A 72,089-nucleotide genomic window follows, 5' to 3' on the forward strand; every position below is an offset into this window, starting at 1 on the left:
AATAAGAGTCTCATGGACTTTTCCTGCCTCAGCTGGCTTTGAACCACGACCCTCAGATGTCAGCTTCCTGAGTAGCTAGGATTACAGGCGTTAGCTAGTTGCATGTGGCTCCCTCTTCTTGAATAGAGTTACAACTGTCATAATAGTTTCTTTCTTTGTTTAATTGGAGAAATACATAGAGCATGAGATTTACCATCTTATCCATTTTTAGACATGCTCATCTGTGGCATTAAATATTTGCACTGCTGTGTAACCATTATTACTACCTATCTCTAGAACTCTATTCACCCTGCGAGACTAAAACATGACATTTATTAAGTGATACCTCCTCCCCCTGTTCTCCCTCCCTCCTTCCAGCCACCACTTGACTTCCGGTCTCCATGCAGTAATCAGTTAGGATTACTCCTTTTTACACTTCTTCCCACTTGTACATACACATACTGTACACAATGTGTCCACTGTCCATCCCTTCATTGTGGCTGGACACTTGGGTTGCTTCTGCTATGGTGAAGAATATATCCACAAATGGAACTGCTAGATTATGGATTGGTGTGCTGCTGTGGTTGGTTGTTTTGTTTCAATAGTACTGGTGTTTTAACTCAAGGTACTCGTTGGCAAATGCTCTATTGTTTGAGCCAGACGTCCAGCCCTTTTGATTTTGAAGTAGGGTGTTCCTTTTGACCTGAGCTTTCCTAGACTAGGATCTTCCTATTTACACTTCCTACTGTAGCCGGGATGATACATTTGTGACACTATGCCCAGCTTTGGTTGAGATGAGAGGGTCTCACACATTTTGCCTGGACTGGCCTTGAACTGAAGTCCTCCTGATTTCCACCTTGCAAGTAATTAGGAAACAGGTATGAGTCGTAGGCACCTGCTTATGTTTCCTTTCTGGAGGAATAACAATGCTTCCTGCAGCATGTTTCCTACCATTTTGTATTCCTACCAACAGCACACAACGGCTCCAATTTCTCCACTTTCAGCCAAAGAGTCCTTCTTCCTGCTCCTTCTATTATCTCCTCCTCCTCCTCCTCCTCCTCCTCCTCCTCCTCCTCCTCCTCCTCCTCCTCCTCCTCCTCCTCCTCCTCCTCCTCCTCCTCCTCCTCCTCCTCCTCCTCCTCCTCCTCCTCCTCCTCCTCCTCCTCCTCCTCCTCCTCCTCCTCCTCCTCCTCCTCCTCCTCCTCCTCCTCCTCCTCCTCCTCCTCCTCCTCCTCCTCCTCCTCCTCCTCCTCCTCCTCCTCCTCCTCCTCCTCCTCCTCCTCCTCTTTCCCACCCCCTCCCCACTCCTCTTCCTCCTTCTTGGCAGTACTGAGGTTTTAGCCCTAGGGCTTTGTGCCAGCCCCATTTTGTGTTGATATCTTCAATATCAGGTCTCACTTTTGGGGCTTGGGTCAGCCTGGACTGTGAACCCCTGATTTGTGCTTCCCTTTGTCACTGGGATGGCAGGCGTCCGCCATCTCACCCAGACAATGGTTGAAATCAAGTCTTGTCCACTTTTACACCCAAGCTAGCCCCAAACCACAATCCTCTGATCTCTGCCTCCCAAGTGGCTAGGATTAATAGGCTTGAGTCACTGCTCATCTGTATTTTCTCCATTAACTACTATATTAGTAGTTTTCCAAATGGGTGTTCAGGGGTGTATGCTGTTTGTTTTTGTTTACACCTACGAATGCTTTTATCATCCAGATAATCCAGGATCATCTCCCATCTCAATGTCTTGGCTTCACATGTGCAGAATCCCTTGGGCCATGTAAGGCAACATTCACAAGCATCCAGGTTACATCTGTGACATTAATTTGTCTATCACAGGTGTGCATCAGGTATTCTTTTCGGAGTTGGGAGATCTAAATACGATTGGTCCAGGTTTGTATTTTGCAGTCGACTCCTAATGGGTCACGCTGAGTTTAATCAAATAAAAAGCAATCATCAGCCTGCACTTTATCACATCACCCAATCAAAACAGTATGAGAGTAAATTTTACTTCTTGTCATGATGAGGTCTTCCCTCACAAAGAGACAGTGCTGCTATAATGTGATTTATATAGTGCCTTCCCCGGAGTGATGGACAGAATATTCCTTAGTACCTTCTGGGAATTATTCTCTCATCTCTTTTTATCCCAGCTCAGTCACTTCAATGATAGACTATCCAGCAATATAATATCCATGTGCAAAAAATAAACCAGACTCACTAAACTAAAGGATGTTCACTTAAGGAAATTCCTTCTGGAGTCTTTTCTTTTCTTTCTTTCTTTCCTTCTTCCTTCTCATTTAACAGAGCTCTTCTTTTGATATTATTGAGCCATTGACCCACAGTAGATTAAGTCAATTTGTCTTTAATATAGTAATTACCACTCAGGTGGTTTTTGAATAATATCTTTTTGTTGTTGTTGGTGGTGGTGGTGGTCGTGGCACTTGATCTCTGGGCCTGGGTGCTATCTCTCAGCTCTTCAGCTCAAGGCTGAGCCATAGCACCACTTCTGGCTTTTTCTGCTTATGTGGTGCTGAGAAATCGAACCCAGGGCCTCATGCATGCAAGGCAAGCACTCTACCACTGAGCCACCTTCCCAGCCCCCATCAGGACAATTTGAAATCTGTAGCTATCTGCTTCTGCTTCCCCTTCAACCACAGCCCCAGATTTTAATCACAGTTAATGAGTACTTTTGCAGAGTTGTAGGCATTTCGCATGCACACTTCTTAATGGTTGCTGTGAGGAAACTCACAGGTTGAAATATCTGTTCTAGATACTGGAGATAAAGCCTCATGGATATTCTTGTCCCCAGGTAGTAGTTGAGGAAAGTAAGAGAACTAAGTGTTAAGTCCAAGGTCCTGTGGCTCAGGGGGCCAGGCCAGGTCTGGAGGGTGGATGGAGTGGCAGCTTGATTTGCTCATCCTGCAGCTGCTGCAGGTGAGAGCCTTGCAGCTATCAGATGCCGTGGGGGTGTTTGAAGCCCATTCAGTTGGTTCGGATGGAAGATTACCAAGCAACAAAATCAGAATTCTCATGGAGAAAAAATTTAAAAGCTAATTCAGAATAAGACAGATATAGCAAACTCACAATCACTTAGAATATAGTTATTAGTCATTAAAAAAGTTTAATCTTTTTTTTTCTTGTTGTTGTGTTGTTGATGTTGGTTTTGGGGCTTAAACTCAGGGCCTGGGTGCTGTCCATGAGACTCTTTGTGTTCAAGGTGAGCACTCTATCACTTGAGCCACAGTGCCAATTCGGGTATTTGAGTGGTTCATTGGAGATAAAAGTCTCAAGGGGACTTTTCTGCCCAGGATGGCTTTGAACTGTGACCCTCAGATTTCAATCTCCTGAGTAGCTAGGATTACAGGTGTGAGTCACCACTGTTTGGCTTTTAATCTTCTTTCACAATTCAGGACTCCTAAATACATACAAAATGCAATGCCAAAATATTGATGCTTTGCTAACAGAACTCAAGTAGCATCAGTCCCGATGCTTAGATCAGATGAAGATGAAGGCAGTGTTCAATTGTCAGTCGTACGCTGACTTAGCATTTCTTACACCTCCCATATTCCTGAACAGAACTGATTGCTTACAGCTGGCCACTTGGATGGCCTGGAATAAGGAGATAGTTTTATGATCACTGGGTTGATGACAAACGCTTTAGTGTTAGAATGTTGTGTGGGGAATAAATAAAACACAGCATGACACAATTCTGGAAAACAATTGGACAATTTGTTTCAAAAATGTAAATGTGGCCCAGTGGTAGTAGCTCACACTTGTAATCCTAGCTACTCGGGCCGACATCTGGAGTATCAAGGCTCAAGGCCAGCCCAAGCAGAAATGTTTGCTAAACTCCATCTCCAAAATGAGCTAGCAAAAAGCAGGGCTGGAGGCGTGTCTCAAGTGGCAGAGCAGTCTAGCAAGCATGAAGCTCTCAATTCAAGCCCCAGTAATTCCATTAAAATGCTTATCATTGGTTATGACAAGAAACTGGAAATGTTCTAAATAGGATAGTCATCAAATAATGTTTACATGAAAATACCACATGAAAATGATTATGCACTTAAGTACATTAATGTATTGTTAGTGAAGACTGAAAGCAGGTTATAATCCTACGTTAGTGTGTGTGTGAGTGTGTGTGTATGTACACACCCCGCACTCGTGTGCTTGAGTGTGGTATGTGTGTGTGTGTATGGGTATATGCCAAAATATGTTAAACATAGTTATTATCAAGTCATGGGAAGTAGAGAGATTTTAACTTTTTGGTGTAGTTTTGCATCATCTGAAAATTATTTATTTAATTATTTATTTATTCTTATTTTCCAGTTAAATCACTGAAACCCTCTCACCAGCTTCCCAAACAAATATACACATTTACTTTTTTTTTTTTTTTTTGGTCGGTCGTGGAGTCTGAACTCTGGGTCTGGGCGCCATCCCTGAGCTCTTCAGCTCAAGGTTAGCGCTCTACCACTTGAGACACAGTGCCACTTCCAGCTTTTTCTGCTTATGTGGTGCTAAGGAATCGAACCCAGGGCCTCATGCATGCAAGGCAAGCATTCTTACCACTGAGCCACCTTCCCAGCCCCAAATATACATATTTACAATCACGCTAACAGATCTCATAAAAATGTACTCATTACCTTACTCATGTAACTGTAACTGCTCTGTACAGTATTTTTATAATAAAAACATATAAATAAAAATCTTTTAGTTTGATTACCCTTCTACTATGATGGTTATTTTTAGATTTTTAATTTTTTTCTCCTTGGAGAACTCTCATACACCTACATAATGTATTTTTGTTCCTTGCATAGGTGTTTCAAAATTAATATCACATTCTGTTCATATATATGCATATTCATATATATTACATGGTACTATTTTTATAGGTCTATGGTACTAGGTGTACATCTAGTTTGCTTCAGAGACCTGTTGTGTTTTTTGTTTGCTTTATGGTTTTTTGGGGTTTGTTTTTACTCAAGATTAGTGTTCTACCACTTAAGCCACAGCTCCACTTCTGGCTTTTGAATAGTTTATTGGAAATAAGAATCTCATGAACTTTACTGCCTGGACTGGCTTCCAATTGCAAACCTCAAATCTCAGTCTCCTGAATAGCTAGAATTATGGGCATGGGCTATCAATGACTGGCTTGATGTTGTAATAGCATAAACACTGCGAACTATGTGAGCGTGTGCTGCATTGGTCATCAGGAAATGCAGTAAAGGTGGTTTTATTATGTAGAAAAAAGAAAAAATAACTTGTTTGTATATGAGCATACATAAAGTTGTGAATTACTGTACATAACTTGGTCATTGAAATTACCTAAATATTATACTATCATATATCTGTTACACTGTAGATGCTATTTTACTAAGAATCTATAATTAATAAAGTTTTGATGCATGGGACTATTTTTTAAAAAATATATACTTGTTATGATTTGATTCTGAAGTCTGGAAGGTGTGGTTGCCACAAGACAGGCTTCTGGGCTTTGACCAGATCCATGAACTAATTGACTATCATGTGGTGGCATTATTGGGAGGTGGTAGAAGGTGGGAACGTAGCTGAGTGGGAAGAAGTAGGTCACCAGGTAAGTAGTTTTGAAGTCTGTGACTTGTCCTTCAACCTCTGGTCTGTGATGAGGTGAATCACTATGTATTTTCCAGTTCTTATGTTTCAAGTCTAGATCTTGGGTTTTGAAATAAAAAAAATAAAACAACACAATTAAACTTCTGTAGTTTAATTTGCATTTCTGATCTGCCTGTGGGTCCCGGAAAGACTAACTTTTTCCAGGTCAATGACTTCATTCAGAGACCAAATGTTCTGGAAGTGAAAGTCCTATTTCAACTAAATATTCTTGGTGAGGACATCTTGGTACTTTCTGTCCGTTCTGTGTTCATGGCTCCTCTGTTGCTGGTAGAAAGCAGCCTAAACAGGAAAGAGAAGATGGGAGAATCACAGTTCCAAGCCAGCTCAAGCAGAAAAGTTCATGAGACTCAGATATCCAATTAACCACCAAAAAGCTTGAAAGTGGATTGGTGGCTCAAGTGGTAAAGCAGTAGTCTTGAATCAAAAAGCCTAGGGGCTGTGCCCAATCTCAGCTCAAGCCCCAGGACTGGCACACAAAAAAAATTATAAAAGATAAAAAAATGAAAACTAAGAAAGAGAAGAAATATCTTCATGATTTTTTCTGAACCACAATTCTTCAGCAACATCTACTTTGAAGCAGAAATCTCATCTTGCCATTTCTTCCCTCAATTATACAGCCATATTTTTGAAAGGGTATTTCATCTAGGAATATATTGTTTTGAAGAAAAGTTTGAACATTTTCTGGATGTATTTGATAGCTGGCTTACAAAAATATGAGTGAATAAAGTTAGTCTTGAAGTTCTATTTTTACCCCTAAATTAAAGTTTAAAGAAAGGAAAGGGATTAGCAGTTATTATTAGATTTTTATGTTAAAAATTATGAACTTTCAATATATAAATTTCAAGTTTTTCCCAGTAGGTTTTATTGCTTCCTCTGTCTTTTCATTTTCCTGTGCTGTCCATCAACCAACCATTTCTTATCCTTTTGGGATTTTCCTTAATTTCTGTTTGCATTGTAATGTCATATTTCTTTTATTTTAAATGATATTAATTTCATTTTTAATATATAGTGAGAACACACTGTAATAAGTTCATTTCACTACTTTTTACCTTCGGAATAACTTTTGTCTTTGGAAATTAGTGCCTCCTAAAATAAGTCAAGCATATTACGGCCTACATAGGAAGAAATATTCACTTGTCTCTTTGGATTTTCTGTATTTACTGTGGTTGTTAAAACAGGTTGGTGAAAACAACGTAAGGGAAACAGGATTTATCTCCCTTCTCCCCCCACACCCCTCCCGCCCCCCCACTTGTATCAGCTGCTTCCGGGCCCAGGTGTGGTGAGGCAGGACATCACAACAAGCCTGTACTTGTCTGTCTGTAACCCAGCTGCTCTATTTGGGAGTCAGTTATGAGAAGATCACCAGTTCAGAGCAGAAGGCACAAAGTTAGCAAGATCCTGTCTCAAAATTAAAACAAAAGGACTGTAGAATAACTCAAGTGGTAGTGCACTGGCCTAGCAAGAAGAATTAAAAAATCAAAGAATAACTCTTCCTTAAGAAGGTGTCTATCTTTATTGCATGTGCATCTTTATTGCATTTTGATCTCTGTTATGTGGATCATCCGTGAGCCCTTAAAAACAAGCTGATCCTATTCATCTTTCCTAAATATTTTTCTGGATTACCACAGCCATTTTAGTTATAAATCCCATTTTGTTTGATAGGCAACCCTAGCTTCCACACCAAACCCTACTGAAAACAAAGTCAGGGAGATATTCAGGCCAGACCAGATGGTTTGCATTGTAATGTCATATTTCTTTTATTTTAAATGACATATTAATAATTTTTGAGGAAGTCAGGTACATCCCAGTTGTCTGAGTTCCACCTTAGTCTGACGAACATAGAACCCCTTCTTCCTAGTTTAGGGTATGGGAATCCTTCTATCTTGCTAGTGTCCAAGACTTTTTTCTGTCTGTAAAGTTCTTAATATATTACACAATGTGCAGTCCCAGATTTGTTGGCTTCTTTACTGGGTTTCTCAACAGCTTAGGCCTTTGGCAACTGTTGTTTTTTATTGATCAGTCATGGGGCTTGAACTCAGGGCCTGAGCACTGTCCCTGAGCAAGTTTGCTCAAGGCTAACACTCTACCACTTTGAGCAATCATGCCACTTCCTGTTTTTTGACCAGTTAATTGGAGATAAGTGTTCTGGGCACATTTCTTCCCAGGCTGGGTTCAAACCATGATACGCAGATCTCAGCTTCCTGAGTAGCTAGGATTACAGGCATGAGCCACCGGCACCAGACAGACAGCTGGTTCTTAGGTACCAGGTATTTCCTGGCTTATGCATGCTATAACAGGCAGCATATAGCATATAGTCAATCACATTTATTGAGTGCAAGAACAGTAAGATATTTGGGTGTTCTCCAACAATACTTCATGGCAAGACCCTTCTAATCTATATATGTCATATACTACAGAGCATATACACAATATTAACCATTTGTGACTGTAGTATTAGTTATGGGTAGCATTGTGTTTAGAACTGATTATAGTTCATAGTTAGAAAAGAATTCCTTAGTGTATGTATGGAAGATAAGATCAGAACAAAGCATATTTTATTTTTTTGATCAAGAGTATAAAAATGAGTATTGAAATGTAACTCAATACTAGGAGCTGAAGTTAAAAATGCATGGAATCAAACTGGGTTTCAGTTCTTTTTCTAATGATTATTTGTTAAGAAACTATAGGCAAGTAATCTAGTATTTTCAGGAGCTTAGCTTTCTCTTAACTAAATGTGTTTTATTAGAATATATTTTTATTTCCTTTAGGTAGTTGTACAAGGGAGTTGACAATCAACAGAGCAGTTTATAAATACAGCACTTCCTTATCAATGTTACCCCTTTAACATTCTCACTCACCATAAAGTGCTGAATGGCAACACCTTCAATGTAACTAAATTGATTTTGAGCTATAATACCCAAGTTTCTTTCAGCATACCACTCAATTATTTCTCTTGTTTAAAATGTATCAGATAACTATAGAAAGAATAGAAATAACTTGTAGAAATAAATTCATTGTAAATCATTTAACAATTGTGCTAAAATTATTTTAGCTTAAAAGGAGAGCTATTGAGCTGAAGGTGTAACTCACTGGTAGCGCACTTTCTCCATGAGTAAAGCCCTGATTCTACACCCCAGCATAGACTTGTATGTATTTTTAATTTCTTCCTCTTTTTTTTTGTTGGTAGTGGGGCCTGAACTCTGGGCCTGGGTGCTGTTCCTCAGTTCTTCAGCTCAAGGCTAGCACTCTATCATTTGAGCCACAGTGCCAATTCTGGCTTTTTCTGTTTATGTACTGAGGAATCAAACCCAGGGCTTCATGCAAGCTAGGCAAGCACTTTACCACTAAGCCAGATTCTCAGCCCCTATAATTCCTTTTCTAGCTAATTTTGTTGTTGTTGTTCTTGGTCATGGGGCTTGAACTCCGGACCTGAGCACTGACCCTCAGCTCTTCAGCTCAAGGCTAGCGCTCTACCACTTGAGCTACAGCACCACTTCCGGTTTTCTGGTGGTTTACTGGAGATAAGAGTTTCACAGACTTTCCTGTCTGGGCTGGCTTTGAACCGAGATTCTCAGATCTCAGCCTCCTGAGTAGCTAGTATTACAGGCTGAGCCACCGGCGCCCGCACAAAAAAAAATTTTTTATAGCTACAGCATATATATGCAAGTGCAAGTTCACACACATTTTTCTAAATCTTTCAGAATAGAATACTATGAGGAGTTTTATCCCTTTGTTTTGTTTTGCTGAAGTATGTAGGAGTTTTTAAGGCATAAGTTAGTTTACAGAAAGGTTTCTGAACTGAAACAAGGATTGTTCATTTGAATTATTTGCTTTTATTATGTTAATCAAAACAAAACTCTATAGAGCCTCTAAGTACCTCTCAAGTTACATAAAAAACACCCAGTTGATGAATGAGAATTATAAAGATAATTTACACAGTTGGTGAAGAAAACACCCTATACTGAAAGGCAATTAAACAAGAGCTATATCACATTATATTTTAAACAGGAAAAAATATGTGCAGAAAACCATGTAATCATCATCACTCTTATACTTGTCTTCTGAAATGGATCTCTTAAAATTTCAGTATCATTTCTTTATTTTCTACTGTGTACAAGTGCTTCTCATATTTTAATGTGCACATAATCAGCTGGGAATCTTGTTAAAATGCAGATTCTCAGTCAGAAGGCCTGGGGTGAGGCTGTGACATAGAGCTGCTTCTAAGTGAGGTTTTTATGAACTGACATGCCACTCTCAATTGTATTTACAAAATGCAATGAATGAGGCATCAGGGGTCCCATTCGTCAGCCACTCGCTGACGTTCTTTGGCCATTCTGACCATGGTTGCAGGACGATCCAGTGTTAGGCCAACCTCCTCCTCCTCTCCAACCTGTAGCTCGTCTTGTTCCTCATCCTCTTCTCTCTTGCTGACTTGGTCTCCTCTATGTTAAAAGCAGAGGCTTCTCCATGCTCAAGGGCAGAGCACCTTTGAAATGTGTCAAGCCAGCGCTTGCTGCCACTGAGCGGGGTCGGTCTGGGGGAGAAGCACTGGACGGTCTGCTTCTGCGCCGTCCTCCTCCTCTTCATCCTCGTCACCGGCATGAACGACCGTCTTCCCGTAGAGCTATCCTGAAGTTTCTTGGCTTTCGTCTGGACGGGGTCGGCATCCGGCGAGCCGTTCCTCTGTCTGCAGTCGTCTGTCTTTAGGCCCGATGCGGTCTCCGCCCTCACAGGGACTCGCTGCGGGAAGTGACCACCCTCCTCTTGCTGGAGTCACCGCCGCGGTAGACCCCACGCGCTCCTCATCCTTCTCGTCTTGCTTCATGCAGCGAACAGGAGAAGTGCGCGGCCCGCAATGGCGGCCTGCAGCCGCCCTTGACACGTGGAGAAGCTCCGCCCTCTCTCTGAGGGTAAGCATCTTCCCCGGACCCAGGTTCACTGCCCGGAGCCTCAGCAGGTGCAGAACGTTGGGGTGGTTGAAATATATTCCAAAGTGTACAACGCCGCGGAGAATACTATTCACAGCCATGAGACGCAGGTGTGCAGTGGACTGCAGCGGGCGTGCGGCGGGCGTGCAGCGGACATGCAGCGGACAAGGAGAGGCCTGAACCTATGGGCAGAGCCTGGGAGAGCAAACGGACCAATGCTAGGGTCACTGAGCCAATCAGCGCCCAGGATACGAACACTGCGCTGTGGTTGGTTGCCTTCCATTCCATCAGCCAATCGTGTGCCGTGTACAATCTCACGTTGGCAAACTTGCGCAAGCGGTAGTGGCAGACTGCAGGTCCACTGTGTACAGTACCGTAGTCAGCACTGAGGAGACACATGCTGTATTTTATTTCGATTTAATATTCTCTTAACATGTTGAAGCTAGCATTTTTGTAGTTGTAAATTTTTAGGCGAAAATAATTAAAATCATAAATATATACTTACCGCAAACTCCTGCAATTTGGCAGAAACTCTGTGATGCGGAATTGGATACGTATTTTTTAAACCCCGCCATGCGGTGACGCCACGAGCGGCGGGGACGACGGCATTTTATGATTACGGGCTGGCTTGTTTGATCACGCTCCACCATCCTGTGCCTTGCAAAGTCACGTGATGTATATGAAGGTTCAACCCTACAAGGAGCACACCCAGGGGTTGTCTGACAGTTCAGAATTGTTCAGTATTTCAGTGAGTTCCGGGAACTCTGGGACGTGCTGTGGAAACGCTCCGCCAGCCCCCCCCCCTCCCCTCCACCGTCCCTGAGAAGGAGCACGCGTCCATCCGGGCGAAGGAGGCCAAGGCGGACCAGGGCTGAGACCAGCTCTGGACCTATGCGCTCTGTGGGGCCATCGCAGGGGGGTGAGTCAGGGGACTCCCTTCTCCAATGGGCCAAGAGCCATGGCACTGTCTCAAAGAACTCCTGACGGTTGTCATGAATAAACTGAGAAACCTCCCAAAGATTCTATTTCAGTGAAAGCCAGGCCCCGGTGGCTCACAGCTATAGCCCTAGTGACTCAGGAGGCAGAGATCTGCGGATCACATTCAGAGTCAGCCCAGGCAGGAAAGCCCGTGAGACTTTTATCTCCACTTGAGCTGTGGCTCAAGTGGTGTAAACACTAACCTTGAGCAGAAAACTCAGAGACATTGCCTAAGCCCTGAGTTCAAGCACACACACACACACACACACACACACACACACACACACACTTTTTAAGTCTTTTTAAGTATGTACATTGTTTGTGACGTTATTGCATAAATGATAGGCTGCAGCAAACCCTGAATATAATTTTTATATTCATTAGGAAACAGAAAAGCTGACTTGCTTTATTGAGATATTCACTTAGGTATAGTGATCTATAAATGAAGCTACAATATCTCTACCAAAATATTAAATGTCGCAAAACAAAAAGTGTTCTCATTCTCCACAGTAATGAGTACAGAACTTTGCACTTAGGAGATTACAGTAAGTCAAGTTGAATTGAATTTCTATTTCTTTAGTTTCAAAGTCTATGTACACAAAATAAACACTGTAATTGCATTGATTTTTCATTTTATTTTTGTGTTGGTTGCAGAGTTTGAACTCGGGTCTCAGGTGCTCTTAACTTTTGTTTTTTTCCCCTCAAGGTTGGTGCTCTACCATGTGAGTTCCTCAGCTCTCAGCTTGCTGAGTAGCTAGGCACAGGCCACTGTCTCCCAGCTTCAAATTTTCATTTTAATGGGGTTTAATAACATATAAAGGTTTCAGGATGATTGACTCAGATCTGAAACATACCAATTTTAAAGAGATCTAAAACAAATAAATAACTGGCTGCCATTATTTTTCAACAAAACCTCTTAGTTGATTTTAAGTTTTATCCTGTTTTCATGATAGTGGGTTTGAACTCAGGACTTTATGTTTGCTAAGTAGGTACTTTTACTCCTTGAGCCATACCTCCACCCCTTTTGACCTTGCATTTGAGATAGTGTCTCATTTTTTCATGTGGGCCAGTCTGGACAGCAGTTTTCCTATTTACACTACAAGCTACCATGATTCATGAGAATACATGAACCATCATACCTAGGTATTAACTGATATGGGGTCTTATGAACAAAATGTCTGGCTGGCATAAAACTGTGATCTTCTCAATCTCAGCATCTTGAGTATGTAATATTAGATGTGAGCCACCGAACCTCATGCTTTTGATCTAAATTAATACATATGCTCATAAATATTTACTAACCAAAACAATAAAAAATCTCACCTGAAAGTTTCTTTTCTTTTTTACTTATCTTCTAAGGCTAATGCTTAAAAAATTCTAAAATTTCTTAGATGGGCTTCAACTTCATATGGTATATACATAAAAAATAAATTAGAAATAAGCTTTGCTTAGAATGCCCATCAATAAGTTTGAGATTTAATTTATTGAAAAATAGTATGTCTTTCTGTTAAAGTCAGCATAACAAGGTTTTTATTTTATACCATTAAAAGCTAAATGATAGTAACTATACTAATAGTTTATTATTGCTCAAAACCAAGATAACAAGGTTCGAACAATGACTAGATTTTTAAAAACTAAAGCAGTCAATAACAAAATACATGAACACCATGTAACAAACAATCTAAATAACAGATTTACTAACAGCATTATTTTGCTTTCACAGAATACTTTAAGAACATAAAAAAATGACAATTCAAATTAGGTCCTGTCAAAATCAAATAAAGAATGAAACAATTATTTCTAAGTGTAAATCAATTTTAAGCTCATTAGAAAAAAAGCCACATTTTGAGAAAAAAGAAAGTACTTTTCAAAAAGTTACAATTGAATGAGAAAATCAATCAGCCCCTCAACTGTGCTGAAAAAAAGTCAACGAAACTGATCAAGAGATAAAGCGTTAACAATTATGATTTTTTAAAATGAAAAGCATAGTTTGAGGTTAGGGGTCTCCATATTTTCTTTTAATAAGATTTTGTTGTTGTTACAAAATGCCATCAAATATTCCCAGAAAACTCTTCATTTCTCCAGCTGCTTCGACAGGATGATAATAACTAAGGGGGAAAGATCAAGTGTAAAATTAACCTTTTGTAAAACAATTTATTTTAGAATACAGAACACAGTGTAATATGAATACAACATATTAACTTGAAGATTGTTCTGAGGTTGTTTCTGAACCTTAGCCTGTATAACCTGTCTGTGGGTAAAAAAAATACTGGACTTTGGAAACTGTAGAAGAGCCAAATTTCCTAGTTATTTATTTAAATATACTGCAAAATAATGTTACTTAATAAAAGTACGAACAGGCCTTGAATCTGATTCTTCCATGAGAGAAGCTGCAGTTCTCCTTCCAAAAATGGCCAGTAGTGGAGGAATTGATCAGATTTATCCTAACTTTGTCACTGGCCCTGTCAAGTTGTAAAATAATTAGATGGCTAAAATACAACTTTAAATTTTGAAAAATTAGCTTGTCTCATTTGTGTTTCTCAAATGATTCTACACTTAAATGATCAATATACTACATTGAATCAGTAAAAACTACTTTATCAACTCAATATATATCTTCTGTAATTGTTAGCATCAAACATACAGGTTTTCAAAAATTGAGATATTTGAAGCTGTAAAGTATCTCAAGAACCTCAAGCTCTAAAACTGTAAAATTTCAATGTTTTTAATAAACAAAAGGTTTGGCTTAATAAATAAAAGGCTCTGATTTTTAAAATGAATCAAAGAAAAAATACTGAATTTGCCCATAAAAGGTTTTTATTGGTATACTCTTGAAATGTACTTAAGAGTTCTAACCTGAAATCCGTTCCCTTTTTAGATTCACTATTTTGTATCAAGAAGTCGACTTTCTTAACATTAGTAGAATTTGGTATTTCTTTGGACTGAGTAAAGCACAGCCTCTCGAACACCGGTGACAGGCCTTGTTTTCTGTCATGAGGGGAAACCTGTATTTGGTGTAAAAAATAACAGTCATTGAAAGTTTAAGTATTCACACAACCTCCCCCCCCAACCCCAAAAGAAACAGGGGGGTTCTTCTGCTTACAGTATTTGTATTTCTGGCCTGTTCTGGCAATTGCATCATGGAGGATGGACCCAAGTCAGACATAGCATGGTTTGATAAACAAGTATATGGCTTCTCATATGATGAAACAAAACTAAAATTTTAAATTAATTATTTGTAAAACATTGTAGTAACATTTTAATTTACATTAACAGTGTATATTTGAGGAATGTAAAATTGATCATACTTATAAAAATTGATGATCCATGTTATCCTATTATTAAAAATTGATCTATATTTTACACTCATGGAAAACTTAGTATATTTCCTTTTCAAGATGAATTTACATATTCCAAATTACATAAGAGTACCAGTTTTTAAGGGAGTATAGAAATAATCCTAGAATAATTCTTCTTAAAATTCAGTCTTGCTGGGTGGTGGTGGCTCATATCTGTAATTCTAGCTAATCAGGAGGCTGAGAGCTGAGAATTGTGGTTCAAAGTCAGCCTTGGCAGGAAAGTCTGTGAGATTCTTATCTCTAATTAATCACCAGAAAACCATAAATGGAGCTGAGGCTCAAGTGGCAGAGTGCTAGCCTTGAGCAAAAGAGCTCAGGCCCTGTTTTCAAACCCTACAGCTCTCTCTCTCTCTCTCTCTCTCTCTCTCTCTCTCTCTCACACACACACACACACACACACAAACACACACATTGAGTCTTATACTTAACTACTTAACTACAGGTAGCCTAACCCACCAAATTATGAAGGCACTTGAATTTGTGACCCTTGACTTATAGACTCATCTAATCAGGACATTCAATGTTCCTTCACAATCAGACTATGGCAATCTCATCCTTAATACTATAGTAATTCCTATGGTAACACTGATCCTTGAGCATGAAATGTCTCAAAAGTCTTATTCTTTTACAGCTGTTTCTTTATACATAGAACCCCTGTTCACTCCTGTTTTACTTTTCTTAAAAAATATAAAAATTCTGGGGCTGGGAAGGTGGCTCAATGGTAGATGCTTGCCTTGCATGCATGAGGCCCTGGGTTCAATTCCTTAGTACCACATAAGCAAAAAAGCCAGAAGTGGCACTGTGGCTCAAATGGTAGAGAGCTGGCCTTGATCTGAAGAGCTGAGGGACAGTGCCCAGGCCCAGAGTTCAAGCACCATGACTGACCAAAAAAAAATAAAAAAATAAAATAAAAAATTATAAAAAAATATAAAAATTCCTGAGTTCCAAAAGACCATGATTTAGTAGGAGGGCCCCAGAAATGTACATTTTTAATATGCATCTGCTGATGATTCTGAGGCAGGTGGCTTAACAGAAACATATCTAACATACATCTAAGATTAAGAAGGGTTGTCTAGAACCTTATGGATTCCCTGACACCTAATAATTCAGTCTCATATTCTGATTGTCTTTCAAGAGGATACAAAGCTGAAAGAATTACAAACCAAAGTTCTAAAAACTTGCCTGTTGGACACTGTGTTTTGTAATTTTCTCTTTGACTTTTGGAGGGGTAGCTTACTTCCCCTGGCACTTGAACTCGGGGTGTCTCCAAAGCCTAAAATACGAAGGAACAGCTGAATTAAACTTTTTTTTTTTTTTTTGCCAGTCATGGACTTGAACTCTGGGCCTGGGCACTGTCCCTGAGCATTTCAGCTCAAAGTGAGCACTCTACCATTTGACCCACAGCACCACTTCTGGTTTTCTGGTGGTTCATTGGAGATAAGAGTCTCACAGACTTTCCTGCCCAGGCTGGCTTTGAACCGTAACCCTCAGATCTCAGCCTCCTGAGTAGCTAGGATTACAGGTGTGAGCTACCACCACCTGGAAAACTTTTTTAAAAATAAATTCCACTAGAGATTTCTTCTGTAGATATGATGCAGTTTTTAAAAGAAGAATTGACTCTTCTAATTGTGTATAAAATAAGGCAAAAGCTAGAGAAATAAATATAAAACATGTAAGTTAGCTTATGAGTCACTATGATTGAAGGTTCTCAGATCATCACTATTTGCTTACTTTTTAATTCAGGCAAACAATCAAGTTGAAATGCATTCAACATTCTCAAGGGTCTGCGTGTTATTAAAGTGAATCAGTTCATTGAAATTGACTGTCCAGTGACAGGGCTACTGAATTAAAGACCAGTATTCACTGCCTGCTATCAGTTCACAATGCCATTCAGTCCGGAGGCAGGAGTTATTGTCCAGCGATACAGGAAACTGCCTACTGACACACGTCAGAGAGATTTTCCAGATAATTTTGTGAACAGTGTAATAATTTTCTTGAAGATGATTAGCATTTTAGGTAATTCTTAATACTCTAAGATAACAGTATTAAAACTTCTAACTGGTTCCCTGAGGTAGGATACATTAAGAAGCAACAAAACCATAATGATGGGAATATGAGTCTCCATGAGAAGGCTGAAGACTGATTTCAGTCAGTATTTATGGGGGAAGAGTATCTCCACTTGTTATCTTGTCAAGCATTTAGCAAGATTTTCAATTTTGTGTTTTAGTGAAATGAATTTGTCTGCAACTCAAAGAACTAAGTCTCATGATTTTTTCATTTGTATCTGATTTAAATACAACTTCCAATACCAAAGAAATGGATCTTCTCTTTTTTGCTCGTATCTGAAAAGTCAATGTTTTGACTAGAAGTTATTTTATTTTCTCTGTAAGTAGATGAATACATTTAAAAACATTTTTGCCCTTCACAAATATTAGAGATCATGTGTGATCTTAGAGAGCAGAAGAGTTTGTTTCATGAGGGAAAATTTAATGAACAGTCTGAATTTGAATGGAGTCTTTAATAAGAGGAGCAACAAATAAAAAAAAGCTCAACTGATATGTCAATATCCATAAAATAACCTTGACTTCTACCTACAGGAGGAAAAATCATGATGGGTCACTTTTGCAGTTTTGCTAGAAATTACAACCTTAACAAACCAAATCTAAGTAAGTACAAATAAAAAGGCAAAGATAATTAGTCCCAAGAACCAAATTAGAAAAATAAACAAAAGACAATGTATTTACCTGATGTTGTTGTCCTCTTAGTATCAGTTAAAAAACTACTAATTTCGATTAAGTTTTCATCATCAAAATCTTCCCAAACTTCACTTCCCAATTCAAAGTTCACATTCAAAACTTCTGAAAATGGAGATTTGCTAGTATCTTCATCTGTCAAATTCTGGTTTCCAGATATATTAAGATTTCTTTTGAATACTTTTGTCTGAGGGGCTTCCTCATTCAAAGTTGTAGAATAGTTCCATCCAGAAAATTCTATTATGTGTCCATATAAAAGATTAAAATTTCTTTTAAAATCATAAGTATCATTGTGTGTATACATACACACATACATATATATACATATATACACACATACACAAAACTTATCTGTCAAGTCACTAAGCAGAGCTCTTGAGCAGTAGTTTCAAAACACTGTGTCAAGCATTGTTGTTCGAGAGTTGTATTAAATCTAATTTTTAATAGTTTTAAAGATAACTAATTTTCCTCTTAATTTCTACATGAAAATAACTCTATAAATTTCATTATATAGTTTTCCTACCCTACAGATAAATAAAGACCATAAGGAATAGTAAAAATAGTGCAGTAGATTAGAAAGTAATTTGTAACAAGTTCCTAATTTATCCTAAGTAATTAAGAAAAAGAAAAAGAGCACAGCTAGGAATTAAGAAAATAGAGTTTAGATGCTGATATGTTAACTTTTGATAAACATATCTCAGAAGGTGTTTATATAGATGTATTTGTAATTAGAAGTATAGATTCAAAAACCCTCAGAGTATAGTTAGTAATTGAAGACTTGGGCTTACATGAAATTATCTAGGAAAAGTTGGTTTGAAGTGAAAAGAATAAAGAAGCAAAAAGAAAATAATCCATTTGTAAGATCAACAGGAAAAGCTCAGACAGTCTGAGAATGATTAAAGCAAAAGAAAGTAACAAATCTCAAATACAGAGGTCAAAAAGTGAAATTTGGAAATTATTAAATGACTTCATCAGTCAGGAGGTCATTAAATGGTGGTTTCAAAGTAGTGACAGAAAGGAACCCACAATTGAATGAATGAACAACAGTGCCCAGGTAGTAAGAAAGTGAACAAAGTGAGTGTAAAATTGCTCATCTGGGACTCTCAGTTTTGATGAGAAAGCAGCAAAGAGAGGACATGGAATCCTGGTTTGGGTCCATCTGTCATGCTTTCCCCTCTTTCAGTAGAAGCACCTCCCTTTTGCTTTGAAGTAGCATGCCTCCACTATTCCACAAGATCTTGTTGAGCCTTTGTTTATGGTTCCCTGCCTTTTTTAAGGCCATGGGGACAAAATGACCCAATGCCCAGACTATAGGGATTGATCAAGGATGAACACATGACTCAAATGAAGCCAATTAGAATGAATTCAGGTCTACAATTCAACAAGAAGATTGTATTTTTCTATTGAGGGTGTTAAATAGGAAGACAAACTTTAGGGATTATCTGCTACGTAGAGAGTCTATTTAGCAGGGGCTGGGAAGGTGACTCAGTGGTAAAGCACTTGCCTTGCATGCCTGAGGCCCTGGGTTCGATTCCTCAGCACCACATAAGCAAAAAGCTGGAAGTGGTGCTGTGGCTCAAGTGGTAGAGCGCTAGCCTTGAGCTGAAGAGCTGAGGGACAGTGCCCAGGCCCAGAGTTCAGGCCCCACGACCGGACACCGCCCCCCCCCCCCCAAAAAAAAGAAAGAAAGTCTATTTAACAAATCAAGCCAATCATCATCAGGCATAGTTTAAAAACATGAGGGAAAGGGAGAGGTGTGTATAATTTGAATGCCAAAACTAAAGGCAGTTTACATGAGATAATGTTATCCTTTTGTGTGATTATGTCTCTTTAAGTAGAATTTTTATCACTTGCAGTAAAAAAAATAAAAAAGGTCATGACTAGCTAGATTGACATATGTAGCTGAAGAAGGAAAAGACAGGCAGAGAGAAAAGGATGAAGACAGAGGAAAGAAGAGAGGAATACTGGTTCTCAAATGTCCCTGTGAGGGTAGGATTAGATGCCATTAAGATTATAGTTGGGTCTCAGCTACTTGGGAGGTGGAGGGAGGAAGATCACAAGTTAAAGACCAGCCCAGGCAAAGTTAGCAAGACCATTTCAAATTGAGAGACTTAGAAAAAATTGTTATGTGAAGACCCCCAAAAACTTAGGTCTCATGGTTTCCCTTATTTGCAATAACTAGTATACATCTAGGATAATCTTACCAGACAAGCAGAAAAGGTCAAAAGCTATGTACAAATGACCATATAAGATGATGCTAAGCGAAATGAACCCCAAGATAGGAACACAAGAGGTTTCATCTTTGTTGCTGCTGTTTTTAATGTACTATGTGATTTTTTTTTGTGTTTTTTGTATGTTCTTCCCCCATAGTATAACCCCTATTTCCACTGTATTTGATTCTAGTGCCCTGCATCTTGTATATACATTTTTCTAATTTGGGGAGGGGAAGGGAAATAACAAAATACTGAAAAAATGATACAGTTGACTCATTGTAACAATGAAATGTACAAGACACTAAATTGAAAATGAACTTTACAACTTTGGGGAGGGGAGGGAGGAGTTGGGGTGGTGGGGAAGGAAGGAATGGTAGGGGAAAAACAAAGGAGGGGGTAATAATGCTCAATAGGAAATGTACTCATTACCTTACTCATGTAACTGTAACCCCTTTGTACAGTATCTTTACAATAAAAAATATATATTAAAGAAAACAAAATACAAAACAGAAGGACTGCATGTGTGGCTCAAATGACTGTGTGCCTAGCATTTATGAGGCCCTGGGTTCAATTCTTAGTACTAGAAATAAATAAAATAAATGATATGGAGAAAGAGAGAGAGAGTGAGAGAGCAAGAGAGAGAGAGAGAGAGAATGCTTGAATAGAAGAAAAATGTTCCCAGAGACAGAGAAAGAAATAGTTGAAATAGGATGGGTTGGTACAATGGAAAGTTGGAAGAGTTCATATACTATAATATGAACACTCAGTTTTCCACTGATAACCAAAAGTCAATTTCATTTTGTAGAAATGGCATTGGACTGGGTATCAAGAGACATGGAATCTATTTCTGGCCCTGTATTAATTAGGTATGTGATTTTGGGCAAGTCATTTAATCTATCAGAATCTTGGTTTCTTTCATTGTAAGATGAGAAACTACATAAAGCACACTTCTACAATTTAAGTTTTATGATTCAACATGCTTTCTCATATAACATAATTTTTTCTTCCCTTCTTGAAAATTGGGATACATATGATAAGAATTGCCATGTTTGTGTTAAAACATTCTTAAGAGTAGTATTTGAGTACAGTTATGTTTTGCCAAGAAAGAATGTCTGAAAATATAAGCCTACTTAATTGTTACAATTAATAGTACCCGATTAACAGCTTTAACTACCTGTCTCAATTCTAAAATCTTTAGAATAAAATTAGATGAGGGAACTGAAATAAAGGGTAAAGTATACTATGAGACACTACAGTCAATGGCATAAGTAGAACTCTGACTTAGCAGATTATTTCCAGTTCCTGTGTGTCTAACTACCACACTACAGGCTCTCCTGAATGAAAGAAGGAAAAGAATAAAGGTAAAACAGGAATATAGTTATTACTGGGGGTTCCAATCTAGATGATAAGTTAGTATCATAATATAGATTAGAGTTGGGATTAGTGGGTGGAAAAGAAGCAAAAGTAGGAAAACCATGAAAATATAACTAGAAGTAAGCAGAGTAAAGGATGAACTATATAGAAGGGCAGGGAACAGAGTAGCAGTATAAGAAAAAAATTAGAAGGCTATAAGAGGGTTGAACATTTTAAACCTCCTATCCATTTTGTAATAATATCCAGGCTTTGAACGAGTAGGACAAAATGTTCCTTGTTCAGGATAGGCAGGTAAAAAGGAAATAACAATAACACAAGGGAACCAGGAGAACTGTTACAGTACCACACTTAGGTACATTTTGTCAGCCAGTTCTATGGTAGAGATTACTTCTTGATATAGAAGCCAACAGTCCCCAAGACAACCGCAAAGGAGACTAGAGATGAGCCAGAGGCCTCATCTTCATCTCATTACAATCCTGTTTTCAATTCCTTGGCTCAATGAGGGCATCTTATTAGGTAAACCATTCTCATTCTTGGAGATATACTTTCATTTCTTGGACAATTCCACCATTAGCACAATCACTACTGCAACCATTAAGCCCTACTCCATAAAACTGACAACGACTCGGGGATAGACACACTTGACTGCTTGGCCAAGCTGTCTGCCCTCAGTTTCCCTTAAGAGGTATACTATCGCTCTAGGACCGTTTTCTGCTTTAACAAAACCTAGCTTTCACTTTTTTAATCTGTGCTGTCAAATACTACTCTATTGTCTGCCCCTGAAATCTTTAATCTTTCACTCTTCAACTCAGAATAGGGAATTAAAAAAAATGATGTTACGGTACTTTAAAAAGTGGCAGGTAGGACTGGGAATGTACCTTAGTGGTAGAGTGCTTGCCTAGCACGCATGAAGACCTAGGTTCAATTCAGTACCACATACTCAGAAAAAGCTGGAAGTAGCACTTTGGCTCAACTGGTAGAGTGCTAGCCTTGAGCAAAAAGAAGCTCAGGGACATTGCGCAGGCCCTGAGTTCAAGCCTCAAGACTATCCAAAAAACAAAAAAACAAAAAACAGTGCCAGATACTTCACCTCTTTCCTCCCTACATTTATTGAGTGACTGATTTTTTTTTTTTAATGCTAGGGGTTGAATCTAAGGCTTCACATATACTAGACAAGCCCCTCTATCACTGAGCTGCATCCATAGCCCTCTAAGATCCTAAATTATAACGGAAGGAAACATAAAATGACAGTGTCAAAGAATGGAAACAAAAGGCAATGACAGAGACAGTATTTTTTTTTCAGAAAATCGCCAACTTATTATTTCATACCATTTTATTTATACTTACAATGAACAAACAACTCACTGATTGTGATTATTTCTCATTCATTTTCACAGAGTAGTGATTAATAGGATGATCTAGGGAAATAATGCTAATAATATCAGGAGTCATAATGAACATTAGCAATGATGATGATGAGTTAACATGCTTAACTCACTAGTTAGAGATACAGGTGAAAAGCAAAACTTGTAAGTCTTCTGTTCCCCTCAACTTACTTTATCTTTCTATTGTATTAAAGAAATGATAAGAAACATAGGTTTAAGAACTAAAGAGATGTTTTTTTCAGCTCTTCCTTACATTATTTTTAAATAAAATAGTCAACACTGTGTAGGGAAGTTGCCTTTTTGACATAGAGTAAGACCATCTGAAATAACAAAGCCAAAACCATGAAAGCAGCCCATTAACCCAGGGGAAAAATTGCTAAGTTAATCATCATAATAATTATGAACATTTTTTAAACAACATTACTTGTCAATCCAAAGTAGTGCCAAATCCATTCATTCTCAAGTCAATATAATGACAATTTACCTTTGCCCTGATATTCAAATGGTCCCTGTTGAACTTTTCCACAGATTTCATTCTGATCCTTCTGCTCAACTACATGCCATTCAGGTAAGCTTAAATTTTCAGATCTTTATTAAGAGAAATAAAACCATAAAAATGTTAAAGCCAGGCACTGATGGCTCACACCTGTAATCCTAGTTACTCAAGAGGCTGAGAGCTAAGGATCACTGTTCAAAGCCAGTCCAGCAGGGAATTCTGTGAGATTCTCATCTCCAGTTAACCACCAGAAAGCACGAAGTGGAGCTGAAGTATAGCACTAGCCTTTACAGCAGACCTAGGTCCTGAGTTCAAGCTCCATGACCGACCCCCAACCCCCAAAAAGTGCAAAAGTTAAACAAAGGATGAAAATGAATCTGGCTTTAAAAACTACTTATTTGCATAAAAGAGAAAACTGTTTATGTACCCATCATTTCTGTGATAAACTGTATCTTGCCTTGGCAGCGAAGTGTAAAAGATGTTGTTGAATGGAAGAGACCAGTACTTAGCTTTACATGTCCCAAATGAATATTTGCTATCATCATATAGTCCTTAAAAATGTATTACTATTTCTGTTTTAAGTTAGATAAAAACGGATCTTTAGAAGTAATGTTAGGATCTAGTGTTGATTAGTAATTTCTTGTTCTGTATTAGTTAATAAATTAATTGACTGTCCTTCCTGGATATAGAACACTCTTACCTGGATGATTCTAAATCATAACATGAGAAAAGAACAATGTACTGGCATCAAGGCCTTCTGCTTACTAACTAGAAATATGAAGTTCGTGTCTTTTATCAATAAAATGAGATGAAAATACTTTGTGAGCAAGGTGGTTAAGATAAAAAAGAAATGATGCACAAAAGTAAGACTTTCAAATTATAAAGTATTTTATAAATCTAAGGTATTAACAATATGGAATGAGCACTTGAACAGAAAGTTTGGACTTTGTATACTAACATGATGTCCCTTTCTAAAACCCAATGTATTCCTGCCACCTAGATTAGAAGGCAGCAAATCTGACAAGATGACACATAGAATAGTTTCCTAGGGAAAAGATGGTTCAATGAATGTTCAAATATTCTATAACTGTAGAGTTCTAAACAAATGTATGGAACAAAAGATGACAAAATGTGTGTGTGTATGCGTGTGTATAAATAATATAGTTGCTTCACCATGGAACTAAATGATTAGCATGATTTTCTGTGAGTAGCCAATGACCACCTTCTGCTGAAAAAGTGGCTAGAGAAACAAATAATTTAAAATGAATATTTTAACTTAGATATTAACATTATATTTGTACCTTGATCTATTGGATATAGAAGGTTTTGGAGTAAAACCAAACTCTTTGAGATCCACACTTTGAGATTTATTCATCTGTAGCTATTAATGAAAAAATTACATTTATTTTTATTTCAAATTAAATCAATTAATAATTTCAAATTAACTTTAACACATCAGCCAAACATCAAAATTCCTGCTGGTACAGGTCCAGAACTCAATAAAGTGAGGAGAAATCCAGGCTAATTCCAACTCAAATTTTCTTCTCACATACTGGCAATCTTCATAGTTCTTTAGGAGGTCTTCTTTTCTCACTCTGTATGTTCTCACTGAAAGATCTATTTAGTCCCATGGCTTCAAAGATTGTCTACATATGACTATCAAAATCGTATTTCTAACTCAGCCCTCTCTCTTGATTTTCAAATATTGATATCCAATTGCCTGAAGATTGTCTTTTACATATAAATCTTGGCCTGTAAGTCCTCTCAGGTTTTAGTGTCGTGTATTGAACTTGGGTCCTTATGCATGCTAGGCAAGGGCTCTTCCACTGTGCTATATCCTCAGCCCTAAATCCATTATTTCCTAAAGTGACTCAACACTTTCTTTCTCCAAATGTGTTTTTCTTTTGGTGTTCTTGCCAGAGAGATGCTCAGCTTTCCTTCCTGTTATTCAAGCCAGAAGTCTGGGCATCATACTTTTGACTGTTCTTCTTACCTCACCTCCCATAATAATGAAATAACAAAGTAGTTGGATCATATTACCTCTGAACAATCTCTTAAAATACTCATTTCTCTCTACTGCTACTACCATTGCTCTAGACTAGACCTATGAATTATTGAAAAAAATAAAAACAAGTTAATGATTCCTCAAGTTCCTATTTTTAAACTTCTATCCCCCTCTCTATCTTGCTGCAAAAGATCTTTATAAAATATAATTCTGATCATATCACTCAATACTTCAAGAAAAATTATATATTCCTAAAATAGCAAAAAGGTCTTCATGATCCAGTTCCTATGTGTCACATTTTTTTTCTCTCTCCCTTTCTTTCTCCCTCCTCCCCTAATACATACATTTGCATATTCTTGCCTGGAATATTACATCACTTGCACCATTATTCTGGTATTCTACCCCTCTGTACTTGACTTCTCCTTTGGGTCTCAACCACATCTATTAAGAATCCTTTCCTGGCCCATAAAATGTGTATGGAGTACACATCTTATTTAACTGAAGTATCTTATACTTCTGTCATAGAAGTATAAATAAGGCTTATTACCTAAGTACTTCATTCAACTATGAATTCTTATTTATCATTATATCTTAACCTGAAATATTCTTGATGCTCAATGAATATGGAATGAAAAAAGGAGAAAAGAAGGAAGGAAGGAAAACTTATGCTATTAAAAATTAGCATGATCACACAGTGGTGATCATTATAAACCTCATGTTCCTTCTCATTTCCCAACATTCCCCATTTTAGCCATCTAACAGAATCTTTTTTCTTCTTTTTTTTTTTAGTCAGACGTGGGGCCTGAACTCTGGGCCTGGGCACTGTCCTTCAGCTCTTCAGCTTAAGGCTAGCGCTCTACCACTTGAGCCACAGCGCCACTTCCAGCCTTTTCTGCTATGTGGTGCTGAGGAATCAAACCCAGGGCCTCATGCATGCAAGGCAAGCACTCTACCCCTGAGCCACTTTCCCAGCCCAGAATCTTTATTCTTATGAAAATCCTAACAAAAAGGATTTTCTAGGATATAATTTAGGCTCAAGGTAAATCTGCTACTGACTAGCCTACCAACCAGTAGAAATTCATTCTTTCATTGCTTGGAAGGAAGGCTCTAGCTCAGTACCCATTTAGATGCAGATCAACTTCAGAATTTCCATCCCAGTCCAGGACAGATGACGGAAGGGCAAGAAATGAAGTGGCTTGGTGACATGGCTCAAGTTGTAGAGTACTTGCTTAGCATGTTAAAGACCCAGGGTCTTTATATACTTTATATACTGTAAATACCTACCTAATGGATACACAGAACAAATATTTACTTTCACTTAACAATAAAAAAGAAAAAATGATACTAAAACTAACCTTGAGACATTTAAATGGAGGAAGAGATGAAACAGCATTCCTGTTCCTTAAGTCAGATAAATATGAAGAAATTGCTGACTCTTTAACTTCTAACTTCTGTGCAACCCCAATTTTACCTATAAAAATGTAAGATTCTTTAGATTAAACTTTAATTATTATTCAATATAAAGCTAATTTTATTTCAAATTTAATATTTACTTTTTCCATTTTGCTCCAAAAGAAAGAAAACTATTTCAGACTTGTAAGTTGCATGATAGATAGATAACCAGGATGTTATTTCTAGATAATTGGGAGGCCAAGGACATTCACTTTTAGTTTGAAACAAAGTTGTTCTAGAGAACTCACAGCAGTCATGTCCACATGTATGTTTATTTTTGCAGTGATGATTGCATTCTCGGTTCCCAGGTTTTTTGCAAGGAGTTGTTCCTAAATTAAAATAGGAAATGCAAACCACTTTGTTATTAAATCTATTATTTTGAACTAATATGTCATTTTTCCCAGTCTCTTTTTTCTCATATAGAACAAGAGGATTATGATATTTATTCTTCCTCAAATGTTAACCATATACAATTTTAAAATACGACTCTTCATTTTATCAGTATATATTAATTGTACAAAAGGGTTTTATTGTGTGGTATTTCCATCTATGCTTATGAGATACTTAGATCAAATACCCCCTCTATTATCACCCTATTGATTCTTCTATTTAACAATTTTAAACGGTTTCACTACTCTACTTTCACATGCGTATATACTTTCATTCTCTCCTCTCCCATTCGTTCCCACTGTCAGTCTCCTCATCCTTATCTAAAAGTTATTTCTGATAACAGTTCCTGTCTCACTGTTAGTTCATCCTGTTTTTCCCAAGAAATATCAAGATATTGATGTTTCTTTCAACCTTCCTATTATAAATAGAGCCAAATAAATACAGCCAAAAACTTTGTCTTGAATGAGGGGAAGATGAGGGTGCAGATTTAAAACATTTTTCTGTTTAATAGTTAAGCCCGAGAAGCTGGAGAGAAGCAAATTTCAAGATAGTTTGATGGCACCACTGTCTGGCTGTTAAATAGTATACACATAGACACAATAAATCTTATAAATAAGTGCTTTAGAGATATAAGAATTGGCTATGTGGGCTGGGATGGTGGCTCAGTGGTAGAGCGCTTGCTTTGCATGTCTGAAGCCCTGGGTTCGATTCCTCAGCAAAAAGAAAAAAGTCAGAAGTGGCACTGTGGCTCAAGTGGTAGAGTGCTAGCCTTGAGCTGAAGAGCTGAGGGACAGTGCTCAGGCCCAGAGTTCAGGCCCCACAACCGGACCCAAAAACAAAACAAAACAAAAAAAAAGAATTGGCTATGTGAATTCAAGGAAATTCGAGTTTTGACTGCTCAAATTTAAAATAAATGTATTCAGGTATGCAATTTATCCTTTATTTACTTTTTTTTTTCTGGTCATGGGGCTTGAACCCTGAACCTGGGTGCTGTCCCTCAGCTCTTCAGCTCAAGGGAAGTGTTCCACTTGAGCCACAGCACCACCTCTGGTTTTCTGGTGTCTTTTTTTTTTTTTTTTGGTCCGGTTGTGGGGCCTGAGCTCTGGGCCTGAGCACTGTCCCTTAGCTCTTCAGCTCAAGGCTAGTGCCCTACCACTTGAGCCACAGTGCCACTTCCAGCTTTTTTCTTTTTGCTTATGTGGTGCTGAGGAATCGAACCCAGGGCCTCAGGCATACAAGGCAAGTGCTCTACCACTGAGCCAACTTCCCAGCCCTCTGGTGTCTTTTTTATTGGACATAAAGAGTCTCATGGAGTTTCCTGCCCAGGCTGGCTTTGAACCGTGATCCTCAGATCTCAGCCTCCTGAGTACCTATGATTACAGGTGTGAGCCACCAGTGCCCAGCTTATTTACTGTATTTTAAATGGACCTGTTTTGGTTTATGCTGGTACTGGGCCTTGAACTCAGGTCCTGGGCACTATCCCTGAGGTTTTTGGTTTTGGCTTTTTTCCTCAAAGTTAGCACTCTACCACTTGAGCCACAGCTCCATTTTCAGTTTTTCTGGTGCTTAATTAGAGATAAGAGTCTCATGGACTTTGCTACCCAGGCTGGCTGGTCCTCAGATCTCAGACTCCTGAGTAGCTAGGATTATAGGCATGAACCACCAGCACCTGGTTTAAGTAGACCCTTTCTTGATCTTACTGTCAAAACTAACATTGAGTTGGGGGAGATATTTAATTGGTTCTTAAAGGACAGACTGACATCTAGGTATGAGAAGGAGCACAATGATAAAGGCATAATGCTCAAGGGTAGAAAAATCACAGATTGTAAAAACAGACAGCAGCTTATTTTTGTGGAATGTAACTTTTAAGTGACCTGCGCATATTGAAGATGGCAGAGAGTTTTGAAAACCTTTTACCTTTCTCAGTCCTTTACCCTTCATTTTTAGTGCCAATGTTTAATGTTTTTCAAGCTATGTACCACCAAGACAATGTAGTTGTTTAGGATAAATGCAAGAGGTTGCTCAATATATGAGACAAGAGATAACTCTTTCTGGGCTGAGCAGGTCAGGCTATCAGGTACTATTATAGTTAAGATATGAAGAATTCTCCAAAAGCACATGTATTGAAGGCTTGGTCCCTAGTTGGTGGACCTAATCATTGAGAGGTGAGTGGATCATGAGGGCTCTATACTAGTCCACTGAGGAATTCATAACTGTATGGCACTATTGGGAGGTGGTGGGTTGTGAGGCCTGGTTGGAGGAGGAAGATTACTGAGAGAGTGCACTTGAAGGGAATTATGAAATCCTTGAAGGGAATCCTGTCCTGCTCCCTGGCTGACATGAGGTGAGTGACTTTTCTCCCATGTCGGTCTGCCATGGTATACGGCCTCACCACAGGACAAAAATAGAGCCAGCCAAATGCAGACTGACGTTTCTGAAACTGAGAGTCCAAACAAATCTCTCTTCCTTTTAAACTGTTTCTCTCAAGTATTTGCCACAATGACAAAAATTAACACATGTACTGATGATTTTTAAAGTCCCTGGCATTTGCATGTTGACAGATAAATCACAGTAGTCTCAACTAAACATAAATCATTTTGAGATGATAAACAGTATTCAGATAAGACTACTCTGTGACCCATACTAGAAGACAGAGATAGGACTACCAAGTAATGATTTCTGAAACCAGACAGAATGCTCATGAACCACAAAAATAATGAAACATCCCCCTCTTCTGGCTAACAGAAATGACTACTATTTTTTTCAACCTATCTTCAATATAAAAACTAACAAAATGGCTGATACCTTACTTTCTGATAGTACTTAAGACGTGACCCTTGTTTTCCCTTCATTCTTCAGTCTCCTCCAATTTATTATGAAATCCTATAATAAATTCCTTCTAACTCTGACTTGATCTGCTGTGCAGAGGACACTCCGCTCATTTCCTGTAGCATGTCACACAAACCATATTTTCCCCAAAGGCAAATAAGGGGCCATTGACAGATGGACATTATACTTTGTAAGGAGTTCCATGACTTACCAATTAAAAAAGTAGATCTCAACTTGTAATTATATTACCTTTCATTGAGACATTAACTGGTTTGAATCCAGACTCCCATGTTCCAATGTATTATATACATTGTTGCATAAGTAATCCTCCAAAAATTTGATTAATCTGTCCACTTAGCAACATTAGCTACTACTCTTGCTAAGAAAAGGAATCCTATATTTAAGGTCCTGAACAATCTTACTCCAGACTCCCTTTCTAGCACCCATATTAATTGTACTTCCATCAAAACACTCTCACTTGTCATTCTTCAAATTGTCCCACACCTTCCTTTGTATCTTTGGTTCCATCTGAGAATACCTTCTTCCAGGTTTTTCTGAAGTCTATCAAGTTTCAAAGTAGCTCAAATGTCATCCATACATCAGCCATTCAGGAAGGGCTGAGGAACTGGAAGATACCATTTGATACTGGATCATGGTAAGATGGATATAAGGAGCTGACTCCTTGGCCAGCAGGAGGCTCCCTATCCAGTGGGAGGCTGCAATGAAGCCGTGGCTCACCTGCTTCCCTGATTCCAGAAAGCCATGGGACTTGCCACTTTGCCCTTTCAGATACAGCTGCATGCTGTAAAACTGCTTAGCTCCAGCATAGAGTTCATATCTTAAAGAACAAAGCAACCCATCACTTCTATAACCTAGCCCCTCTAGTTCAGTGTTACCCTGTGGGATTGAAGATATGAGTGGATATGATCTCACTTTGCTGTGGGTGAAAGAATTTGCCTATCTAAAGAATTTAACTGCCTTATCTGTCTTTGTGTCTCTTGTGTACTTCCTGCCAAATCTTTAGATGTGAGGTAAGACCAGGTATCATATGCCATATTGCTGCTTAGGGATTGGTTGGGCATGTGACCATGTGCTTGTAGGACCTGCTAATGACCTTTGTTTTAAGCAGAAAAGAGATATATTAAATTTATAGACTAAAAAAGGTCACTATATGGTTTATAATATGAAGAGATTTGGGAAAGGACAGACTGGATGCAATAAAACTAGTTAAGAAGAGTAAGAAGACTAGGCAAGAAAATGATGGCAACTCAGTCTATAGCAACAGCAGCAGAAGCAGAGTTAGACAAAATGGCTAGAAGACATATGGAAGGCAAAAATATTTTTAATGTAGAATCAAATGGAGTCCTTTTCTTTAACAGTATATTGTGTTCCTTTTAGCTTAGCCATATAAGTGTCTTAGAAGTTATATCTATATCTATCTATCTATATATTTTTTTTGGGGGGGTCTGGTTGTGGGGGCTGAACTCTGGGCCTGGGCGCTGTCCCTCAGCTCTTCAGCTCAAGGCTAGCGCTCTACCACTTGAGCCACAGCGCCACTTCTGGTTTTTTTCTTTTGCTTAAGTGGTGCTGGGGAATTGAACCCAGGGCCTCATGCATGCAAGGCAAGCACTCTACCACAGAGCCACCTTCCCAGCCCCAGAAGTTCAATATTTAAAAAAAAAAAAGATAAATACAAAAAGATACCCTAAGCTGAGTGCTGGTGGCTCATGCCTGTAATCCTAGCTACTCAGGAGGCTGAGATCTGAGGATCACGGTTCAAAGCCAACCCAGGCAGGGAAGTCTTTGAGACTCTTATTGCCAATAAACTACTAGAAAACCAGAAATGGCGCTGTGGCTCAAGCAGTAGAGCACTCCCCTTGAACTGAAGAGCTGAGGGATAGCACCCATGCCTGAGTTCAAGCCCCACGACCAACAAAAATAAATAAAGCACCCAATCCATTTGAGTCTCCCCCGCCCCCACCCCCCCCCCCCAAACTCATGGATGCCTCCTTTCTCTAGCTCTCTCCTCCTCCTAATGCAATAGGAACATATCTTTTTCTTTCTTTCTTTCTTTTTTTTTTTTGCCAGTCCTTGGGCTTGAACTCAGGGCCTGGGCACTGTCCCTGAACTTCTTTTGCTTAAGGCTAGCACTCTACCATTTGAGCCACAGTGCCACTTCCAGCTTTTTCTGCTTATATGGTACTGAGGAATTGAACCTAGCGCTTCAAGCATGATAGGCAAGCACTCTATGTTCCCAATCTGGGGAACATATCTTATAGCTATCCATCCTGAAATTTCCATTATATTGCTCTGTCCTTACTTCTTTCCTCATTAGCTACCTCATTTTACTGGGGTTTATCCTGAAGCAACTAACTGAAAACAGATGTGTGAGAGTGAAACTTTTTAAATCTTTGAATGTATTAGAGTCTTTAACATTTAGTTAAGAGTTTAACTTGGGTATAGTTGGAAGTAATTCTTCCCTGGAATTTTAGCCATTTTTTTTCTAGTATCCAGAGTTGCTAATAAAACAAAACTTACTACAACCTTGATTTTTGTTCTCTGGAAACATTTATGATTTTACCTTTACCCATGATATTCTGAAGCATTGCAATTATTCCTTGTTTGTAGATCTTCTTTCATTCAATCTGCTTAGCATTAAGTGAGCCTTTTGGATGTGCAGATTTATGTCTCATTTTAGGTCTAGAAAATACTTTTTTTCATTTGTTTTGGAACACTTGTTAGTCAGATATTAGGCTCTTTGATTTCCCACTCTTTTCTCTTATAATTTTCTGTTCTCGTTGCTTTTTGCCTTCATTTAGACTCTATTTTTATTAAGAGGACACTCAACTAGAGGTTCCAATGTTTGTTTCTGATTGCAGATTTTATTTTCCTGTGTTTGCTCTTACACTTTGAAAAAAATGGTATCATGTTCTATTTTATGGTAGAAATTTAATCTTTACAATAATTTCTATATAGTTACTTACAGTTTTCTATTACATTTGTTACATTCTTGCATTATCCTGTCTTCAAATATATGGCCATTTTTGGTTGTTTGCCTATGAGGTACTTTTATTATACCTCAATTTCAGTGAGAAAACTAAATCATACAGATGTTAAGTACATGCTCTGAACTATGCTATTAGTACGTAGTAAACTGGAGATTTGAATTTTTGTAGGGTAATTCCAGAGACTACTCTTTCAATCATGCTGTCTCTCTAATTATACTAGTTGCTTTGGTTTTCTTCCTAGAGATTAACTTAATTTGTTTAGAAAACAGATTATTTGGGGAATAAGAAGGAAATGCATGCAAGATGTCCTTTTTCTTTTCTTTTCTTTTCTTTTTGGGTCCGGTTGTGGGGCCTGAACTCTGGGCCTGGGTGCTGTCCCTCAGCTCTTTAGCTCAAGGCTACCACTCTACCACTTGAGCCACAGGGCCACTTCTGGCTTTTTTTCTTTTTTCTTACGTGGTACTGAGGAATCGAACCCAGAGCCTCATGCACGCAAGGCAAGCGCTCTACCACTGAGCCACCTTCCCAGCCTAAGATGTCCTTTTTGCATAGTTACCTCTGTCTTAGTCTAAGACTTCTGAAAAGATGCATTTTTAAACACTGCCACAAGATGGTAGATGGTGACTATATACACACAGTTTCTCCCACTGGTGAAAACAGATCTGGATTATTTTATTATCTGATTATTTTACTGTTATATTATATTATTATATTATCTGATTTTAATTTTAATTATCTGATTCTGAAATCTGTTTCCAAAAATTTTAAGATAGAGTTGGCATGTATGTCAGAAATGACAACTGTATACTTTTGTTTCTGCTGAAAATGGTATTTAGAATGTATCTGTCCTTCCACGTCACTCCACCCTGCTCCCAACATGCTGAGAATGATCGAATTTGTCTTATTAACAAATGCAAACTGTAAGACTTCGATAATTATAAAATAAGCATCCTGGAAGTCAACTAAAGCTGAATTCTTTTGTTGTTGTTGTTGTCCATCGTAGGGCTTGAACTCTGGGCCTGGGAACTCTTCAGTTCAGGGCTAGCGCTCTACCACTTGAGCTACAGCGCCACTTCCTAAAGCTGAATTCTTAAATACACTTTTATCATGTCTCATACTTCATATTATCATAATCTAAGATGCACATACATTTAGATGGTTTAAAGCTGCTGGTTCCAAGTACTTCAAGTAAAGCAAATTTGTTAATGATCTCAACTAGAATTGTACTGAACTATACTATCTAAACCAAATACAAGACAGTCTCCAACTTGATGATTCTCAACTTTACACTGACTGGAAAGTGACATGCATCCAATAGAAACCAGTCTTTAAACGTCTGAGTTTTTATCTTTCATGAGGTTAATGCTGTGTGGTGCGCACTGCTCTCTTGCAATACTGGCAGTGGCAGGGAGACATGGCTCCAGTGCCTCACAATTTTGTGAGTAATCAACTAGACTTCGTAGGTGCTATGTTGTGAAACTATGGTGCTCAATAGGTTTGGTATATTAAATGCATTTCAACTGGATGCGTTTATCAAGATATAAACTCACAAGTCAAGAAGCAGTGGTGTCAGTAATTTAATGGCATGAAAACAAAATGACTTAAATTGTTTAGTTAAAAAACACAAATTTTGTGGCACAATCTTAGGGTAAATCACTGAACTCTTCGACAGAGAGTTTATATATGTTAGGTTTAAAAGTTCTCATCTATCTAGCTTTGGAGATCTGTGAATTTTCATCAAAGTGTTAAGTTATACAATCAGATATATATAAATTCTTCAGATTTAGAATAGCTGTGTAAGTATTTATGTAAAAATGCGTGTATGTATAAAATATTACCTGTCTGATAGGATACATCATCTGTGTGCTTTCTGCAGGGCTGTGCTAAATATGGGGAGAACCTCTGCCTTTATAAAAGACTGATGCTAAGTACAAAGTATAGCAGACATCCAATCTTTCATAGCAGCTTCAGTAACAGAAACAATTCAAGCTATTTTAAACAAAGAGCTGATATTGGGCAGAAAAATATGTGAACATATCTCATAGAACCCCAAAGCATTAATATAGCTAAGCTTTCCTGTAGCTTAGAAGTAGGAAGTGGAAAGCCATTAGACCTCAGCCCTGGCATTCTCACCTCTGCTTCACTCTGTACCTCTGCTTTCCTTTTCCCTTTCCTTCATAGTCCATCCACCTTTGATTCTCTCTGCATATGGTAAAAGAGGACTATCTGACATGACAGTTTTGAGTTTATACTATCCTACTGCAGCCCTAATAATCCCAAATTGTCTTGGCTTGAACTCAGGGCCTCCTACTTGCTAAGAATATTCTACTGCTGAACCATGGTTCCAATCCCTTTTTGCACTGGATGTTTTGAGGTAGAGCCTCACCTTTTGCCCAAATTTAGCATGAATGACATATGCATGCCACAGATGCATGTTTCTTCAGCTGAAATGATGTCTCATAAGCTTTCTTTGCATGTACTGGCCTAGAACCAAGATCATTCTGATCTCAGCCTTCCAAAGTATCTTGGATAACAGGTTTGAGATACAAATGCCCAATGTAAATTTCATGCTTGCTTGCTTTCTTTCTCTTTCTTTTCTTTTCTTTCTTTCTCTCTCCTCGCTCTCCTCTCTCTCTCTCTCTCTCTCTCTCTCTCTCTCTCTCTCTCTCTCTCTCTCCCTTCTGCCCTTCTCTCTTTCTTTTGTTTTTTGTCTGAGACTGGAACTTGAACTCAGTGCCTGATGTTTTCACTCATTGGTTAGTGCTCTACAAACGGAGTCATGCCTCCAGTCCCCTAAATTCTTTCTTAAACTGAGATATTTCCTCCCTTCTGGGAATTTCAATTTGGGATTGCAAAAAAGAAGTTTCCTGATAACTTTGTAGCCAAGAAATTGTGGCCAGAATGGAGATTTGAGAATTTGTAGTATAAATAACTATAGCCTACTTTTTTTTTTTGTCAGTTGTGGGGCTTGAACTCTGGGCCTGGACGCTGTCCCCCAGCTCTTCAGTTCAAGGCTAGTGCTCTACCACTTGAGCTACAGTACCACTTCCGGCTTTTTCTGTTTATGTGGCGCTGAGGAATCGAACCCAGGGCCTCATGCATGCAAGGCAAGTACTCTACCACTGAGCCACCTTCCCAGCCCCTATAGCCTAATTTTTTGATGGGGAAGTGTTATGTTTTAAAGATCTACTCATTTATCTATCTTTGGGGATCTGTGAATTTTCATGAAAGAATTAAAGGAAGAATATCATTGAAATCTAGACAAATCCTTTTCCATTTTTAATATGCAAATGTATATACACTAACTTTTTAAAACAAATGTCTTTTTGTGAACATATATGCATACTTCTACCAAGTATAATCCTAGAAAAAGAATTGCTCTATCATAGAATATATGTATGTTAAGCTTTGTAAATACTACTACTAAGCTTTATAATACTATGATTACTTCCAAATTAGTTGTATCAATTATGTTCATACCAAAATTAATAATAATTGTGATTATATATCTGTATCAAGTTATTTTCTAATAGCTGCATAGTTATACCTCATTATATATTAATTTTTACTGCTTCACTGTCTAATGTGAATAGAAGGATTGATATGATACTTGAGATTTGCTTTAAAGGATGAATGGGGAAAATTCAAGTGAGATTTGAATAAAACAACTTTATCCATGAATTGATCATTGTTTAAATTGGTTAATCAGTATCTAACAGTTCATTATATCCTTCTGTATATCTTCGAAAAATTCCCATAGTAAGAAAACTAATTTTCATTCTAGTCTACTTTATCAAATCTGTAAGTTTTTGTACATATTTTCTTCCTGATAATGGCTATTAGAATGAAGTAGACATAGAAAAGGGAAAATTCATATAAAAGAATAATCAAATACTTTCTGACCTAAATACCATTTCAAATAGAGAAATATTAACTATAAGAAAGACTTCCTACCATATACCAACATACTATTAATGCATGATACTTAAATATCTAATTTCAGAATATCCCTGAGTGAAGTAGTATTTACAGCAATACTCCTCCCTGGCCTTACTGATGTTTTAATACAAAATAGGTATTATAGAAATTAAAAGAGATATTTACCTTTACAAGCTCCTGTTACAGCAGACCTATCTGGATGTTCAAAATGGGAAATATCTGCTTCTGATTTTTTCTGCTTAATTACTTGACTTCCAAAGCTCTTGGGTCCTAAATAAAAGACTGTAAACTTTTGCTGAATATCAAGTCCAACTAGAAAGAGAAAAGGTCATAAATGAGGCCATATATGAGGACATGTTCCTTTTCTCTCTCTCTCTCTCTGTCCTAGGGCTTGAACTCAGGGTCTAGTCACTATCCCTGAGCTTTTTTGCTCAAGGCTAGTGCTCTACCACTTGAGTCACAGCTTCTCTTCCAGCTTTTTGCTGGTTAATTGGAGACAAGAGTCTCAGAGACTTTCCTGCTTGGGCTGGGTGTCAAACTGTGATCCTCAGATCTCAGCCTCCTGAGTAGCTAGGATTACAGGCATGAGCCACCAGCTCTTTCATCATTTCTTTCTTTTTATATCTCTTATACTATTTTAACACTAGTGATAAAAATTCCAGGAAAGAGCCAGGTGCTGGTGGCTCACATCTGTAATCCTTGTTACTCAGGAGGCTGAGATCTGGGGATCATGGTTCAAAGCCAGTCCAGGCAAGAAAAGCCATGAAACTCTTATCTCCAATAAACCACCAGAAAACCAGAAGTGGCGCTATGGCTCAAACGGTAGAGCGCTAGCCTTGAGCTGAATAGCTGAGGGACAGTGCCCAGGCCCAGAGTTCAAGCCCCACCACTGAGCAAAAAAAAAGAATTCCAGGAAATAAAAACATTCTTAAAAGCAGAAAATGTTTGACAAATAAAAATGAGTATATTAATTTTCATTAAAAATGTTTCTATAACTATTGAAATTTAACTGTGTTAGAAAATATCTATAAGGACTGGGAAGGTGGCTCAGTGGTAGAGCACTTGCCTTGCATGCATGAGGCCTTGGGTTCGATTCCTTAGAACCACTAAGCAGAAAAAAGAAAGCTGGAAGTGGCACTGTGGCTCAAGTAGTAGAGCGCTAGCCTTGAGCTGAAGAGTTGAGGGACAGTGCCCAGGTCCAGAGTTCAGGCCCATGACCGCCCCCCCCCCCAAAAAAAACCCAACAAAACAAGAAAATATCTATAACTGAACAAGTCAAATATGAACTATCCTGATCTATGTTCTATTTTCCACATCAAAATAGATGATGTTTTCCTTAAAGCTTGTTTATATTATGTAAAGGTACCATTTTATTTAATATGATTTTGTTTATCTGTCTTAGCATAAAGGAAATAATTTTAAAAGCTATCATATTTTTACAGCTATATCTTCATTACTTAACTTACCAAAATCAGAGCTAATTTATGCTAAGATCTTCAGATATAAGAGCTCTCTTCACATCAATTTTTTTAACCCAGTTTCCAGCTTTTAGCAAAACAGAATCCCTGAAAAAATATAAACAATGATCTAGACACTGAAATATTAATTTTTAAGGGTTGATTACTCCTGATTAGTCTTCTCTAATAGTAAAGTGGGTACTGAAAACTACTTCCCCCAAATTCTGAGGAGGGCAAATAGAATATTAACAGAGAAATCTTTATATTTTTTATTTTTAATCTTCAAATATACACATCTGTGCATCAGGGTTACAATTTAACATGTCTACTTAAATGTCCAGTGTATCTTCATCACTCTCCCATCATTTTTTCCTGTCCCATGTATCCTCCCCACCATAACTGATATCAAGTTTTTCACTTCCTTTTTCACATATGTACATTGAATGTTATGATTATATGCATTCCCTGCAATGAAACTATTTTGACCGTAATTTTCTTAACCATAGTTGAATCCAAGTTGCACTGATAAAGCCTATCTGGAATATATACCTACTATATATTAACATGATTTATAGTTAATGTTAACTCTATATGAATATATATAACACATGATCTTAATTACTTACATAATTTTGTGTTTAAAAACAACCTGATTGTCTGAATCACCTATGATTAAGGTGGTATAGTGAGAATCTGGTGCTGTTCGTTTAGTTTGTAGTTGTTCAAAGTTTCTTAACGTAAGTGTCACTAATATTTCCACCATGGTATTACTGTATCTTGCAATCTTCAAAAAAGGATAGGCATATAAAAGTGTTTTAAAAAACAACCTTACTATTCATACCAGTTATAGTAGCTTTACTCTTAAGAAATAATCCAAATATTTAAGAAACAAAAAATATTTACCTGTTCTACTTCAAGTTCATACTTTGGAAGATACATCACAGCTTCTTTTATTTGAGTTCCAAAAGGAGGGTGTCTACTTAAAATCTGAAATGGAAATAAATTAATCATTATTTTCTCATTACATGCTTGCAACTCTTTCAATAGAAATTTTTTTTTCTGTCAGTCATGGGACTTGAACTCATGGCCTGGGCAATATTCTTGAGCTCTTTTGCTCAAGGCTAACATTCTACCACTGTGAGCTACAGCTCCACTTCTGATTTTCTGTGTTAATTAAAGGTAAGTAAGAGTCTCATACACTTTCCTGCCCATGCTGGCTTTGAAAGATCCTTGATCAAAGTCTCCTGAGTAGCTAGGATTAGACCTAGCACCCAGCTCAACAAAATATATTTTTAATCAATAAGGTTTTGTTTGTTCATTTGTTTTGGTGGTACTAGGATTTGAACTCATGACTTCCCAGTTGCTACATAGGCACTCTACCATCTGAGACACATCTCCAGTTCTAGAATCAATAGTTTTAATAATTATTACATATTATGTAATAATTACTCTAAATCCTTATGTCTATATTTATGACTATAGAAATATATTTATGACAAAATATTTATGACTATAGGAAATAATTTTCTATAAATAAGGTGATAAAAGTTGGGTTTTAGAATTTAAATTGGGCTTTGATAACATTAGGAATAAGTGAATACTAATTACCAGCTCAAGTTCTCTTGCATCTGTTGATTCAATTTTTTTAAAGGAAGTCAAACCTGCATTTACCATGGCATTTGACAATGTAATACCTGTAAAAAATTAATGGAACAATTTTTAAATAATCCACTTTAAATGAAACTTATACTCAAATACAACTACATTAATAAAAATATTTTGGGGACTGAGGAATATGTCTCAATAATAAGAGTGCTTGCTACCTTATATGCGACCTGGGTTCAGTCAGTCCCCAGCACTACAAAAATGAATAAAAGAAAAGCTTTAAAAATATTCAGCAAAATTTACAACTGTTATAGTTAGCATATTGTTTGAGTGTTATCCAAAGATCTAGATACTAGAAGCTTGGTCCCCGGTATGGGTGTTGAGGTGGTAGAACTTTACAAAGTAAGCATAATGGAAAGTAACCAAGACTTCTGAGTTCTAATTTACTAAAAGGTATGGTGGGATGGGTTGGAGTTGGTAAGAGTAAGCTTCCAAGAGAATGGGAAACTCTTCTAGTCCTTTTCTTGTTACCTGTGTGACTGTGATCTCTTCCCCAAGCATTCCTGCCATGATCTACATTATGATTCAACCCTTAGTTTTATCTTATCTCCTAGTCTTATGAATTTCTCTTAGTCATTTTTAAAACACAACTTCTAGTATTCTTAACTCTTTATTGTTAATTTCCATACAGCAAACTCTAGCAAATAAACTCTGTATGATAGAAAAGCAACATGATTTAAGGATAGGCATATGACTTCAGAGTTAGGACTCTGAGTGTCTCTGTCTTAAAAATATAGTTCTGGGCTGGGAATGTGGCTTAATGGTAGAGTACTTGCCTACCATGTGTAAAACCCCATGTTTGATTCCTCAGTACCACATAAAGAGAAAAAGCTGGAAGTGGCGCTGTGGCTCAAGAGGTAGAGTGCTAGCCTTGAGCAAAAGTAAGCTCAAGGACAGTGTCCAGAACCTGAGTTCAAGCCCCAGGACTGGCAAAAAAAATAAGTGTGAGTGTGTGTGTGTGTATTATATATAGTTCTGTGTCTGTACCTAAGCCAGATAATTTTTCTTTGCTGCCTAAAACTTCCAATCTTTTTCCATTGCATTAAAATGACATTTCATACATACACACACACATATATATATATATATGTATATACACACACATACACACATATATATTTTACTGTGGCTGAATTCCCTACAGCTAGCCCTCCCATTTAATTGCTCACTACTCTCTTCTTACTGAATACTCTCTGCTCACACTGGCTTTGCTTTTCTTCCTTAAATATAGTTGATTTTTCCTTTGTACCTTTGTTATTTCCTTATGCTTTCGGGCACTGTAATTTTAAATTGATATGCCTGCATGAGTAAATTTTACCAGTCACTAAACAGGATTTTTTGTTTTGTTTTGTTTTATTTTGTGGTGGTCCTAGGGCTTGAATTCGGGGACTGGGAGCTCTCCCTTACCATATTTTGCTGAAAGGCTGATGCTCTCCCAACTTGAGCCACAGCTGCACTTCCAGCATTTTGGTGAAAAAATGGTATTTTAAGAAATGATACTTTAATTATCTCTGTATAAAGCACATATAATACTGATAAAAGTAACACCACTATTTTTTAAACTGTTCTTGGGAATTTCTCTGACATTTATTTATTTACTTATCCAGTACTGGGACTTGATCTCAGGGCTTGGTATTTTTACTCAGCTTGTTTGCTCAAAGCTGATGCTCTCATCACTTGAGCACTACTTCCAGCCCAGTTTGTGCTGGTTAATTGGAGATGGAGTCTCATAGACTTTTCTGCCCAGGATGACTTCAAAAACCAATCCTCAGTCTCAGCCTTCTGACTTTCTAGGATTATAAGCATGAGTTACCAATTCCTGGCTATCTTACCCATTCTTAAGACAAAAGCTTCCAGTATTCTAATGAATACTTTTTAATGTTCCAGGGTTCAAATGAATATACCTTAATGTTCATTTCCATTTTCCTCAAGACTTTTCCTGACTTTTAGCTTTCTTGTTGTTGTTGTTGTTGATCGTGGAGCCTGAACTCTGGGCCTGGGCACTGTCCCTCAGCTCGTCAGCTCAAGGCTAGCACTCTACCACTTGAGCCACAGTGCCACTTTCAGCTTTTTCTGCTTATGTGGTACAAAGGAATCAAAACCAGGCCTCATTCATATGAGGCAAGCACTCTACCACTGAGCCAACTTCCCAGCTCCAACTTCTAGCTTTTGAAAGTTTATATTTACTGTTAAAATCAATTAGTATTAGTTTCTCTTTATCATGTTCCATAAGCACTTAGATTTACATTTGGTTTAGATTTACATGTTTCCTATCAATATTTTTCTGAGGAATATTTGCTTTTTTTCTGTTCAGCTGTACTGAGTTTGTGTGATAGGCAAGTTAGTATTTGACAATCTGGAGAGGACAGAATGCAACAGGTATCCACACTTAATATCCTTGAAAGACTGGCTTTTTCAAGAATAATAACACTAATAATTATTTCACCTAATTTCAAATTGCTCTCTAAGGTTCTATTTTCCAAATGTTGAATAAAATCCTTGCCAGTTTAGAACACACTTGTCTTTGTAAAATGAATATGGCATTTCTCACAACTTAAGTAGAAGCTGAGCCTTCCTTTTACAATTGTAGCCATTTAAGGAGTAGGGTCAGAAAGTCAAAGGTAAAAACTGGATAATTCCAGAATCCTTGAGCCTAATTCCAGTTTTTTATAAATGACACCTTTAATCTTTTTTCAACAGACTGGTAATAAAAATCTATTATTGAAAATGGAAAAAGTTAAAATATACATAAATAACATAATTTTCTGTAAATAATTTAAAATGGCCAGGATTCCTAGTTTTGTATTTTGTCACTGAAAACAAAGCAAAATATGAGTCAGAGAAGAGACTTAATTAATAATTGGAACAAAAGCTCACTATCAGTATGAGAAAAAAGCATTAAAAAAAGTAGCAGATGACATTTCTCATGAACTATTTAGTTGATTTTAAATGTAATCATTTAAGCAAGAGCAAATAAAAATTAGACTTTCAAAATAAAGTACTTTATTTTGGACCATAAAACACATTTTTTTACAGTTATATATTCATCATAGAATGACTGTCAACAGTAAAAGTAAAATAAATTGCAGATAATAACAAATTGCTTGCTGTATTCAGTACTTACCAATTTTTTCCAGTTGTTTGGATACATACAGAGAGTTCTCCCAAAGTTTACACCTAAAACATTTAGCTAAAATCAGAGTGTTCAATAGCACAGCAAACTTCTTTTCTTGAGCAGCTACAAAATCTGACAGCCCTGAAAAAAAGTTTCCAATGTTAAACTTGGTGTGCTAGTTTACTGAGAAAACACTGAAAATCCACTCTCCTGAAACATACATCTTGCAATTCGTGAACCATTTCTGAAAATCTTCGAGGTATCTTGTGTCAAAGCAAAATCTTGTATAGGAATGCATCCTAGCTGGGCCTGGATAAGACTGTGGAAAAAGAAATTTCATTGTTTCCTTTGAAAAGTTACAGTATTCAACATTATTGATTGAAAAATTGTTTCTGTCTTGGTTTGTATTATCTCTGAATTCCTTTTCCCAACCTCCAAAAGTTCAGTCTTTCTCTCTCTCTTTTGATGTCTACTTAAAGAAGAACAGATCTGAAATTTAGCAAAACAGGAATGCATACATGTGAAAAGTTAGACCACATGTAAATTCTGCAATAAGAAATGACAACTCCACATTGATGCATACTCTTTTCTTGGCAATTCTCAAATAAGATGCACAAAGGTGGGAGATTATAGTAATAATTTAAATTATGGTATGCATAAAACCAATTATAACTCATCAATTTTTAAATCTGACAGCCCTAATCAAAAGAGTGTAGAATCCAATTTTAGGCAGAGTATAGGAAATCATTAAAATTTCAAACAAAATGTTTATAGGGAAATACCTTGATTTGATTCAGTAACTAGTGTAACAGAGTATATTTAAAGGGGACCTGGGAATGTGGCTTAGTGGTAGAGCGCTTGCCTAACATGCACGATGCCTTGAGTTCATGTGCCTCAGTACCACATAAACAGAAAAAGCCAGAAATGGTGCTGTGGCTCAAGTGGTAGAGTGCTAGCTTTGAGCAAAAGAAGCTCAGGAACAGTGCCCACATCCTGAGTTTAAGCTCCAGGACTGGCAAAAATAAACAAACAAACTAAAACAGAGTATACTTAAAAAAACAAAACAAAACAACAACTAAGTGAATCAAGCCACCCAGATTCTAGTTCTAACTTAGTCCTTAATGTAGCATCATACTTGGCAAGTCATAACATACCCAAATATTACTGATTCATTTGAAAATGACAAGTTTGGACTACATAGTCTCTTAGTTCTCTGTGATTTCTAAGGACATGTTAATTACCAGAGAAATACAGCTAAGACATAAAATATTAGCGTCTATGTTCAAGATATAGACCTGCATGATGAATTGCATACATATATTTAGAAGACTGTTTCATAGGCATATTAGAAGATAAGATTCAATGAGATGTCAGGAAATAACCCAAAGAAATAATAATCTCTAGCTAAGGAAGAAAATTAATTGGCTAGTTGATTTCATTAAGCTACATTAAAAATGAGCTTAATGTACTTTAAAATGACCTCAGTACTAATACTTAGTACTAAATACTTAGAAACATTAGTACTAAATATTTAGAAAACATAAATACTTAGAAATGTACTTTGAATAGAAGAAAATCATACTACTGCCTTTGTGATTTCAAACTGTGTAGACAAGTGTAAACTTTAGTGTTCCAATTACTACTTATATATACATTCCCCACTATTAGCAGAATAGTAATCCACTATAATGTATGCTTCCCTCAATTCATGTGTTGGCTTATTTGTCTTGTCTAGACTGTCACTATCATTTAAATACACGTATTACATTTGTTTTAATGGTGGATATTATTTTTATGCATGGTTATCATTCAAGCCAGCCTGAAAGCTCCTGATGATAAATATAAACAGAACATTTTTTCTATTGTTTACTTTTCACCTCAACAGAACACATTCTTAACGATATTCATTTTTAAAAATATTCACTTTTTTTGGTATGGTGCTGGTGATTGAATCCAAGGTCTTGCACATGTTAGGAAAGTGTTCTGCCATTGAGCTATACTCCCAACCAGTAAATTCATTTTAATTAGTCTGAAAGTTGTTTTTAAATTTTTTAGTTATTAAAGTAGTTGGATAAAGAGCTTTCAACTCAATATAACAATTTGAGTACAATGCCCCATCTTGATTGATGTCACACCTTCCATCGTTCTTCTTCAGCTCTCCTAGCCCCAGTCTGAAAATCCCTGAAAATTAATTTCACATCTATAATCTGCCCCCTAATTTTAATGGGAATATTCTATTTTTTGTATTATGTAAAATAAATTTAAAATATGCTTTAAAGCTAAAAAAGAAACCAAAAGTGGTGGTGCACACCTGTAATCCTAGTAATTTGGGAGCAGAAGTAGAACGATTGCCAGCCTTGTCTACATGACACCCCATATCAAAAAAAAAAAAGAATAAGTAGATGTAAACCTTCATTACTATGAACTAGGGACCAGTAGGCAAAACAATAAAATATTAAAAATTATTATTACCAATTTACTTTCATTTCTGTTGTTTTAATTCTTCCGTCCATTGGAAATCTATAAATAAAAACATATGGAAAAACTTTTATGACCTACTTTAAGTAAAACTTCATAAAGTTATTTTAAATATATGTAATTTCTGTACCTGATAGTTATCCGATTTGGACTTTTGTTCAAAGTATTCAGTGTTTTCTTTTCATTTATCCTTAACTGTACATCTAGAAATTCATTACAGCTGGCGATCATTGAGACCTACAGAATTTAGGAATTTGTCCACTTAATATTAAGTTCATTTTCAACTTCTTTTATCACATCTTATTTCTCTACATTTACTTATTTTTCATGCTGCCTGGGGACACCATGGTTTTACCAATTAATAATTCAGAGCGTGCTTTATATATTATACTTAATAAGTGATGTAATTAGACATTAGAACTATACCAATTAGATTAGAAAGATCAGAAAGACAAAATTTACAATATACAACCCAGTGCCTAATGCATAGTAAAAAGCACTCAATAAACACTGTTCTTTTTCGTCTTCCTTTATAGCCTTCTATATCTTATCAGTCATAATTCCAAATATTTAATAGAAAATAATGCTTCAGGTAATAAAAAATTTGCATTTTATAGACTAGCTTTGTCAGATGACTAGTAAGCACACTCTGTGCTTTGTTTCCCTTATCTATAAATGGAACTAACACTTGTTCTAATTTTCTTGTTAAACTAAAGATCAGATCAGTCATTGTTAGTATTGGATATTTTATACTTTTATTTTCTTCTTAATGAAGAATATTTACATGAAAATATAAACCTTTTACCTTTCATAAAATTTTGTTCAGGTGATTTCTTTATAACAACTAACATTATCTTATATAATCCTTAGTATACTAATCTTATTATGCTAATCAACACAGGTATTTAAAATTAAATACAATCATTTCAATTTGAGATTAAAAATTTTATTTTACAAGTATCTTGTTTCACATTCATGTTTCCAGCAAAGAGAGGAAGAATCAATGTAGACAACAGGCACTATAAATATGCCTGTTGCCAGGTGCTCTATAATCCTAGCTACTTAGGAGGCTGAGATCTAAGGATCACAGTTCAAAGCCAGCCCAGGGGAAGAAAGTCTGTGAGACTATTATTTCCAGTTAACCATTGGATAACCAGAAATGGCACTGTGGCTCAAAGTGTTAAGAGTACTAGCTTGAGCACGAAAGCTCAAGGACAGCACCCAGGCCCTGAGTTCAAGTCCTATGACACATACATACATATACATACACACTCACTCACACACACACACACACACACACACACACACACACACACAAGGAAGGAAGAAAGAATATGCCTGTGATGTGGCTGCTACAGGTGCAAAATTGTCCCCACTGTGACATTTTAACTTAATATTCTCATCTTCATAATCATTTCTTTTTTCTGGACTATAATTGATACTATTTTATTTCAACTGTTACTGCTATGCTGGTGCAAAAGATTTAGGGAAAGGTTGCCACAACCCTAGATTCCAACTCACTGTCCTTTACTCATACCAGACTTTCTTAATATATCATGCTACATTGTCCTGAAATCTCTCTCACATATTTGTCACTACCAAATTAATTAGCATTATCAGTTAAGTTGTAAATAGTTATTACACCTATTTTGAGTATGTATATAAACTTTCTCAGCTCTGATAAAAATGCAACTGAAGACCAAATATATTCTAAGACATATTTTATGTCTTATGACAGAGATACACTGAAGGGAGATGTAATTACAAATGCTTTCCTTTTGGGGCTGGGAAGGTGGCTCAGTGGTAGAGTGCTTGCCTTGAATGCATAAGGCCCTGGGTTCAATTCCTCAGCACCACATTAGCAGAAAAACAGGAAGTGGTGCTGTGGTTCAAGTGGTAGAGCACTAGCCTTGAGCTGAAGAGCTGAGGGACAGTGCCCAGGCCCAGAGTTCAGGCCCCATGACCAACAACAACAATAAGAAAAAGCTTTCCTTTTGACTTGTTCAATAATAAATTATATGAAGCATATATAATAGTTTCTTCTCCAATAGTTTTTGTACTATATCATTACCTATTTATTGTTCTCATGAAAGTTAACTTACCAGATCTGATAAAGTTTCTTTTCCACTGATTGTACAAAATTTCTTCACTGTCTCAAATGTAATATAATACCAAGCCATCAATCTTCCTGACTCTGTAAGAAAAAAATACAAAAAATAAACATTCTCTATATTAGCTTTAAATGATTAAAAATCATTTTAACAACATTTCCTTAACCTCTACTCTTGGTTGATAATGGAGATTACAATTTAGTTTTACTATGATCTAAATTTGAGGAGAAAAAAATTAAATTTTTGTTAGGGCAACAATAATTAAATTTACCAACAATCATAAGAAACATTACCTGTTGGTTTGAAATTAACATCACCATCCATCTTTATCAAGTCCAGGGATGACAAGTCATTAAGATTTTTCAAACATAATTCTGTTCAATAATAAAAATCATTTCAGTGAAACAGGGAAATAAGGCAAAATAGAATTATTATTAAATATGCTATAGAAATGTTTCTAATAGTAACAATAGTATAAATAAAAACATTTAATAATAAAAGGAGATTTAGCACATAGAGCACTTGAAACAATATATATGTATTACCTAGTTAATTCTCAAAATAATATTATTATTTCCATACACAGGTTGGGAAACTGAAGAGTAGAGGCTAAGTAATTTGCTCTAGGTTGAAGGAATTGTTGTGCTATTTGTTTTCCAATATGAAACAACTTTATTTTTCTTTGTTTTAAATTTTTATCAAAAAGACTTATGCTCAAAGTATATAGTCAAATAATCCTACAAAATTTGTTACAAACCCCCAGTCTTTCCCCTCCTTCCTGTTTGTACTTCATTGGACAACCACGTAAACCTGTTTTAGTTGATGATTTCAGTATTTACTTCCATCTAACTGAGCACAATCACCATTTCTACCTGGAATAGGAAGCCCTATTACTACAATTGACATGGATTAGTAGATCACTAATAAGTGTATTCTGCTAATTACAATTTTTAATCTACCCCATAGTAGAACCCAGAAAAACTAAGATAGTTCAGAGCAGAGTAAGTAGTAAAACCTATTCAATCCTCTTCCCCTCCTCTCTCTGTCTCTGTCTCTCTGTCTGTCTTTCTCTCTCTCTCTCTCTCTCTCTCTCTCTCTCTCACACACACACACACACACACACACACACACACACACAGAGTCATTAGAAGTGTTTGCTTAGGAAATACTTTAAGCAACATTGTTTTGGCAGTTGGATAGTTTAATGTGTTTGCTAATTAAAGCTCTTGAAGTCTTTTCTAATTTTCTTAGACATTTGTGGGTATGTGCTGGTCCTGAGGTTTGAAATCAGGGCCTGGGAGTCACTGAGCTTCTGTGTTTAAGGCTAGCACTCTACCACTTGTGTGCCACAGTCCTATTTGGCTTTTCTGGTGGTTAAATGGAGTCTTACCAACTTCCTTCCCAGGATGGCTTTGGATTGTAATCCTGAGGTCTCAGTGTTTTAAGGAACTGGGATTATAGGCATGAGCCATAGGCTCCCAGCTTAGACATAATAAGGCAGCTCATTACCCATTAATCAGTCAACCAATCAAGGAAGAATGCTTACTATACTTTATGCACTATTCTAAAGGTTTATCTACTAGGTTCACAGCAGTGTATTTTCCTTATATTTTACTTAATCAGCAAATTGTGGTTTAAAAAAGCAATCTACACAAATAAAAGTTTTGGTATTGAAAGCTACTATCATGAAAAGTAAAGCTGAGAAAGGCTAAAGAGAATGTAAGGTTTTTTTAAACTTTTAAATCTTGTATTTCTAATATATTGCTACATAATTTCTAATATAAAGGAAGTATATAGTCACCCTGATTTTCAAAATAAAGACATTATCTTCTCCAAGAACAAGGAGAGCAACAAAAATGACATCACAAAAATCTATCTTTCTCTCAGTAAAAGTAGATTTAAATAAGCTGATACATAGAAAGACTACGCTGAGTAGCTGATTTTTAAAGAGGCTTGAATGAAATAAAGATATAGGCCATGTGAAATACTTGAGAAGTGTTTCAAGAACAAGAAACAGACTGTGTAAAAGACCTGAGTAAGAACAACTAGGTTTAATTAAAAAAACAAAAGCCAATATAGAGACAGAAGAATGAACAAGGGGGAAAGCTAAAGTGAGAAAAACAGGCAGGGATGAATCTAGTAGGATTCTGTGGGCTCTGGTGAGAATTTGCATTTTATTCTAAGAGTGAGGTGGAGTTACTGCAGGACATTGAGCAAGAAGACATAATCAAGTTTAGAATGCAGCACACATTATGCTAAGGTCCTTTCCTGAGAGATTTAAGGCAGACTTCATAAAATACTACCCCAAAGTACTCTAAAACAACGGAGATACAAAGGCTTCAGAATCATAGATTACTATAATCTGTCTGCCTTTCTGTTTGAAGCACAGTAATATTCTGACCTTCCTAAGTTTGTAGACACTTAATCTAAAGAGTTCCTACCATACATCCAAGAGGAAGGAATGATACACAAATAGGCCAAGAAAAATCTAACAAACTGGCCTTTCTAAGTTTCAGTTTATTACCAATTGGTGATACTCATTTTGGCAGTCATAATTCTACACAACTGTCTACCTCTCATCATACTTAAGAATAAAATCACACATTAAATAGTAAAGTTCTTTTCAGAAAAAATTCTTTGGATCTCTGGATCTCCATTTTGGAAGGTTCCAATGGCATGTAAAATTTTGATTAAATAAATATATTATGCTTTTCTCCTATCCATCTATCTTCTCTTATACGTATATCAGCCATGAACATTGCAGTGAGTAAGGAAAAGATACTAATTGTTTTCTTCTTTACATTACCAATTCTTTTCAGTTATATAATGTTCTTTATAAGCAAAACTTATCTATGAAAATAAGGCAAGCATGAACAATAATTCTCCCAACTTAACAAAAGATAAAATATTAAAGTTATATAGTTAAATATCCCTTGAATTATCTGATTTTGTTTATGTGTTTAATCATTATTATTAAAATATACTTCAGTTTAAAAAAAATTAGAAAATTAGTCAGTTGTGGATAATTTACAAGTATTTTTCAACAGCACATTACGAATATATAGTTATCATTGTTTCAACAACAAATTTACTCTTTAAAGAAGATAGCTTATGACTTTATCCATATCTTTGAAGCTATATTGACCACATGTGATTATCAAAGTAGACAAAAAAACTAAAGTTCACAAAATATTTTTAATGAATTCATTATTTTTCTTTCACTGAAAGACAGTCTCAACACAATGAAGAGCTAGAATATCTAATTCTAATAAGTGCCTAATATTTTTATATTTTTAAGACACAAGCAGTAAAACACTAAGTGATTAATTGAATAAGAAAGCTGGGATATGACAAGAAAATATCACTGGCAAAATAGGGATAAGAAATTCATCATCAATGTAAGCTTATTTTCAATTAAAACTAGGCTACAAAATAAAAATAATTTTATTACTAAGCAGCATTTTCAAACACTATGGTCACTGTACAAATAAATAAGCCAAGTTAACATACTATATACAATATTAATCTAAATGCTAAGCTTTATTTATGTGTGGAAAAGAACTAGTTTATACTTTTTTTCTGAAAAGAAGTTTGCTATTTAGTAATAGTTTACAAAAGAATATGCTTGCGTTCATAAAAATTTTAGAACATGTTATTTCTGGGAGGAAATTCATCTAACCTTGTAATTTTGCTTCAATTCCTTCTTTGTTCAATCCAGATTTAAAACCTGTATAAGCCATGAAAATTTATTAAAAAGTTAAAATAGAGTGGATTTAACTTATCTTTTATAGGTTCAGTTTATACCATCACTTGGAGAAGAGTACTAAATATCATATAGGAAAAATAGCTTAATGAATTGATGCGATGAACTCTCTATAAATTATTTGTTTTACAATCCTTTCAATACCAATTGGCTATCTTTTGCCTCTTTTTTGTATTAGCAGTGAACAGAACTATGTGAAATAAGAACTATGTGAAACAAATCGCTTAGGTTTTACACACAATCATCTGCCAAGTGACTATTTTCTAATGGATTTTCATTCTAAAATGAGCACTGGTGGATCACATCTATAATCCTAGCTACTCAGGAAGCTGAGATCTGAGGATTGGGGTTCAAAGCCAGTCTGGGTAGGTAAATCCATGAGACTCTTCAATTATCCACCAGAAAACCAGGAATGGAACTGTGGCTCAAATGAAACAGCTCAAGGACAGAGCTCAGGCCCTGAGTTCAAGCCCCAAAACCAGCAAAAAAGCAAAACAAAACAAAAAACCAAACCAAAACAGAATAAAACAAAAAGAATGCTTCTATGAAAGAGTAGTAATACAACCATTTTGGAAAACTGCTATTTTGTAAAAAGTACATATGCTACTAACACAATTATACAAATATTTTCATACTGAAGGATATATATATATATATATATATATATATATATATATAAGTTCACATCAGTATTATTTAAAATTAAGAATTTTTTTTTAAATCAAAGATGCTTTTAGGATGTGAAAAACCAACAAACTTGGAGAAAAGATTTGAATATATACATTTGACAAGCTTTTTACTCAACAACTTCTATATATTAACCATAAAAATACAAAAAATGTGATTTAAAAGTAGGTAAAAGATTTGAACAGGTACTTCTGAAACAAGATGTTCAAATGACCAATACGAAAAGGTCCCAGTGCAAGTACTCAACAAGGAAATGCAAAATCAAATCAACAACTACTACTACCATTACTATTACTACTATGCTACAACTACTCCTCATATACATACTATACACAAACACACACAACACAGGGCAACGACTGATATTAAAAACTAATAAAACCAATTATTGATAATCATGTAAAGGACTAGAATTCTTCTATATAGCTGTTGACAGGGTAAGTTGGTTCAACTGCTTTAGGAAAATTACTGTGTTTGAGTTATCTACTAAAGCTAAACATAAGTTATAGGCCTACTTTATTTTACTACTCTTACATAGATATACTCCAAAGAAATGAATGCTCATAACCAACAAGAGATACATACAGGATGCTGGGTGCCGGTGGCTCACGCCTGTAATCCTAGCTACTTAGGAGGTTGAGATCTAAGGATTGTGGTTCAAAGCCAGCCCAGGCAGGCAAAGCCATGAAACTCATCTCCAATATACCACCAGAAAACTGGAAGTGGTGCTGTGGCTGAAGTGGTAGAGTGCAAGCCTTGAGCTGAAGAGCTGAGGGAAAGCGCTCAGACCCAGAGTTCTAGCTCCATGACTGACACAAAAAGGGGGGTGGGATCCATACAAGAGGAGAGTAGTTGCTAAAGTGGTAGAGTGCTTGCCTGGCAAGTATAAAGCCCCGAGTTCAAACCCTAGTACCTACAAAAAAAAAAGATACATTCAAAAATCGTAATAGATGACTAAATTGTATATCCATACTGGGAACAGCACAATAATAGCAAAGAACAAACTACTATGAATACACCTACTTATAATGGAATACTCTCATTAATATTATGTTGAGCAAACAAAACTAGAGAAAAAGGGTAAATATTATAAGTAAATGCTTGCATTTGTATCAAGAATGCAGCTAATATATTGTGATGGGAGCTTAATATTCATTTTGAAGTGGTTAATATTTGACAGGAAATTGGCATGAAGTAACCTGTGGGAAATATTCCTTATCTTGATCTGGGTGTGGTTATGCGTATGTGTGTACATATGTAAAACTTCATCGATCCTATCCATAAAAGAACTAAAACAGAAAGGGATAGAGGTGTGGATCAAGTGGGATAGCACCTGTCTAGCAAGCATGAGAAGGAAGAAATGCAAATTAAAACAGAACATTATTTATACATAACACTGATAAAAATATACCCTGAAGGTAAGGCTGAACAAACAGAAACAATAGGGCACCATCGAACAAAGTTGGTTGCTATGTAAGTCATTAAGGTAGCAATGTAGCAACAAGTATCAAATTTTAAAAATTTACCCAGTAATTCTAGATATTTATATACAAATGCATTTACACTTTGAAAAATACAAGGTTATTTTTCACTTTGTTCACAATAGCAAACAGTTACTTTTCCACTTTGTTCACAATAGCAAACAATTTAAAAAGGAAAAAGGTACAAAACAGTAAACAGTGGTGATTAAAAATAAAGACCTTAGCCTGGTGCTGGTGGCTCACACCTGTAATCCTAGCTACTCAGGAGGCTGAGATCTGAGGATCACGGCTCAAAGTCAGCCTGGGCAGGAAAGTCCATGAGACTCTTATCTCCAAAAAACCACCGGAAGGGACTGGGAAGGTGGCTCAGTGGTAGAGTGCTTGCCTTGCATGCCTGAGGCCCTGGGTTCGATTCCTCAGCACCACATAAGCAAAAAGAAAAAAGCTGGAAGTGGCACTGTGGCTCAAGTGGTAGAGCGCTAGCCTTGAGCTGAAGAGCTGACAGCGCCCAGGCCCAGAGTTCAGGCCCCATGACCGGACCCAAAAAACAAACAAAAAACCACCAGAAAACTGGAAGTGGCACTGTGGCTCAAGTTATAGAGCTCTGGCCTTGAGCTGAAGAGCTGAGGGACAGTGCCCAGACCCAGAGTTCAAGCCCCATGACTGACAAAAAAGTAAATAAAAATAATAATATTTATATTCTGATACTGACTTTTGAACTAAGCAAAAATACTCTCTAAGTAGAAATACAGATTGTTAAATAACACAGTTATTCATGGAGGTATTTTCTTTTTAGTTGAAACAGGTGCTAGTTCAAGCCAGCCTTCAAACTGAGATCCTTCAGCCTCTACTTTCCAAGTGATGGAGTTACTGATGACTGCTACCACACCCTGGCTGAGATTCTTTTGTAAAAAGGCTTATATTATCCTTGGAAATCTGAAAGTTTTGAACCTGTGTTGCATTAGAATGGTATTGCAATGAGTCAGGTTCTGGTATTCAGCAATCCTAATTATTTTAAGCTTTTAACTTGTTCTATAGGAAACAATGTAGGAGAACTAGATGTGTCTTAGCTTGAGAGCTAGAATGAAAGGCCACAGAAATAATATAAGTGAATTTAATTTCTTACAAAATAATGAACAGACACAAATTCAGAATAAGAGGCAGTTGACCATTTAGTATGGAAAAGATTGAAGACTTAAAAATTAACTATTTTAAATATTAGGCATTTTTCTTATTTTTACTAGTTGAAGCTTTCTCTCTGGTACTATCTTTAATGGTGTGAGTTGTAAAGCTCATTAAAAAGATTATAATAGAACACATAAAGTTTCCTCTTTCGCCTACTCTTGCCTCTAAAAGTATTTGTGACTGTTATTACTTTTTTGTTTCTGTTATCTATTAGTTTCTGTAATCTATTTTGTGAACTCTTAGTATAAACAGAGGCTCAGTGACTTGAAAAAATTATTACTTTTCCAGGACAATGTAACAAACCATAATGAGATGGGTTTTTCAAGGCTCTGATATAAAGCAAGGTTGATCGTATCCATTCCAACGCAATATTCACATCGGTGATAGTATGTAATACTATCTCTGCGTTTAAATGTTCAATAAGATGTCTGTGCAAACTAGGGAAAAAAACTCGGCATTATTAATATGAATCTGAAAACATCACCTTACTTTTAACTTTAATTATGTTCAATATGCTCACTGCTTATTTAACAATTCATGAAAGAAAACAATTTCTAAAAGTGTAAGAGAAAATCTGAAAAAGTCAATTCAACTACAAACTTCAACTTCTACTTGTTATGCCTCTAGAAGATACACTGACACTTTAAAAAAGGGTAGGAGGAAGAGTGAGCAAATGCAGTCACTATTTTCAATGTATGTTATGTAAAAACTGAACTATGTAAATTGAGGGTAGGAATGGGAAGGGGGAAAATGGGAGAGAATGCTGAAAGGGGTGACAATGATCAAGATGCATTGTATTCATAACCTGACTTATGGAACCGTAACCTCTTTGTACAAATACTTAATAATAAAATAAACTGAAAGGGTATGTGTGAAGAGTTGAATTATATCCTATTTTCCTACTAAATACTGAATGCCTTTCTCTCAAATTGTCTTTCGTATTATAAAACAAATTTAAAGATTATAATCATTTACTATAAATTAGTAATTATAAATTTTCATATTTATAAAATTTAATGTAATAATAGCTGGTAAGATCTTATTACAATTTAGGCCTTTTAAGCAAAGGACAAAAAGCACCCTTGAATAAAATTATTTTATTGCTATTTTTAAAAAAGAATTGTTTAGTATCTTAAAATGACTTTAGTTCAACTGTTGGAAATTTTGAAGAAAATCACCTTAGAAAACCACCAAGCTAAGTTTTTTTGTAATATTTAAAAGAAAAAAGACAAGTTGTATTAGCATTATTATCTTTTTAGAATTTTTCTGTATTACCTGCTTTCTATAGTGTCACTACAAGCTAACATTTGAATGTACTTGTCTCTGGTACTTAACCGAGTCATAATAACTGCAGTAGCTGTAGTGTCAAACTGAAAACAAAAAATCATACAGAGAAATTCAGTAAGGATTAGAGTGTATCACTGACACCAGTTCAATAACTCAAGAGCTTCTTTTTATACTAAACAGTCCCCGTGCCTTAAAATAACAGGCCTGAAAAGACTTAAATACTGCTTCTGAATTTGAATGTTAACTAAGAATGTAGTTTAAAGGTGGGGGGGGGGGGAGGGGGGGTATGATTGGGTGGGAGGGAGGGGGGAGGCTGGGAAGGGAGGTGAAGGGTAAACAAAGGAGGAGGATGCAATGCTTGGTAAGAAATGTATGCATTATCCTGCCCATGTAATTGTAACCCCTCTGTACAGTATGTTCTCAAATAAAATAAAATAAAATTTAAAAAAAAAAAAAAAAAAAAAAAAAAAACCTTCCAAGAATATAATTGCAAATACTATTTTTGTTTCAAGTTAATATAATTTTTCTTTTTTTGGGGGGTCCGGTCGTGGGGCCTGAACTCTGGGTCTGGGTGCTGTCCCTCAGCTCTTCAGCTCAAGGCTAGCACTCTACCACTTGAGCCACAGCACCACTTCCGGCTTTTTTTTCTTTTTGTTTATGTGGTGCTGAGGAATCGAACCCAGGGCCTCCTGCATGCAAGGCAAGCACTCTACCACTGAGCCACCTTCCTAGCCCAAGTTAATATAATTTTTGCAATATTGAAGTCAAAACAAACCAGTAATTGGTATAGTCTATACATAATCTTATTTATCCTTGTAAATTTGTTTTATATATATATATATATATATATATATATATATATATATATATATATATTTTTTTTTTTTTTTGGTGCTGCTCCTTGGGCTTGAACTCAGGGCCTATGTGCTGTTCCTAACTACTTTTGCTCAAGGCTGGTGCTCTACCACTTGAGCCACAGCTCTACTTTTTTGTGGTTTAACACTGATAAGAGTCTTATAGACTTTCTTCACTGGGCTGGCTTCAAACCACGATCCTAAGATCTCAGCCTCCTGAGAAGCTAGGATTAGGTATGAGCCACTGATACCCAGCTAACATAGTATTTTGATACTTTGAAAAGATATTTGTCCTGAATGTTCCTTGACTGTCTATATGAATGACTTCTTTATCTAAGGATCTGTCAGCACAGGGTGTATTTTAAAATGTATACAGCTGCTGGGCATCAGTGGTTCACACCTGTAATCCTAGCTATTAAGGAGGCTGAGATCTGAGGATCACAGTTCAAAGCCAGTCCAGGCAGGAAAGTCCATGAGACTCTAATCTCCAATAAACCACCAGAAAAAACCAGAAGTCGCACTGTGGCTCAAGTGGTAGAGCGCTATCCTTGAGCTGAAGAGCTGAGGGAAAGCACCCAGGCCCAGTGTTCAAGCCCCATGACTGACATACGTATTATATATATATATATATACATGTATGCACACACATATATATGTATATGTGTATATGTGTATATACATACATGTGTGTATACACATATGTGTGTGTGTGTATATCTAAAGCAGCAGCTTGAGGCAGAAGAAAATAATTTTCTTTCTCTTTCAAATTGCTACCGTCTTTCTCTCAGGCCATTGGTTAAGGAGTTTATATAAGCTTTTAAATCCCGAGTATCCTTTGACCCAGTAGTTTCATGTCTGGAAACATATGTTAAAGAAAATAAGCTAAGATGATCTTGAGTATTTGAGGATGGCATATATGTATATGTATATGTTGATATATGCAAAATAATATAGAAACAATCTAGATATTCAACAGTAAAATGAATTATGACATATTCTTATGAATTCCTATGTAGTCACTGGAAAAAATGTTCAAATAATTTTCAATGATGATGTGAATATGCATAATGTATTATATAATGAACAAAGCAGAGAGACATCAAATCTCCCATATTTATTTGCTAATATTTAGAGGGAAAAACTTGAATATTCACAGAACAAAATACTAATAATGATTATTTGGGATGATAATTTCTTTTTGTATTTTCTATAATTTGTAATTTCTCTCATGAAAATTTTTTAAACTTACAATCAGGAAAACGCTGCATAATTTAAAATCCTTTATTCCATATCCCCATCCATTTTTCTTCCAGTTGTAAACCTCCTCTTCAGCCTTTAAAGCCTGGACCCAGATAAATAGAAAAGTCAGAGTAGTGACCAAGTGACTTAATATAAGAAAATCTTTCCAAAGCCAGGTGGTTCCAGTTCCAGTACTTTCTAGAGGATGGATTAGATAAGAGTAGACCTGCCTGTGCCTCAGGGTCCGCATCTGCAAAGTGCGTACATCGGAATATATGCATCATGAAATGGTTTCAGGATTAAATAAATTAGTGTTTTAAAGTATTTACTTAATAAATCAAGATAGATAATGAACAATGTCAGCCAGAGACACCTATTAAATTGTGAAATTTTTTGAAGATCCTCCTTTTCTCCCTCTGATTTTGGAAGTGATTGAAGGCAATTTGTTTCCTCTGTGCTTTAAAGAGAGGCAGGGTTATTGGAAGTGAGGTTGACCATCCAGTGAATGTACATCAAAGTATCAGAATGTACCTTCAAGAGCTCCCAAAGTACAGGAGAGACAATGGGAGCATTGCTGGTGCACATTAGGGTTTTGTTGGACAGCTCTGATGTAAATAAGATAACTCAATTAGTCATTAAGGTGAGGAGATGCCATCAATTGAGATCAAACTTCCTGGGTGCATTCTTTTCTTCCTGGAGGAATCTGGAAACTTAGCTTATCACTCAATGAGAGAGAGAGAGAGAGAGAGAGAGAGAGAGAGAGAGAGAGAGAGAGAGAGAGAGAGGGAGGGAGGGAGGGAGGGAGGGAGGGAAGGAGGGAGGAGAGAGCTTTTCCTAGCCATATACAAACACAGAGTTAATTCATATGTCTTAGCCTACTGAAGAAAGAAGAGGTGATAGTTTTATTTTAATGGAAAATGAATTTTCTCACTCAGAAATATACACGGGTCTGAGGCATCTTCTGTCTTCAAATAACTTAGAACCAACCAATATGTCAGTTCTTGATATATTGAAGCACTTAAGTAACTAATTATTTTAAAGTAAGAACAATAAAATGACCTAGATTTGATATTTTAAGTAAATTTGAGTTAAAAAAAAGTCTAGTCAGGGCCAAGAATACAGCTCAATGGTAAAGCACTTAGTGTAACATAGATTGAGTTGAGAGAGAGAGAAAGAAAAAGAGGAGAAAGAGAGAGAGGAGAGAGAGAAAGAGAGAGAGGAGAGAGTATGTGTTCTGGGTATCAAATGTCTAGTTTTTATGTATTTGGCATTGCTCGATCCCCAAGCCTATAACTTATTTGACTATTTGACCAGTATCTCCTTATACTGTATCCTTTTGAAACTAGGGCACGATTTTAACTTTATATTAGTATATCAAGTATTTCTATCTCAAAACTAAAGCTTAGCATTTTAAAAGCATTACTGTTTCTTAAACATGTCCAATTGTCTCCCATTTTATTTGCACATGTTGATCTTTCTGCCTTGGACATTTTATTTTTGGATGTTTGCATAGCTTTCTTCCACGCTGCCTTTAGGTCTCTACTCAGGTGAGGTCTCTGCTCAAGTGTTACTTTACTAGTAAGGACTTTTCTCTCCACCTTATATAAAGGAGCAATCCACTTCTGATTTTATCCACCCAGTATCTCTAACCTGTCTTCAATTTTTTTCTGAAATATTAAATGTTTTCTTATTGATTTTTATTTTTCCCCATGAGAAGAAAGGCTTCATAAGGACTTTTAGTTTGCTGTTTCTGGTACTCAGTCCAAGACCTAGACATAGAGTAGATACTCAGTAATTATTTCAGAATCTAATATGTTTTAATTTATTTTAGTACATTATTATCTCAGATTATCTTCAAACTAGCCTTAGAGGGTGAGAAATATTTTGGGTTTCCAGAGAGAAAACAAGCCTAGAGAAGAAAAGCAATTACCCAAGTTCACACAACTTGTATGCATTGGGGTTATGGCTATCTTAAGGCTATAGTATACTCTTGTAGCCACTTGGGTCCTGATCTGTCTTGGTTTTCATGATAATCTCTGCTATAGGTGCAATCCCTTTGGTTTGAGTTGTGTAACACCCTGATATCTATGCTTTGAGTCATATTTCACCATCAGCAGTCACTTGCCAAGAGACTTGCCAAGAGACAGGACACTTTAATCTGAGCAGAACTTTCCTATGTGGACCACTTTCCCAGAATAACCACACCTACCTCAAGGGGGATCCGGGTCAGATTCTGTGTTAGTTTTATTTTCCTCATCATTGGGACAAAGTTTATGACAGAAACAATATAAGGGAGGAAGGACTTATTTTGGCTCACAGTTTCAGAGGGTTTAGGCCATGGTCACTTGACCAGGTTTCTGAGCAGGACATTATGATTGCAGGGGCATGTGAACCAGGACATTCTTCCTTTTATGTCACACAAGAAGCAGAAAAAAAGAGGAAGCAAAGAGGTATATTCTTTAAAGACACTTCCCTTACCCATCCTCTTCCTCCAGCTAGGTCTAACCTCCTGAATTCTCACAACCTCTCAAAATAATTCTACCAATTGGAGAGTTACATTCTTATTCAAACCATAACAAATCCCTATCACTTCAAGGAGACTTCAGCGCAAATAGAAGATCAGTTCACTAAAGGACATTTACTGAGTGGCCCATGACCTAAGTTCTGAACTTAGAAATGGACAATAAGTTTACCATTAAGACGAGAAATTGAGAAAACAAATGCAAGCGTGAGAGAGTTTATCTGGATTGTTTCTTGTACAGCTCAATACATCTATAAATGGATCAGCATCACTGTATTCCAGTAATGTTCCTTACAAAATCAGGTGGCAGACTGGATTAGATCTATAAGTTGGACTTTATTGACTTCTTTTCTGTTGTGGACTTCGGTGATGATTACATTTTTCTTAGGTTAGGGCTGGTGTAAGATCGAAAACAAATGAGAAGCATCTATCAAGCTCTTGAGGGCTTTGATGCTAAAGATGGGGAGAGGGACAAGGTGTTTTCCAATCACACCCTTGGGTGCCTACCTCTTCTTTCTGATGGTTACCTCCTTGGCCAACCAAGAACTTAGCCCTTGGAGACATGGCTGTGAAACACAGCAAACAGCACACTTCACTGAGCCAGGCCCACCCCCTCCTACTACAGAATGTGGATACAAACCCCTCATGTATTTCTGTAATTGGAAATCATTCATCCACACAGTGTCTGGTCAGTGAATTTCTCCTTTCTTTTGAACTTTCCCTATCCAGAACCTCCCATAGTGCTACAAATGCCTCATGCCATTGTGGTCACAATACTTTCCCCATGGAATTCTGACTGTTCTTAAAGGCATATTCTAGAAGTAGCTATTTTTTTTAGGCTCGCTCCCTGCTTTGACTATTAAGCATTGCTTGTTGAGTACATTCTGTCCCAACTTGCCCCTTTAGCTCATTAATTTGCCTTTTTGGTCTTAGAACTGCCTGTATTTTCATTATTATTTAATAATTGATCTAAAGCTGGAGAGGGGTTGTATTTTTGATAAAAGAATTACAGAAAGAAAGCTAACCTCTTCGAAACAGCCAAGCCCATGTTTGAGGTATCAACTTCTCTTGCTATGATGAACACAGGCCTTGGCTAAAGGAAGGCAGCTGATCCCACAGTCTGTTCAAATCTAGACAAATTACATTTCAGATGCTGCATTACTTTATATATTCTATGAGGTTAGAGTTCACAGGCCAACTTTCTTCAATACTAGATTTGTATATTTGGAAACAATTACTTTCTCTTGGTTCAAGCTTCTATGTACTTAAAACAGAGATACTAATAGTTCCTACTTGCCTGGCATTTTAACACTTACTAAACTTTAGCTGTTATTATTTATTCTAAGTACACAATTGGCTAAAGTTTGTCCCTCCTTTATAGGTAAATCTTCTTGAAGGCTTGTTGGTTACTGCAACTATGTCTTGGATAGGTGTGATATTCTTAAATCTTCTTTGCTGAATGAATATTTATATAGTCTATCTAATTGATCTGATAAAAATAATTTATCAAGGGAAGAAGAAAATAATAGAAGAAACACTTGCTTCCTGTAGACATGGGTTTTCAGATGGAAGGTTCTGTAGGATTTTCAATCCATATATCTTTAAATATTTAAGATTCCAAATTGACCTTTTGCTGAGTTTTCTGTATCTTGTTTTCAGAACCTATTTCTTACAGCTCTGAGCTAACCCCTACCGGCATCGGTCCCATAACAGAGAATGAATGTGCTTATTCCTAAATTATGACACCGTTTCTAGTTTTATCCACAAGGGATTCTTCTTATGTCTGACCGGAGCAGCGAGACACAGAAAACGATGACTTCCAACTCTTTCCTTGAAATGTGAAAAGTCATCTCAAAGCAAATATCTTGCATCTATATTGGATGCTACTACCATGTCATAATTGTCAGTTATGAGGATGCTCTGGGTTACAAAGCTGACATTTGAAGAAATGACTTGAAATGGGGACATTTGATCATATCTGCCATTTCCCATTCATTACTCATGAAAAAGTGGGTGGTTTTATAGTGATGTCACGGAATCCTGTCATCGTCAAATAATCTGTGTGTGAGTATATGTGTGTGTGTGTCACTTAATGCATATTCTTTTCTCTTTCTCTTACATTTTAAATACTGCAAGAAAGTGGGGCAATGCATAGAAATGAGTTTGCATTGAAGAAACTTCTGGAGCTGAAAAACAAAACAAAACAAAACAAAACAGTTGGAGACCTGAGTTTTGGGTCCAGGCCTTTCCTCCTTCCTTTTCATACATCACACTTCTCTTTTTTCTGTCTTCATCTTCTTTTTGTTTTCTTCCATCTTTACTTTCCTCCTTATTTCCCCTCTTGTTGTATGTGTTCCTATCCTTTTACTTCAGATTTTGTGACCAGTCTTTGTTGTAAAGAAAAATATATACCAGCTTGCTTCCTTTCGTTGAATACGCATAGTGATAGAGATTTTGAATTATTGTAATGGTTTGTCTGCTTCTGATGTTTGGTCTCTTGCTGAACATTTTAAATAATTCTGTGTGAGAATCTCTTCAGTTCTTACTTCCGTTTGTGTCATGGTGTGTCCCATTATGATGAGAAACACATCCAATTGTAAGAGTATAAATATCCCATTGAACTTCACTATAAGCATTTCATTCTTTGTTTTATGACTTTATGACTCATAAATAAAGCAGGGCAAGGATAGTTAAAATCTAGGAAATAGGTGTTCAACACATATGCACAGGGCTCTTATATCCTAAGGACCAAAGGTTTTGTTTTGTTTTTTAATTTGTAGGGTAAATACAATCTTCGAATTAGTCTGTCTGGTAAAATCTGTGCTTACCACACACAGATTGTTCAGCATTGTTTTGCCAGATTGATCTTTGACGAGATGGGATAAAACTAGGTTAAAGATAGAAGGGAGGTGTGGAGATAATCAATCATCATACAATTATATTAGCATTTTACTCAGGGGAATGCCCAGGCTCAAAAGTCATGGTTTGGCTTGAAGTTAATTGATTACCAGAAGAAGCCAGAGGGAAAAAAATCAGGTTAGCTATTACTAGTGAATACAGTCATATTGTTTATTATCAGTGAAGGCTGTCATAGCACTAAGAAGTTGTGGGTTGATAAGTTGCAGTGACTACAAATGACAGCATGATTTATACAAGTGCGAGTTCCATTGTCAGGTTGATTTAGGTTCAAATTCCAGTTCTTGCTTTCTAGCTGGATACCTTGGATGAGTTATTTAATTCTCTCTGGGCATCTATTTTTCCAAATGTAAGATAAAGGAATAAAAATATAAAAGTCCTTTACAAGGCAAGAGAATTATGTAAGTAACTTTCATATGTTAGATATGCAAGATATTTAATTATGTTTTGTATTATTGTTATTATTAGTGTTAATGTTACCCTCTTTATATGGTTTGGAGATAGGATCTCACAATATAGCCCACTGAGGCTCTTGAATTTACAGTCTCTATGCCTCAGCCTCCTCATTGCTGGAATTATAGGCATATATTACTAAGCCCAACTTGATACTTATTGTTGTTATTGTTATATTTCTCTTTCTGGGACTACTTCTGGGCTGTGCTGTTCACAGTATAGATACTGTATAACTGAGAATTTGATTCAAGTGGAGGTTAGATTTGCATTTTTCAGACACTGAGAAAAACCCAGTGCAGTCTGGTTGGAAGCAGAACTCAGAAGTAATTTTTGCTATGCCAAATGATTTCAAACGTTTTTAGCTATTCATTCATCATCCATCCATGTATGATCCTTCCAATTGTTGGTGGGTCTGTCTCAGACCCAGAATCATCAGAGATCTCTTAAAGTGTCAAAGAAACACTTATTGACAGCAGCGTTTATGCATTCCTTTTCATCCCCTTGGCGTAAGTTTTCACTGAATACAGGAGAGATTTTAATAAGTGTCTTATGTTTGTGTTAAAAGACTTGAGCCTACTCCAAAAAGAAGCAAAGAAGACATGCTTTGATAATGCTAAGCTATTGCTCATAAACCAATTCAACATGGCAGGAAGTCTTCAGAAATAATACAACATTTTGTTTTGCCTATATAATGGCATTTACTATTAACTAGTTCACTAAAGCCATTCCTCTAGGGTCATGGTACAAAGGCTTGTAAGGAAAGCCTGCTGCACTATAAAACAAACTTGACTGAACTGTGCCTTCAATTTTATTGATCCAGAATTCTTTCTTTCTTTCTTCTTCTACCCTTCTGCTGTATTTTGGACCTTCCTTCTTTTCTTTGAAGATACATAAATGCTTTATCCCATGGAGAAACTGGGATAAGGGCTTTTTATTCTTTTATTGAGCAGCATAGAGCTGTGGTCACTCTTGGGGTGATACTGTCATGTTATAAGAAACTATGATAGAGAAGCCTTAAATAGAAAAAAGATTTGAGTCTCTTACGGTTTGAATATGAAATATTCCCAGCAGCTCATGCTTTGAGCACTTAGTCCCCAGATGGTAGACTTTTTGGGAGGGAGGTTGTGAAAGTTTTAGGAAGCAAGGGCCTTGATGGAGGAATTAGACCACTGATGGCAAGACTCTGCAGGCTCTACTGGGGTCTCCATGCACTCTTCACTCTTTGCTTCCTGCCCACCAAGAGAAACCTCCTCTGTCACACATTCTGCCACCACAATGTTCATTCTAGTACATGGCACCCAACAACTATGGAAAAATATCTTGGATATGGTGAGATAAAATACACCCTTCTTAAGTCATTTATGTCAGTTATTTTGGTCACAGCACTGAAAACATAATAATACAGGTCTCTGCTTCTAAGCCTGTGACTGTCCGCTACTTGAGAAGAAATAGAAAGGAAAGGAAGTCAAAGGAGATAGATGAAGGATCTCTTGAATCAGAGCTGCATAGAGTTTTGTGAAAAACATCTTGGGTTTGTTGTGACACTATCTGAGGTTGCAGTTTACCTTCAGTTTTGCATCCTGATCAGCTAGTGAATTATAGCAATGATTAGAGAGGGCTGGTTTTCTGAAGGACAGCTCAAATCCATAAGCTGTATGGCAGACTCCCAGGGAGAACAAAGAGGAAGATATTTTTGGATATAGACTGCTAAGAAGCATTCCCTTTTAAGCTGTCACCGGACCGAGGTTAACGTCTTGGGCATGCAATGCCCATTCTCTAAGGCAATAGCTCTGAGTGGGAAGGAGCTAAAGAGAAGCAGCTCACTAAGAGTTACTGTACCAGTCAAATCACCAGTGGGAAGTATATCTCAAAAAGCAAGGTCTATGTTGGACCAGTCCCTTACATGTTGAGCCATGTTGAGCATGGTCAGAATGGCAAAAGTTTTGTTGTATCAGATGAAGGCCAGTTTCAATTCATCTTTCTTTCCTTCTTTCCTTTCCTTTTTTTTTTTATTTTTTTTTTGCCGTTTGTGGGCTTGAACGCTGCCCCTGTGCTCTTCAGCTCAAGGCGAGTGCTCTACTACTTGAGCTACAGCGCCACTTCCGGTTTTCTGGTGGTTTATTGGAGATAAGTTTCACGGACTTTCTTGCCTGGGCTGGCTTTGAACCACGATCCATCAGATCTCAGCCTCCTGTGTAGCTAAAGCCACCAGCTCCTGGCCTGAAATGAGTTTTTGTGCAAACATATTTGATTTTGTTGGAGCAGAAGATGATCTGATTTGAGACTGAATTTGCTATCTTGGAATTCAATTAGGTTACCTTATAGCATAAAATGAAAAAATACAAAAAAGAGAGAGAAATTTTGATATAGGAGGTGAATCATGGAGGATGGACCCTGGACATAGAAATGCACATGTAATTTAAGATGAAAGATCTGAATCAGGATGAACAGGTAGTTTGAAGGTACAGGTGTAATAATGAGAAAAGGCTTGTGCACACTTATGCTTGGACTAAGAACAAACTTTTAATGCATTCCTCTCAGAAAGAACAAGTTACAGCTAATGGGAAAGATTTAGACTATGTTTTTATGTTTCAGTCTTCACTACTGGGAGCTATAAAACAATAATATAGTTCATAGAGACAACAGAGAGTCAAGGACTTCAACCTGGAAATCCTTTACCCAGATTAACTGTAATTCATCTGGAAGGCCAAACAATTCATTTCAGGTTTTATAAGAATTCACAGAGCATATCTCTTGGGGGACGTACAGTGTAGAGAAGAGATGAACAAGTAAAGGTGAAATGAAAGATGGAGTCTGGGGAAATGTAAAATGAAGCAGGAGCTGTGAACTATAAATCTTAGAACAAATGAATGTTTATATGTTGACTCAGACATAAATAGATCATGATGTAGAATGAGAATATATGATATAAATGCTAAGTAAATATATCAAATGTGACAGAAGTGTTAAATAAAGAGTAAAAATATACACAATGAAAATCTGATTAATCTTATGAAGATGCATTGGGCACATAAATGGACCTATTGAATTGAAACCCTGTTGTACAATGATTTGAAGATAATTTATAAAGAAAAAAATAACTCCTCAACTCTATAGAAAAGCAAGAAATAAAACTAAAATACTCTAGTCAATAAAAGGATTATGTAATGAGAAAGGTAACAATAAGAGGCAAAATTAATGAAAGGTACAGAATAGCCAGGAATTTGTACATATTGAACAAGTGAATATCTTTTAGTACAGATAAAGCAAGACTACTAATTATGTGAGAGGAGCTTGATAAGAATACCAATAGTCAGAATACAAATAGTACGCTATTTCAATGTTTCCTTCTCAATGTTGTACATCTTAGCTAAGTAACAGCATAAAATAATGCAGTTAATTAAGTGACACTTTAACATCTTCCTGAGATGTATACTTTACATATTCATAAAATATTTAAAAATTGAAGCATACTTGGCCACCAAGAAATGTTGCATGTAAAATAAAAGAATAGATTTTATGGGCTACCTTTTCGATCAAATCACAATAAACATTAGAAATTGGCATTTTGGGACATTGGAAATAACTGGTGTAAAGGTAATTAAATATATAGCAACAAAACTGCATTTCTGGGTAATCATTGAAAGATATATGAAACAAAAGTAAAAACTCTATCAAAGCAAAGCAAACTGGCAAAGGAACAACAGGAACAAACTCAGAAACTTGAGAAAGGTTTTAGTAGCAATTTTGAGAAGTAGAGAAAAGCTATATAGTACTCATGGAATTATAAAGTATCAAATTATACCAGGAAAAGTGGAAAACACAACAGGCAATTAGAGATGACAGAAGGTACTCTATTCAGCACTGAGCAATGCACCAATCTTGTTACAGTTCAAAGATAGCTGTTATCTAACCTTTAAAAACAGATCATTCCAATTTCAGTTTAGCTAACTTAAGCCACAGGATAAGATAGAAATGATTCCATTTTATTTGGGGAGATAGCATCATATTAGTAGCAAAATTTGATAAAAAAGTTTTAGTCCAAAGAAGGAAACAACACCATATAGAATTCTGCAGTTGATCAAAAGTTTAAACAGCATAACCAAGTACTATTAATACAGGAAAACAACTCTCCAGTGTTAGGTTATCATCATAATCCTATTAATTATATGATGATATCAAACCCTCTAAGATGAAATTTGATGACACCCAGTTACCATTTTTATTAAAATAAAGTAAAACAATGTTAAGAGAAAACCAAATATGATAGAAATCTATTTCCCCAAACACAATGGCACATGCTATCCTATATATGAAAAAGGAACCCATTAAAATCACTAAATACAGGAGGATTAAAATGGTTTGTTCAATATAAATCTAGAGGCAAAGAAGATAAAGTAAAATACCTAGTATAAGTACATCTAAAGAAAAGATAATACTTTTGCTAAGATTTGAGTGTATAGCTGGGAAATCAAAGAATAAAAAATTACTAGATTAGCATTATTTTATATGATCATACACACATAGCTATTGAGCCCTTGTGATCTTCTCCTAAGAATATCTTCCTTTGGTCTCACTATGTGATTGTTTAGAGTCTTGTTTCATTAATCATGTTCAAGTGTAATTTTTTTGTCTTTGGATTATCCATTGGATTTACTTGTAGATTTATAGGTACATTCTAATATTACAAATGAGAAAAACCGTGCAACCTGTGTTTCTTTGGATCTGGCTTACTTTGCTTAATATAATTTTTTTCCATTGAAATGAACTCCAAGAAATGGAAACAAGAGTTTTTTTTTTAATTGCACTGTTTGAGGTTCTTTATTTGTTTATCTGCTTTTTCCCTTTTGTCACTATTTTTGATTTCTGTACCCTTTGTCTTGTATGTAAATTCATGGGATTTGGGGAGGGGAAATGGAAGTACAGAAATGGTGGGACAAAAGATGAACCAGTTCAGCAGTGATACTAACTAGACACTATGTTGGAAATATACAACTTGAGGCAAGAGAGGGATTGGGAGGGAAAAATCTGGGGGAAAATAAGGGAGGGGGTGACACTGTTAAAAAATGTACTCAGCATCTGTCTAATATATCTGTAACCCCTCTGTATATGACCCTTCCAATAAAAAGTAAATTATACAAATGACTAGGTTAAACAAGTGAATTTAGTAAAGTGATCTTAAGCACATATTGTTTATAGAGTTGACTTGGAATTTCTATTTATGATAATAATCAAATCATATCACAGAATGATTTTAACAGGACACAAAATTTATGGAAAAAACATAAAAGGATATACATCTCAAGTTAAAAGAGTTTAACAGTATTGTTACATGGATGATGAAGATAGAATGTGAAAGATTTAATCTCCCCCAAATTTGACATAATTGATAGTATTATCACAACATCCTTGGGGAAATGTCCAAGTATAACAGCATATTCATATGCATACATATAACAGTGTATATGTGTGTATGTATACATGTATTTAGTAAATGTATAGCACAATTATATATATCATATGAGCATGAACATTTAAATATATACATGTACAAACATGAATAAAGTATACTCATAAATGTGCACACATATTTGCATATCATCATAAACATGTATATGCACACATACACAATTTACATATATGTACATATATGTGAATATTCATGCATAGATGTATATATACATATATTTTTGAAAAGTACAAAACATTAAAGATGAAAAGTTAAAATAAATGTACTGAAAGTCAATTACATCACTATCATGCTGGCACAGAAATGAAGAGTAGGTTCATGAATCTAAATAGTTTCAAAAAATAGTTGCAGTTAAACATGAGAATATACTATATGACAATGGCAATATTATAATTTTGTGGAACAATATGAATCATTTAATGAACTGTCTTATCCGTAAGTCCTATGCTCATAGAAGAAAACAGAATCAGATTCTGATCTTCTGTCATGTACAAAAATAAATGAATTATTTGGGAGAAAACTTCCAAGATTGTGTGGCTCTAACCCTAAACATTTTAGTATGTATTTTCTAAAAATAATCATGGTACAATAACTCTCACAATTAAATCAGGAAATTATAACTGATACAATGTTTTATCTCGTCTCTTAGATAGTCTAAGTAGTCAGTAATGTCTTTTGTGCAAAAGAAAGAAAAACAATGATTTCCTTTATTTGATCTAGCACCCATTTTAGAATCTCATGCTGTATTTGACTGTTCTGTCTTTTCAGTGTCCTTTACTTCAAAATCTTTCTTCTGTCTTCATGTGATTTTATCCTTGACATTTTTGAGGAATAGGCATCAAACCTCTGGTTTGTTTAATGGAAGAGATTCTTAACCATTCTTTCTTTTAATTTAAATTTTATTATAAAGGTGATACAGAGGGATTACAATTACATATTAACCATTCTTTTGATAGATTTGTTGATTCCTGTATTTGATTGTTATTTTGAAACAGTGGCCTATGCCACTGAATTCTTTTTCCTTTTCACTCTTGTTTTCTTTTGTTCATCAATTTTCTCTTCTTCTTCCTCCTCCTATTCCTCCAAGTTCTCTTCCTCCTTTTCCTCCTTTCCTTCTTCCTCCTCCTTCTTCTTTCTTTCGTTCTAGGAATTGAACTGAAGGACTAATGTTCTACCATTTGAGGCGCAGCTTCTGCTTTGCATTTTGCTGGTTATTTTGCATATGGAATCTAACAATTTTTTTGTTTGAACTTTAATTCCCCCTAAATCTTGACCTCTTGAGTAGCTAGGATTACAGGGGTGGTACCTGGTACCCCACTGATTTGAGCTCAGTGGCTTCAATAAACAGGCTGCCCCATCATTTTAAGAGATCTGGTAATAGTAACTCTCCTGAAACCAGTTGAAGCTAATATAAGAAAGCCTATCACTATTACTACTACTATTGCTATTAATTTTATATTTATTACTTGGGTTCCTTTCCTCATACTCTTGGATTGCCTTTATAAAAAAGTAGCTAGAAAAATGTGTGCTATTTGCTTGTGATAAAGGTAACTATATTTGAGTCAATACCCTATGAGAACCTTAGTCAACTATGTAATCAAATTTCACACCCAGTTAAATCAGGCCCTAATGAATAGAGAACCAGTTGCTTTTCAATGCTGCTTAATTCTGGCTTTTCTTAAATAGGCAGGTATTAGTTGTCTTTGCTGCAATTACTAGTGGTCTTTGACCATTTAGCAAGTGTTTAATTTTTAAGTAAATTCTTTTCCTTCTCTTCCTTCTCTAACATCTCAAAGACACCTGGGCCAGATATTTTACTAGTTGAAATCAGCCTTTATTTAAACAGGTATAATTTAATTTCCTCTTTGCTTCTTTGTATAACTGCTAATGTTGTAACATTTATCAAAAGGCTTGTAAACTGGATTCCTGGCTGCTATGGACTGGCTGAAGGAAATGAATCTCAGACTCCTGGATTTTCCTTATGTTGTGGTTAAGGGATGAGGGCCTGGTGTGATCCTTTGAGTAACTTTCTGCCCATTTGGGTACTTTCTGCCCATTTGTCTTTGGGTAATTTAATTATATCTCTGTGGCTAAACTTTTCTTTTTCTTCCACAAAAAATATGGCACATAATTTATACGTACATACGTGTGTGTGTGTGTGTGTGTGTGTGTGTGTGTGTGTGTGTGTGTGTGTGTGCACAGACATGAGCTCATGTGTGTCAATCCTTGAGCATGAAATCAGCCTGGGTGCTATCCCTTAGCTTTACCAGTCAAGACTGGTGCTCTACCATGTGAGCCACAGCTCTATTTTCAGCTTTTTTGGTAGTTAGATAGAGATGAGTCTTTCAGATTTTCCTGCTCAGGTTGACTTTGAACTGCAGTCCTCAGATATCAACCTCCTGAGTAGCTAGGGTGATAGGCTTGAGCCATTGGCACCCAGCACACTATTTTTAATGTTGGGAATAGGTTATTTGAAAGGAGCTTATTAACATGCATGTAATTACATACCTTAATTGTTAGCTATTTTCCTAGTCCATTGTATTATTTTAGCATATCATATACATAAATATTCTGATAATCTGTTGCTGTGTCACAAATGATCTCAAATGTAGTGATGTAAAATAAACTATGTTGTCATGCTCATGATTCATGAATTATTTGGCCAGAGCATGGATGGGTGTG

General features: G+C 36.4%; 1 protein-coding gene and 2 long non-coding RNA genes across 3 annotated transcripts; all 3 read right to left on the reverse strand.

The window, feature by feature from the left end:
* Positions 1–16,068: 16,068 nt before the first annotated feature.
* LOC122108156 lies at positions 16,069–23,160 on the reverse strand. Its single transcript, XR_006147488.1, has 3 exons — positions 23,091–23,160; positions 17,626–17,871; positions 16,069–16,154 (listed from the first exon to the last, which is right to left on the reverse strand). It is a non-coding gene; the product is annotated as an uncharacterized LOC122108156 (long non-coding RNA).
* Positions 23,161–24,402: 1,242 nt separating this feature from the next.
* Positions 24,403–26,866, reverse strand: LOC122108157. Its single transcript, XR_006147489.1, has 3 exons — positions 26,808–26,866; positions 26,463–26,578; positions 24,403–24,483 (listed from the first exon to the last, which is right to left on the reverse strand). It is a non-coding gene; the product is annotated as an uncharacterized LOC122108157 (long non-coding RNA).
* A 12,083-nt stretch (positions 26,867–38,949) lies between these two features.
* LOC122107916 (probable ATP-dependent DNA helicase HFM1) lies at positions 38,950–56,030 on the reverse strand. Its single transcript, XM_042679788.1, has 11 exons — positions 55,943–56,030; positions 51,231–51,278; positions 47,845–47,925; positions 47,543–47,634; positions 45,571–45,677; positions 45,435–45,482; positions 43,184–43,281; positions 42,972–43,103; positions 39,791–39,876; positions 39,086–39,169; positions 38,950–38,958 (listed from the first exon to the last, which is right to left on the reverse strand). The coding sequence occupies exons 3-11, from the start codon at positions 47,873–47,875 to the stop codon at positions 38,950–38,952; spliced, it is 687 nt and encodes a 228-aa protein (XP_042535722.1). The 5' UTR covers positions 47,876–47,925; positions 51,231–51,278; positions 55,943–56,030.
* Between the last annotated feature and the right edge of the window lie 16,059 nt (positions 56,031–72,089).

This window comes from Dipodomys spectabilis, unplaced genomic scaffold, assembly GCF_019054845.1.
Source record: "Dipodomys spectabilis isolate Male_0828 unplaced genomic scaffold, ASM1905484v1 ptg000054l, whole genome shotgun sequence".
Classification (NCBI taxonomy): domain Eukaryota; kingdom Metazoa; phylum Chordata; class Mammalia; order Rodentia; family Heteromyidae; genus Dipodomys; species Dipodomys spectabilis.

Bases quoted from the DNA above. Each gene is read 5' to 3' on its own strand.
- LOC122107916 (XM_042679788.1), bottom strand. From the start codon at position 47,875: ATGGATGGTGATGTTAATTTCAAACCAACAG. The intron at 47,635-47,844 runs GTAATGTTTCTT...TTTTTCTTACAG, and splicing joins TGTTAATTTCAAACCAACAG to AGTCAGGAAGATTGATGGCT. The intron at 39,877-42,971 runs GTAAGTACTGAA...AATTTTTTACAG, and splicing joins CAAACAACTGGAAAAAATTG to GTATTACATTGTCAAATGCC.